The 72,089-nt window shown below is 36.2% G+C and overlaps 3 protein-coding genes across 4 annotated transcripts; all 3 read left to right on the top strand.

The window, feature by feature from the left end:
• The first annotated feature begins 16,866 nt into the window (after positions 1–16,866).
• On the top strand, positions 16,867–18,922 carry LOC110711270 (probable WRKY transcription factor 75). Its single transcript, XM_021889653.1, has 2 exons — positions 16,867–17,604; positions 18,572–18,922. Exons 1-2 carry the CDS (start codon positions 17,078–17,080, stop codon positions 18,747–18,749), a joined length of 705 nt encoding a protein of 234 aa, XP_021745345.1. The 5' UTR covers positions 16,867–17,077; the 3' UTR covers positions 18,750–18,922.
• A 2,721-nt stretch (positions 18,923–21,643) lies between these two features.
• On the top strand, positions 21,644–50,234 carry LOC110711260. Of its 2 annotated transcripts, none has more exons than XM_021889645.1 (14): positions 21,644–22,153; positions 25,088–25,150; positions 25,448–25,525; positions 26,846–26,921; positions 32,329–32,393; positions 34,059–34,160; positions 35,213–35,302; positions 46,270–46,344; positions 46,459–46,491; positions 46,591–46,668; positions 48,234–48,293; positions 48,931–48,993; positions 49,626–49,670; positions 49,749–50,234. In XM_021889645.1, the coding sequence occupies exons 2-14, from the start codon at positions 25,139–25,141 to the stop codon at positions 49,932–49,934; spliced, it is 963 nt and encodes a 320-aa protein (XP_021745337.1). In that variant the 5' UTR covers positions 21,644–22,153; positions 25,088–25,138; the 3' UTR covers positions 49,935–50,234. The 2 variants fall into 2 exon arrangements, with proteins under 2 accessions (XP_021745337.1, XP_021745332.1); XM_021889640.1 differs by having other exon boundaries at positions 25,088–25,161.
• Positions 50,235–53,086: 2,852 nt separating this feature from the next.
• On the top strand, positions 53,087–62,374 carry LOC110711250 (probable DNA primase large subunit). The gene is made up of 20 exons (XM_021889631.1): positions 53,087–53,578; positions 53,708–53,769; positions 53,914–54,017; positions 54,166–54,247; positions 54,342–54,401; positions 54,515–54,572; positions 54,796–54,815; positions 55,101–55,184; positions 55,283–55,347; positions 56,284–56,332; positions 56,406–56,453; positions 56,530–56,619; positions 56,744–56,803; positions 57,184–57,243; positions 57,376–57,450; positions 57,544–57,629; positions 58,038–58,131; positions 58,212–58,319; positions 59,188–59,266; positions 61,763–62,374. The coding sequence occupies exons 1-19, from the start codon at positions 53,440–53,442 to the stop codon at positions 59,203–59,205; spliced, it is 1,362 nt and encodes a 453-aa protein (XP_021745323.1). The 5' UTR covers positions 53,087–53,439; the 3' UTR covers positions 59,206–59,266; positions 61,763–62,374.
• The last annotated feature ends 9,715 nt before the right edge of the window (positions 62,375–72,089 follow it).

Here is a 72,089-nt window from a genome sequence, read left to right as displayed (position 1 = left end):
CACAGTTTAAAATAAAGTTACGTTTCAATTAGCATAAACGTATATATAGTTTATAACATGTCGAAGATAATGTGACCAAGTTCAACCTTCCCAACCAATACTATTAGTAATTAACATCAATAATGTATAATTAAACGACACCAATTGCGTATGTCATTTTTTTCGTGAACTAGTAGGGATTCATGCTCGATCGGTCCCTTTCTAACCTCATAATTTATATCTTTTCTATCACAATAATGAAGTATTCTCTTCGTCCAAAATTAGTTATTTATACTTCGTTTTAAATTTATACTTTGTATTTCAAATCACTCTAGCTACCGACATGGTTTAAATTTATTTGTAGAGGTTTTAGCCAATGGAAAACTTTGTTTCTTTCCCATTCCCTTTTGAAAAAAATAATAAATAAAATTAAACTTTCACCTTTTAAAAGAAGATATATGTGAGTGGGTATTATATAATCTATCATATACTAGTATACAAAGTAGCTAGTATTAAAGTATTAGTAGCTAGTATTAAAGTATTGTTATAAGTCTTAACACCAACTAACCCTTAAATAAAAGAAGTGTAGAATAAGGCATACGAAGTACATATTATATAAATTGCTCCATATTAATCACGATGACCATGTAATTAAAAAATTAAAATTTCACAGCCAGTGAATGCAACAATATAATAATTATAAGGCCTTGTTTGATCGACAATATAAAATAGGGGAAGTGAAAAATTATGGGATTAGATAAATTGAGGAGTTGTTTGGTTGACACAAAAAAACAAAAATGAGGGAAGTGGAAATTCATGGGAATTTCAACTTCCATCAAAACTAGGGAAGTAAATTATCTGGCCCTCCCTGGGTCAATCAAAATTCATGGGATTTCTAAATTCCCACATTGCCAACCAAACAAATTTAGGAAATTCCTGGGAATTTCATTAGGGAAATAATTTAACTTCTCATGAAATACAATTTTCTATGGAAATTTAATTCCCGTGTCAACCAAACAAGACCTAAATATAAATATTAAATAATATGATACTCTCCTCAGATTAAAAAATTAAAAAAGAGAAATTGATAAACACAAACACACAAAAATAATATAAGCATTAGTCTGTCGAAGTTTGAAAAGTATATGGTCAAAGAGGAACCAACTAAAATTTAGTGGTAGGTGTATCTTTGACAGTCAAACAAGCTCTATCTAAGGTATTCTAAATCAAGAATTTTGTGTACAAATTAATAGAAAGGCGTCAGTAGATTATGATATCATCATATCATCTTAATTATTCAAGGATAAGGCTCTAAGATATTTGAATAAGTTTTTAAGAAAAATCTTTATGTTGAATTTAGACTTAACTCTATATTGTTCATCACCTACCTTTCTATATTTAGATGTTCACACTGTTAATAATTGCCTAATTGGTATTATAGGGTTATAGGCATTGCCTCATTGATCACAATAATGCACGTCCGCCTATGGCCTATAGTATATATGCCCACATTATAGAGTAACCTACTGTTAAAGTGTGATATTCTCATATAACACATGTAAGCGTACGCGTCCCACATTAATAAAATAAAATTAAATAGAGTTAACATTATTTTATAAGGCTAAGGAGCGTTGTTCATCCTATTGTCATATCATTTTGTAATAAAATCATCATAGACTCGTGAAGTAAAGTCTCTCTAAATGACAGATGCGGCTTTAAACCATAGTATAAAATATAACACAAGTATTAAATATAAAGAGTACGTAGCACATGACCTCAATAAGTAAAGTGGTATTACTCCAACGTCCAACCTCGTGTTTTTGCTTACATGCATGTGCCATTGACTAATGTGGGGATCAATGAGAAGATTATGTTGTTCGCTTGAAAACTCAAACTATGCTCGTTCCATTAATTATTATTATAGATAATCGATCTGTATATATAATCTGATGGTGATATATCTATCTTTCTATACATACACGACGCACAACATGCATTGCTATCTTTATTTGACTAATAACAAGTATTATGCATGCCTGGCTTTAAGGGATACATGCATGAAGCCATAAAGCTAAGATCTTTTAGCTAGGTCAATTATCCTGGGAATAGGTGCTTCATTCCAATATTATTTGTTGTGCATGCATGGTGAGATTAAATATATATGTGTCACCTTAAACTTTTTCCCTAATTTTATTATATAGAATTAATTCTTATATGATCAATTGCACGGTGCAAGCTTGCGTTGTGATCAACCGTTTGCTATGCATGCCTTGTCAATGTCTTTGCAATAAGCCAATAATCGATGAGTTCATGTCGCCTGTGTATTGTCACAGTACGTATAGCCCACTGCGTGCCCTTTTAAACTCAATGCATGCCAAAGACCAGTACGCGTATAATATTCAAGGGTTTTCAGGCTCTTGGCTTAGTTTGTACTACGTGATACACTATAGAGTAATTAATACTATGGCCCTGTTCTTTAGAGCTGCTGTGTTGAGCCTTGCTCTGCTCTGGATTAAAATAAATAATTAATAATAACAATAATAATAATAATTAATATAATATAATTATAATTAATAATTCACAATAAAAATTATTAATATTTATAATAATATTAATTAATAATAATTTATAACAATTTCTAAATATATATTGATCATAATAATAACACATAATATTTTTTCCTGAGGGAATAATAATACTTCATATTTAATAATAATACTAAAATATTATTTTATTCGGATGCACATGCTTGGCATACCAATCATTCAACATGATGCGAATATAGGAGTAGCAGATTCATGTTTGCACAATGGCGCAAAGATAGTATATGGCTAAAGTGCAACATCGTATAGCACGCCGAATTTGGAGGGCTAATCGATCGGAAAGCGACAATAAAGATCAAAGCGACAATGAAGATGATGAAAATGAAGGTCATATGGAAGTAGATGGTTAATTCACCACAATGTTAAAACTCTTATCTAATTATGTTCCTGTTTTGATATGTGGTTGTAATAATTTGAAGATGTTAAACTATTGTCTTTTATCTTTCTACTATTAACATATGTTAAAGATGGTACACATCTATCTATGTTTTCATTCACCTAAATCAATGGTATGCACTTGCTAATAATAATAATAATAATAATAATAATAATAATAATAATAATAATAATAATAATAATAATAATATTAATAATATTAATAATAGTAGTAGTAACGGCAATAATAATAATAACAACAACAACAACAATAATAATAATAATAATATTGCTGAAATCTGCTTTGCTATGCTCTGCTGACCCCTGCTCTGTTCTGTCCAAAAGATCAAAAGAAAATGGCCTATCTACATAAATTCAACCAAGCAAAAAAGATGCTAGGGAAAATATTGATAAACCAAGAAAAACACGAGGAAGCTCCCTTCTTAAAAGACGAAAGTGTTGCGTTGAAAGTTCAATTCATGCACTCAAAACAAAGTTCCTGTCAACAATTTAATTAGTTGATATATTTACCCTTAATTATAAAAGTTCAAATGATGCTAAAAATGTGACCAAGCTAAGGAAAATTCCAAGAACATACTACTGTGATTATCATTTGATTCTTTCCCCCTTGATTATAATCACCTTCAAATCAGCTGATCACTATCATGCATGCACGTTTCCATTTAATTATCTGACCGAATTCATAGTAATTGTTTCGGGTGAAAACAATGGGACCTTGTCGAAGGTCCGATGAGGTGAAGAAGACTGGATTCGGTCCAAGTGATGTTGGGCCGAAGGTTTCCTGCACAGTAAATACACGTAAACTAGCCTCGGGGGTGTTGCCGAGGAAGGCCCCTCCGATGCTAAAGTCAGTACAGTGTTTAGAAAGAGAACACCATGCAAGAGAATTAATTGCTTGAGGCTTTGTTGAATGAATGTACAAATATAATATTGATGGCTTTTATACCTTTGCATATATGGAGAAGTTGGGCCTTAGCCCAATTGGCTTGCCTTGAGGACTGATCTTTGACTTTAGCACATTTGGAGAGTTGAACCTTGACCTTGGGCTTTTAATTGGATCATTTAATGACTAGGCCCAATTGGACTAAATTGGACCCAAACAACTTGCCCCCCAGACCCGATTTGGAAGGATGACGGGTCGGGTTTGATTTAATCAGAAAATGAGGGAAGTGAATGATTTAATTAATCCAAAAATTTGAATTTAAACCGTAATTAAACCATAATTAATGAGATAACAACAGTTAAGGCGGATAATTGTGGAAGTTGGACGGATAATGGGTGGTTTAATCGCAAGATCGTGTGTTTAACGGTTACTTAGTGGGGTATTTAAGAGAAATTGAAACGCGGACTCCCCGTATTCCCATTTCTGGAGATATAATTAGAGGCGCGTCATCTCTCCTCACTTATTCACCAACACAACCCAGAATTCTCGAGAGAACCCAAGAACCCGCATCAAAACTTCGCGAATTCCCCGAGCATTAAGCTTAGAAACTGAGACTCGTCACTACCAATTCGTAAATCGGCAACTTCCGCTTCAGATTAAGGTAAATTCCTTTGATTTTAGTTTATTTTTCTTCGAATTTGAACTCCTTCCCCTTTTTCGACTTTTTCTTCGAAATTATCAATGGCGAGAGGAGTTATGGGTAGAGCCCGTGCTCCAAGAAGAGCAAGGCCAATTCCCGATCCCAGGAACAGGATTGGGACCTGGAATGGACAAAGAGTAGAGTCTGACCCTGCTGAAGGGATTAGGGCGACTCCCATTTCTTCGGCTCCTCCTCAGAGAACGGAGGGGCCGAGCGCTTCTGGGCGGGACGATGAAGTTCCCGCTGTCCTTTGGGATATCCTTCCCGGTTTTTCAGAGTGGGAGGATGCCGAAATAGCTTCGACCATGATAAAGAACCGCCCCTACTCATGGTGGGTGGAGAATTCCGAACAGTATCGGTTTGCCGAACAAATTGAGTTGCATTACGGCATCCTTGAAGCTGATGGGTATTGGTGCCGAATGCCCGTGGCATCCGATAGAATCCATCGTCCACCCCCGGGGTATGTGGGGGTGTACACAAGACAACTTCAGTATGGGCTGAGGTTCCCTTTGGACGTATTCGTCCGAGACTTGCTGATCCATTACAATATTTCCCTATGCCAGCTAACTCCCATTAGCATCCGAAGGGTGATGACATACTTATGGGTCTTCAAGTTCTTCAGGTATGTGTCGAACCTGCACTGCTTCAAAAAGCTCCATCGACTAGTGCCAAATATTCAAAGTGGGCACGGAAGTCATGGTTCTGGGTGGTACCGGATTGAGTCTCGGCCCCCGTACCTAACCATGTGGCCGAACGACTCTTCAGACAAGGACTGGAGAGGCTAATGGATTTGGGTTAGAGCACCCACGGACCCGAGCCACCCTTGCGTCTTCAGCGCTCCCCGGTATCTTGCTGAGCCTGATCCCGACATGGGAAGTTTAGGTCCTCCCGAAGATAACGGCCCAGACCCGAACCTTAATCTACAGAACATCTTCGGCAAGCTGCCGAACCGGGGGCAGCGGCCGAATGCAGCATATCCCGGAGACTTGGCTCCCCGATACGCATTATGTTTTCCAAGAGAACATGCTAGCAGCTGTCGGCCTCAGCCGAAAGTTTAAGGATGGTAAGCTTCTTCGGCTGGGGCCGAGGCCTTTTAATTATCTCTTTTCCTCCTCTTTCACTTCGCTTTTTTATGCTGTGCCAACCTAACTGAACTGACCTTTCCCCTTTTCTTTTTCAGAGCGGGACGAGACCAACGTCGGCATTAACTACGCTCGTATTGGCGTCAACCGAGAACGAGTTGTAACTGATCGGGCCCCCTCTATCACTGAACCGAGGCATAGGGAAGTTCATCTAGACTCTTCCCACTTCCAAATTGAGGTTGTTGCTCTGTATCAGAGGCAGAAGCCTTGGTGGAAGAAGAGAGATCCCTGGTTTCAGCTGCTGGACGAAGAAGCTGAAGCTGCCCGTACGGCCGAAGAGGTTGCACGGGTTATTGAAGCTTGTGAAGGAGGAGAAGGGTCCTCCAGGGCTGCTGAAGAAGAAGCTACAGCTAGGGCAGCTGAAGAAGACGAGGCTTTGCTGAAGACCTCGGTGAGCTTTCAGACTTAACTTTGTCTGTTTCTGTTTTTTTTTTTTTTTTTTGTACTCACATTCTTCCTCCCCCCTGTCTTTTACAGTCTGAAGAGAGTAACAGATAAAGAGAAGGAAAAGCCCTTGTTCGTCCCGAAGACCAGATACAAGAAAAGTCTTCAGACTCAGACATGGACGAGCAGCCGCTTCAGAAAAGGCGCCGAAGAATGGCCATCATCGGCCCGCATGACTTTCAGCGGAGGCCGATGACCATCGGCGTTGAAATAAGGGAACCCGAGGAAGGCAATGGATCGCCGAGGGTTCCCCGGCCACCACCTCAATCACCTCCAAAGACCCCTCCGCCACCTCCCGAGATGGAGGTGGATCAGAAAACTCCCGAACCTAAGGGAGGGGTCCAAGAAGAAGTTCAAGAGAGTGCTGCTGAGCACAGGAATGAGGATGCCGTGATGCCCAGTGCTGAGGGTTTCACGGCAGACATTGCAAGAGAGGTTGAGGCCTTCGTCCTCACACCTGAAGAAGAAGAAGTTATAATAATTGACTCTTCTGAGAAGAAGGGGGATGCTGAGCCATCCAAAGTTAAAGAAGCTCCATCGTCATCCTTTCCTTCCTTCCAGACGCTGCAATCTGGAGAAATGGGTTTCTCGGCCCCCCGAATTCCAATCCCAGATCACATCTGGGACCTCATATGGGGTCAGAACCGAGAAGGTGCTGCAGCCTACTTCGGCGATTTTGCTAGCATGTCCGAAGTAGATAAGGCAAGAATCTGTTCGCTGAAGGCCACTGCTGGGATGGGCGAATCCAGCAGATCAGTTCCTGACCCAGCCAGGTCTAACCAACTGCTGATGATGCAGGTGATTCTCCTTGCCTTTATCTCCTTTTGAATTCAGCTCTTCAATTATCATTATTATTATTATTTTTTATTTTAACTTGTGCTCCTGTTTTCAGTTCGTGCACAATCAGACTCTCACTGTAGAGCTGATAGATACCCTACAAGATAGGGTGGACGCTGCCGAGCACGACAAAAAGGTAGCCAAGGAGGAGTTAAAGCTTGCTAAGCTGAAGCAAGCAGCAGCTAAAGAGAAGCAGCAGAAGGGTGAAGAATATGAGAAAAAAGCTGCTGAAGCCCTCAAAACCTTCTGCGATGCTATGGAGAAGGAAGTTTTTCCCCCACTGATGGAAGGGGAAAAATTTATCCAAGAGCACATGGGAGTGGACATCTCCAAATTCAAGGCTACCATTGAGAGCCGAATCCAGGAAGGAGCTGCTGCACAAGCTGAAGTGCAGCAACAGCTAGAAGCTCTTGAAGCCAGCAGAATGGCTGCTGAAGAGATGCTCCAAGCCAGGGATGTCCAACTCTCAGAGGCTGCTGCTGCTGCTGAAGCTCAGAGAGCTAAGCTCCAAGAAGCTGAGGATCAGCTGATGGCCAAAAAGGAAGAAGTGGCCCAGACTCAGACTGAGGCTTCCCAAGTTCAGCAGGAGCTGAATGAGCTGAAAGGTTCCTCCTCCAAGCTCGCCGATGAACTGAAGAAATCCAAGGAAGACTTGGAGGAGACAAAGAAGAAGTTGGCTGATGCTGAGGCTCTACTCAAAGTCCGTGTCTATACCCAGGAAGAATATGAAATGGGTTTCAGAAACGGGTTCAGAGTGTGCCGAAGAGTCTGCCTTCATGCTGAGCCGAAGTTGGACTGGTCCAAATGTGCTGAATGGGTCCAGGATCCCGAAGACCCTCATATGAAATATGCAACTCCAATCGAAGCTGAAATCCTTAAGGCTGAGGAAGCCGAAGAAGAAGCTGAGAGAATGGAGTTGGAGGCTGAACAGAGGGAAAGGGAGGCTCGGCAGAGTGCAAAGTCTGCTTCTTCTGCTGCTGGGGCTGAGACCACCATAGGGCCCAACAATGCTGATCAGTCTGATCCTCGGGCTGAAGCATAGGAACTCGGGCAGTCGTCTTTAGAATCTTGCGTTTCATCATGCGCTCAACTTTAGACTTGCCGCTTTCTGAATTTTTGCCTTGTTTGTTTTTTGCTTCAGCTTGCCTTGTCGTACAAAACAGTTTATTTTTTTGCTTCTGTACGTATTTCGGCAGTTGTTATTTTCCGCTTGTGGGCGGCTGTCGATATAGTTTTTTAACTTATTTGAACTTGTAGCTCAATTTCTGAGCATGAATTATTAATTTGATGTTCTTTTCTTCAGCTGCTTTGTTTTTGAATGCTTTACTGTTTCTTCAATTCTGCTGAACATAAACTTGCACTGGTAGTGCTTCTTGCCCCCCCCCCCCCAGAAATTGAAGTATGGCTTAAGCTGAATAAACAATTTCTTTATTTCTTAAAAATGGGTATCCGAAACACAGGGCCAACTCAAGGCAATGCTTCGGATAATGGCTTTCTGGGATACAAGGCTCAGTTAAGGCAATATCCCAGAATTGTCCATGGACTCATGCCTTTGGAGAACAAATCTTACTGAAGCTTGACTTCAGCTGAAAGACTAGAGTTCTTTAAAAAGACAAGTTTGTCAGCAATCTGAAACCCAGTTACCCGAAGGCGAAGGTTTCAGACGGGGCTGAATAAACAATTTCCAACAGTTGCTGTTATCCTTGATTTTCTGTCTATCATTGAAAAATGGATATCCGAGACACAGGGCCAACTGAAGGCAATGCTTCGGATAATGGCTTTCTGGGATACAAGGCTCAGTTAAGGCAATATCCCAGAATTGTCCATGGACTCATGCCTTTGGAGAACAAGTCTTGCTAAAGTTTGACTTTAGCTGAAAGACCAGTGTTCTTTAAAAAGACGAGTTTTGTCAGCAATCTGAAACCCAGTTACCCGAAGGCGAAGGTTTCAGACGAGGCTGAATAAAAAACCCTTAAAGAGTAGATAGAATCAAGAAAACTTTGAAAGGATAAAAAGTTGCAAATATTTATATAAATGGTGGCTCCAAGGCCTTTCATTAATTCAAAATGTACTTACAAAGATTGTTCTGCCCCGAAGGGTTTACACATGATATTTTTTCAGTACATCAGCGTTCCAGTGATTTTTAAACTCGGTTTCATCCAACTGCCGAAGTCGGTATGTCCCTGGCTGAAGCTCATCACAGATTTCATAAGGCCCTTCCCATGCAGCTGAGAGTTTCCCATGGATTCGGCCTTTCTGAACTGCAGCGGCATTCCGAAGGACAAGGTCTCCAATTTTAAGAGGCCTTGCATGGACCCTTAGGTTGTAAAATTTGCTGATTCCCTGCTTATAAGCAGCCATTCTGTCTCGGGCTGAGTCTCTTACTTCGTCGAGGAAATCGAGAGATTCCTTCATTAGTCGCTCATTCTCAGCCGAGAAGTGGTGCACTCGTAGACTCTCAGAGCCAATTTCCACTGGAAGAACGGCTTCGGCACCATACACCAGTTCAAAAGGTGAATAGCCCGTTGCCTCTTTTTCAGTTGTCTGAAGGGACCAAAGGGTTCCAGGGAGCTCTTCCAGCCACTTGGACTTTTGATCTTCCACCCTCTTTTTGAGGGCATTTAGGATCTGTTTATTTGCAGCTTCGGCTTGTCCGTTACTTTGCGGGTGGCATACCGCTGAATATGCCAGTTTGATGCCGAACTGATCTGTATACCGCTTCAGCGGTAAGTTATCGAATTGCCTCCCATGATCAAAGACAAATACTCTCGGAATCCCGAAACGAGTGATGATATTCTGCCAGATAAATTTCCTGACAGTTTGCTCTGTAATGTTCGAGGCTGCTTCGGCCTCGATCCACTTACTGAAGTAGTCAACACCAACTATCAGCCATTTTTTCTGGTACACAGCCTCTGAAAATGGTCCTAGTATATCCAGTCCCCATTGGGCAAACGGGAGTGGATTAAGGATCGGCTGAAGATCCCTTGCTGGCTGGTGGATAACTGGAGCGTATTTTTGACATTTTTCGCATTTCCGGACCAGCTCCTTAGCATCTGCGATCATGGTGGGCCAGTAATATCCAGCCCTCAATGCCTTGTGGGCTAAGGTCCTTCCTCCGATATGGTTCCCACAGATGCCGAGGTGAATTTCCCGTAGGATATAATCTGCATCTGTTGGTCCCACGCATTTCAGCAATGGGGCTGAGAAGGACTTTTTCAGAAGCTCCCCCCTGAAGACAATGAACCTTGAGCTGGTTCTCTTCATCTTGGAGGCCAAAGCTCTATCTCCGGGAGTCTCTCCCCGAAGTTTGAAAGCCAGGATGGGATCCATCCAACTAGGCTCTGGGTCAGCGCAGCACACTTCAAGTGCTTCGTCGACACTTCTTTCTCGACGTACTTCCACATATACAGATCTGTTCAACTAAGTGAGAGTTGAACTGGCAAGTTTGGAGAGTACATCGGCTTGAGTATTCTGACCCCTTGGGATCAGCTGAACCTCGAAAGTTTTCAGCTTTGCATTGACTGATTTGATCTTGGCAAGATAAGCTATCATGGAGGGCTCTTTGGCCTCGTAGCTGCCGCTAATCTGATATGCAACTAGCTAAGAGTCTGTTTTCAGGCAGACATGATCGGCTTCCAGGGAGATGCACAATTCTAGGCCGACGATTGCTGCCTCATATTCGGCTTCGTTGTTCGAGGCCTTAAAAGAAAATTTTAGTGCATACTCGAAGGATTTTCCTTCGGGAGAAGTTATCACTACTCCTGCCCCCGAACCGTTTTCGGTGGAAGATCCATCCGTAAACACGGTCCAGACTTTCTTTTCATTGTCTAGCGCTGCTTGGTATGAGCATTCGGCCAAAAAATCCGCTAGAGCTTGAGCCTTAATGGCAGCCCTCGGACGATAGCTGATGCTGAATTCGGTGAGCTCAAAAGCCCACTTGGCTAGCCTACCAGATTTTTCAAACTTGCCGAGAACTTTTTCCAACGGCTGATCAGTTAAGACCACTATCTGATGACAATCAAAATAGGGCCTCAGCTTCCGAGCAGCTACTACTACCGCAAAAGCGACTTTCTCGAGTAGAGGGTAGCGAGTCTCGGCATCCGTCAGTGTATGACTGACAAAGTAGATCGGTTGCTGACTTTTGCTTTCTTCCTTCAGCAGTACTGCACTGATGGTGGCCGGGCTAACGGCCACATACAGGTACAAAGTTTCTCCTTCTGCTGGGCTAGCCAGCGTTGGGAGTTGAGCCAGATGCTCCCGAAGCTGTTTAAAGGCTTCTTTTTGCTCTTCCTCCCAAACGAGCTCTTTTGTTTTCGGGAGTTTCAGGGCTTTGAAGAAAGGTAACCCCTTATCCGAAGCTCTGGAAATGAACCTCGAGAGGGCTGCCATTCTTCCGGTGAGCCGCTGAACATCCCGCTTTGTTTTCGGCTCAGGAAGGTCGAGCGCTGCTTTGACTTTGGAGGGATTGGCATCAATCCCCCTCTTGCTAACTATGAACCCAAGGAATTTCCCTGACTTCACGCCGAAGACACACTTCTTCGGATTCAGCTTCATTTGATGCTTTCTTAAGGTGGCGAAGGTTTCAGCCATGTCTTTAACACGGTCCTCAGACTTTTTGCTTTTAACGATCGAATCGTCGACGTAGACTTCCATGTTTCGGCCCTTTTGATCGGCGAAAACTTGATCCACTAGCCTTTGGTAGGTTGCCCCCGCATTTTTCAATCCGAAGGGCATCATTTTATAATTGTACACCCGGCGTTCGTGACGAATGCCGTCTTTGCTCGATCGTCGGGGTGCATGAAGATCTGATGATACCCCGAGAATGCGTCCATGAAACTAAGCAAGGCATGGCCACTTGTCGAATCGACTAGCTGATCGATCCTCGGCAAGGGATAAAAATCCTTTGGACAAGCCTTATTTAGGTCCGTGAAGTCGACGCACATCCTCCAGGTACCATTGGCCTTTTGAACCATCACCACATTTTCCAGCCATTCTGGATATTGGCAAGGCTCGATGAAGCCTGCCTCCAGCAATTTTTTGACCTCGGCTGCGATGTCTCGGTTCTTATTAGCGGAGTAATTCCGCTTCTTTTGCTTAATTGGTCGACACGTTGGGTCAACATTAAGCTTATGGGAGATGAGGTCTGGACTTATCCCGGCATATAAGCTGCCGAGAAAGCAAACACATCTCTGTTATCCCGAAGGAGATGAATAAGTTCACAACGGGTGTTCGGATCAAGGTCCATCCCGATTGTTACACATTTCTCAACGTCTCCTTCGGCCAACTGAACTGTTTCAGTCTGTTGGTCCATATCCATTGCTGATGGACTGGACTCTTCAGAATCTGGCCTGCTGCCTATGTCAGCAGGTGTCCCAGTCTTTTTGTTCTTCGGCTGGCTCTCTGAGTCTTTCGGTTCAACTGAAGAGCTAGCCTTTTCCCTTTCGAGCCCTTTTTCTCTGGGCACAGATCCTTGGCCGAAGCGCTTAGGCCTTTCGGCTTTTTTGTGCCTGGCTCTCTTTCTTTTTCTTTCTCCTCCTCATCCTTGTCGTCATCTGGGCGACTACTGGATGGCTTGAGGTAGTTGCACCTTCGGGCGTCCTTTTGGTTGCCCTGTATCCTTTCGAGGAAGCTAGCGTCTGAGACGTAAATCATCAGCTGATGATAAGTTGAGACGACCCCTTGGATCTCATGAATTATGGGTCTCCCCAAAATCACGTTGTACACTGAAGGAGCGTCAATGACCAAAAATTCAATCATGACATTCCTTGCTGCTTCATCGCAGCCGATGGTGACAGGAAGTGTCACCTTCCCATCTGGATAAGTTGAAGCCCCGTTGAACCCGGATACCGGGTAGGGTACCGGCGTAAGGTGCTTGGGCTTCAGCTTGATTTGATTGTAGGCCTTTCGGAACAGAATGTTTGCTTCGCTGCCACCGTCAACAAGGACCTTACTGACGTCGTGGTTGGCCACCGTGGCGATGATCACCAACGGATCCTCGTGAGGGAACGTTACCCCCCGGCAGTCGGCGGCTGTGAACGTCATGTTCGGCACCGGCGATTGGGGAGACTGAATGTCAGCGTTGTTCACCTGGTGGGTCAAAGCCCTAAGGTGTCGCTTGTGCTCCCTCCGAGAGCATATTCCTCCCGAGATAACATTAATCGGAGAGAATTTTCCCTCTGGCTTTTTACTGTTCTTCCGGGGAAGTCGAGGTCTTGCCGAGAGTCCTTTGCTGACTTCTCGGACTCTTTTTTCTCGCGGTGACCTGCGATGTATTTTTTCAAGTATCCCTTCCGGACCATGTCCTCTATCTGGTCCTTCAGTTGGATACACTCCTCAGTGTTATGTCCCGGAGATTCGTGGAACTCGCACCACTGATTTTTATTTTTTCGCTGATACCACTCTGGGAGTGGTCTCGGCTTTCGGTAACTCTGCTCCTCCTTCGTCACGCTGTAAATTTTGGCGCGTGGAAGACAGAGCGGAGTGTAGGACTCGTATCTGCCTGTGTATGAAGCAAATTTTTCCTTCTTTGGGTCGCTGGCCGAGGATTGCTCCGAGGCCTTTGACTTTCCCTTTGCCTTATGGCCTTGGACTTCAGACAAGGGTATTTGTTTTTGTTTCCCTCCCCCGAATTGAGGTTGGGTTTTCGATTTGTTCCACTCTTCGGCTCGGAGGAACTTATCCGAGGCATTCAGAGCTTCCTCCAAGGTCTGCGGGGTATGCATGACCATGAAGTCTAGGAACTTCCCGGGCTGAAGGCCATTCTGCATTGCAAAAACGGCTAGCCCCTGGTCGAGCTGAGAGACGCTGGATGACTCGTTGCTGAAACGGGTTAGATAGTCTCGGAGGCTTTCGGTTTCCCCCTGTTGCAGACTCATGAGTTCTGCAGTAGTCTTCTCTCGGCGGTTTGCCGTGGAAAACTTGCTCCTAAATTTGGAGGACAGATCATCCCACATCGTTATGGAGCCTTGCTTTACTCCCTTGGAGATCCACGCTTGCGCGACCCCCTTGAGAGTGGTTGGGAAATATTTGCACCAAGTCGCTTCGGATCTGGGGCAAAGATGCATACGAGCCTCATACGAGGCAATGTGGTCCTTCGGATCCGAAGTTCCATCATATGTGATGTGCGACGGTATTTTAACCGTGGGCACGTGCTCTTCCAGTATCCACTGCTCGAATGGCGAACTGGCGGGTAGCATAACGGCCTTGCCCTTGTTCCTGGCCGAAGGGACCGCGCTCCGCCCTCTTAGAGAGGTAGGAGTGGTTTTCGTCCCTGGCTGGGAAGTCTGGGCCTCGGCCGCAGGGAACGAGAGGCGACTGTGCACGCTCGGTTCCTTGCCGCCGAGTCGGTCGAGGACGCTTCGGCGAACAGTCTCAGGTTGTTCTCGGTGAGCAGATTCTGGCCGAGAAGCTGAACTGCTGCTCTTATGCGTTTCTGGTCGGGAGGTTGAGGATCCTTTGAAGAATTGAGGGTTCTTTTTCTTCTCTCTTTTAGTTTTCCAGGTATCCTCTTCCCACTCTTCCAGTTCCCGGAAGGAAGGAAGTTTCCCACCATCATGGTCTAGCTTCCTCCGCTGATGCCGGGTATGCGGAGGAGTTCGATCACGAGGTGGTGGCATATTTTGTGCCCTCATTGCCTCCATGAGCACTGCCAACGCTCTTGCCACCTCCTCCGAGCTGGGCCCCGTCAAAGGGGTCCTCGGCTGAGTATGGGAATGAGAGCGGACGATCGATGGTTGGCTTTGGGGCACTGAATGCGTCCTATGATCGGATTGACCCCTGCTAGACCGAGAGTGACTCGGCCTATGATGAGAATTATGAATTACGGGAGAAAGGGAATCCTCCCTGTATGAACCTCGCCCCGAGCTGGCACCCTTGGGAGAGTTCCGGTCCGGTGAGGGTGATGGTGTAGGGGTTTTAGGCTTTTCACCTGCTCCTTGACGGAGGCCTTTGCTCTTGCGGTTCTTAGCCATTGCTACTAAGATAATTGCAAGATGATCTTGGTTAGAAATTTGGCTTAAAGATTTTTTGAAAGTCTTCCCCACAGACGGCGCCAAATTGTTTCGGGTGAAAACAATGGGACCTTGTCGAAGGTCCGATGAGATGAAGAAGACTGGATTCAGTCCAAGTGATGTTGGGCCGAAGGTTTCCTGCACAGTAAACACACGTAAACTAGCCTCGGGGGTGTTGCCGAGGAAGGCCCCTCCGATGCTAAAGTCAGTACAGTGTGTAGAAAGAGAACACTATGCAAGAGAATTAATTGCTTGAGGCTTTGTTGAATGAATGTACAAATGTAATATTGATGGCTTTTATACCTTTGCATATATGGAGAAGTTGGGCCTTAGCCCAATTGGCTTGCCTTGAGGACTGATCTTTGACTTTAGCACATTTGGAGAGTTGAACCTTGACCTTGGGCTTTTAATTGAATCATTTAATGACTAGGCCCAATTGGACTAAATTGGACCCAAACAGTAATTATAGAGTGCAACTGTGTACATTACTTTGGATTATATAGAACAATTTCTTAATTAGGATTTAACAACTTTCATGTCCACTACTATTGAATCAACTATCTTTCAATTCAAAAATAAAAAAGTATTTCTTAATTACACTCAAGAGGTTTTTTATTATACCATTTATGTATGTACTTTGATCTGTTAAGTGATATTAATTTAGAGTATGTTATATATCAGTTAATTTATACCTTATTATTAAAGGTTATTTTAGATTTTTATTAGTATATAGTAAACTATACTAATATAAGGTACTCCTTATCAACTCTTATCAGAATGTATTAAATACTTGAATTTATCTTATCTGAACTTATATTTAATTTCCTGAAATAAACGAAAATAAGATAAAATAGGCTCCTAAATAGTCTCCACTTATCATTTTGAGTCTTATTTTCAAAAATGTCATCACATACATTACTAGGTCAAAATATTGAAAGGTCTAAAGTAAGATAAACTTCCTCTTACGGGGTTACAACTTATTACAAGTAGTAGATTATGAAATCACAAATTAAATTTGAGTTCAACTCTTTTTTAAATAGTTGATTTTTCAAGTTCAAACTAACCTCTGTTTATTATCATATGAATTCAATTGGAATTTAAATATTCAAAATCAAATATATTTTTGAAAAGAAAAGTTTATATATAATTTAATTATTCTATATACCCGCCTAATCATTAAGCTGCCTTAATTTCAACCTTATCGTAGTGCTCCTTAAGTCATTTGCTACTTAATTGCAAAAGTAACTAATTAACCCCAAATTCAAACTAGTAATCCCCTAATCCATCCAAAATTTCTAAATTAAATATGAAAATTAAAGCTATCTATTAGTAACTTGTAAGTTATTGCTTACCGTCTACCATCTTTTTGATTACGTGACGTTTACGTCTCTTATTTATAAATGTAGTACTGTAGGTCTGCAGTACAGTCTCAAATAAAACACTCCTTGTTGATCTGATTAGCTCAATAATTCCAGCTTCATTTTTCGATATTAAATATAGTCATACATTGGCGAATTTTGGATTTTTTTTTTTAGTGTACAAAAATGTCTTTAGAATAGTTTACTCTATTGCCTCATTTTACTTTTTGCAATTGTTAAACGCATTCAAATGAAATTGTATATGTTTAATTATGTAATAAGTTTTCGTCTAGTTTCAGATTAATTTTTCAAATTACAGTCATTTGTAAAATCTTTTTAAATTTAATAAAAAAAAATCATTTATTTCAAACACATATACTGACTCAAATTAAATTGAAATAATGTATACAAGATGCAACATCAATGTATTAAAAATATCCAATGCAATCGCAGTAACCAATTATCTATTGACCTATAACCCAGCTTTAACGACTATTGCTAGTCTAAAACACATGCGCATTTTAAAAAAAAGATAGGCGCCGCCATCAATCAAGCCGCCATACTTCTTCTACCCCTAAATTCACACAACACTACACACATACTATTATAAATCTACATCCACTTTCATGATATAACCCTTTTATGAACATCTTAATTACATATAGAAATAACCTCTCTCTCTTTCTCTCTCCTCTTTCTCTCTCCTCTTTCTCTCTCTAGATAAAAATGGAAGGCTACTCTATATTTTCTTCTTCTACAAACTCATCAAATTCTTCACCAACTAATAATAGTAACTTTCCTTTTTCATTAAGCCAAGTTTCTAGTTCTTCCAATAATAGCTTTGATCATAACATAGATCATCAATATAATCATGATCATCACGGTGTAGGGAACCAATCTGGACCGTTGATTACGGAGTTGATGATGATGAGTGAGCCGCCGCAGCAGATTCCATCTCCCATGGTTGTTCAATCTCAATTAATGGATAATTATCATGATATTATTATTCCTCATAGTCATCAAGATAATCATAATGATGATGATCAAAATAAGAGTTTTAATAATATGGCAAATGATAAGTTGATTAATAATAATAATAATAATTATTATTATAATAAAAAGGGTTCGTCGGAGAAGAAGGCAAAGAAGCATAGGTATGCTTTTCAAACAAGGAGCCAAGTTGATATACTTGATGATGGCTATAGATGGCGAAAATATGGTCAAAAGGCCGTCAAGAATAACAAGTTTCCAAGGTTTGTTTATATTCTTGTATATGTGTATAGATGTATTTTTGTACTAAAACAAATTACTATATACTTCAATTATAATTTGCTTAATTAATTAGTATCACATAGTTAATTATCTCACTGATTTTTATAATTTCATCATAAGGACGATCTTTAATTTACAGTAATTAGATCAGCTAATATACTCGATGAAATTTATTGGTTCAATTCAAACATTTGCTCTATAGTAATATAAAAAATGTTATTCATATCAAAATGCAGTAATAAAGATAACAATTCAATTAGAACACTCAATACGCTCTATGGTAATATTAAAAATGCTATTCATATCAAAATGAAGTAATAAAGATAACAATTCAATTAGAACACTCAACAATATACAAATTCTATTCTTCATCTCCCTTGATATATATATATATATATTTTTTTTTTTTTTCTTTTTCTTTTTTTGGGAAATAATATGAGCTTAGTATATACTTTGTAAATTATAGTGTAATGACATGCGTAACTAGCTTAATTAGAAGTAAGTGTAGGGTCCTTTAATTAATGTGCAGCATCCTGAATTCAAGATTATATCTTTCAGCTAAATAAATCTATATCATATACTTCGTATGAAAACATCTACTCCGTAAGAGAATTTTAGCTTCAGTATATATACTTATTGTCATCAGATACCATAATAATATAATTAAGATACTTCGTATAATATATACAAAGTAATTTTGATTTTACAAGGAGTATAAAATCACATTTATAGTAATTGCTTGAATTAATATTTATTTTCCTTATAAAAGTCATAAACATTTAGATGAACGCATGCGTATAAAAGAATATAAAAGAAAAAACCTGTTCTCGTCAGTCAACTTCCTTTGAATTGATTATAGTTTAATCATCTTATCAATTATCATTAATAATTAAATAATTATTCATTCTAAGACAACAAAACTTATCTCATGTGTATAAATGTATGCAGGAGCTACTACAGGTGCACGTATCAAGGATGCAATGTGAAGAAACAAGTTCAACGCCTTTCCAACGATGAAGGAGTAGTTGTCACTACTTATGAAGGAATTCATTCTCACTCTATTGAAAGATCTACTGATAATTTTGAGCATATTTTGACTCAAATGCAAATTTACACCTCCTTTTAATTTTTTTTTATTTATTTTTTCTTCTTTTCTTCTTCTTCAAACCGAAAAAAAAGTTGATGAGTTTTATATCGAGGGGAAAAACCTAATGTTACTTGTTATTTTAATACTTATTGGTAATAATATATGTAAATTGTACAAGCTAAGCTAAGCTAAGCATGCCTTGGATTTTTTTATTTATAAACAATTACGAGTATTTTTTTTAATTTTTTTATCTACAAGATTAGGATTGAATGGGTACATAAAAGACTACTTCGTATTAAATCACTACATACAAGCTACGCGCGTGACCATATGCATGCATGGTTTGATCTTGTATGAAATAGAAAAACTTAATATGTTTACGATCATATTAATTATTAATTGTGATGATTATAAATGGAGCATTTAATGATATATATTAAATTAAATTGAGTGATAATATGGTTTAATTTGGCTTTCAATCGGCTCAAGGACTCAAGGTTGATTTGATCTGAGGTATGTAACTATAACAACTAAACTTACATTTTAAATCTCTTGTACTTTGTTTAGATTATCTCTACTATATAAGTTGAGGGGATGTTGTGATGTCCACCAAAAAAGATTTTAGTACACCTCTTGGCTTATATTACAATAATAAGTAGTCTATGTTTTTAATTGCATTTAATTGATGAGTAATGATATATGTAGCCCTTAGGGTTAAGAATAAATATTTTATATAGATTTTTCCTAATAATGTGATATATATTTATCAAAATCACGCGTAAATTGGTGTAATTAATATTATTATTATTATTTTATTTTTTTCATTTTTAGCTTCTTTATATTAAACCCTAAGGGCTATGTATATCATTTTCCTTAATTGATTCAAATAAAAAGCAATTACATCACCAATATTCAATCAAATATGTCTTTAATTAAATCAATTAATGTCATGACTTAATCTATCAATTTCTATTACATCAACTGCCTTCCTAGTTTAAAAAATTTCATTAATTCCAGTCCCTCAATTAGTGATTTTAAAAAATCAATCTCTCATTTCAAGTAGATCACAAAATCCTAAATTTATTGCCTCTATTAGTCAATCTACTTATCCACAAACCAGTAATTTACCTAATTAATTCCTATAAAATCTTATTATGAATCTGGTTGTTTCACTCGCTCATCTATTTGATGGTATTAAGATACATACACTTACAAACCTTCTTTTTTATTTTTTTCTTCTGTATTTTTAAATTATAAATATTCTTTATGGTTATCGGGTAAACACTTTCATGATCGTTAGGAAACACCATAATCAATCATCCCCACAATCAACCATGACAATCACAATCACTTTTGGATCAACCTTGCTCTCGTAACTTAATTCATCGTTTTTTACATGTATTTTTTATTGTATGCTAGATTTTCCACTCTCTAAAGCTTATATTTGTTGACTTTTTTAAGGTTGTATTTGTAGTTTGTCTTTTTGTTATTTTAACTTAATCGGACTATCTTTATTTTTAACTCATTAAATTTGGATATTTAGATTGTTGTTTAAAACTAACGATGAAAAAAAAAGGTGTAAATATTTTAATTATTGTTTGATGCGCTGCGATGCGTGCATATTAAAGCTAGTTTCTTATATATAAACTCATACATAATACCCATTGTATACTTGTAGACACGCACCAAAATATGTCTACTGGAAAAAGGTTGACGGTGAAGCACTAAAGCGTACATTATCACCTAATTTGGTATTTAAATTCGTACCATCATCCTCAAACCTCTTATGTTGACAATTTCCCCATACACGTTGACCTAGCAAGTTGGTTAATGTGGTTATTGTAAGTAGGATACAAGGGGAAAGGTAGACAACTTTAGTCTACTCCTATTATTAGTCACTTGGGCTTGTTTAAAGTGGATGCCTACTAAAATTTGGATTATTTAAAAATAACATACAGTTGAGATTATTTAAAACATAAGTTAAATTATTTTTACCAAATTTTCCCATATAAAATTGAATTTTCATTTTCCTTTTTAAAATTGTATAATTATAATATACTAAATGTTCACTATTTTTACGTGCTCATTTTTTATAAAAAAGTATTCATTTTTTTTCACTTGTTCATTTGTTATATCTTTTATTTTATTTTATTATAATGTTAACCAAGTTAAGTCGTCATTTTTAGGATGTAATTCTCAATTTTAATATAATCCATTTAATTTCAAGTCAGGTTTGTGTTGACCCATTTAATAAATTGGGTAGAAAAGCTCAACCCAAACACGCTATTTCAAATCGGGCCGAATTATTGAGTCAGGCCAGCTTTGTCAACCCTACAGGCGCTAGCATATATAGTATTATGAAGTGCCACGCCACGAACCAGCTTAACCTAGTGCTACTCCCTTCTTTTTTTTAAGGGGTACACTTACCAAATGCGGTTTTTTTTTTTTTTTTTTTTTTTTTTTTTTTTTTTTTTTTTAAGTGTTATTATTTTTGGCAAATTACCTCATGTTAATATTATACGGAGTATCTCTCTTCTCCCATGGTGCCTAGCCATACCACTACTAATTTTATATTATTATTTTTTTCTCCTCTAACATACCCTTAATTTTTAGTAAAATATTACCACCACTATATTTTTTTTAAATAATTTTTTAATACCTTTACTACCCATTTACGCCTTTTTTATATAAAAGTAAATTAATTTAACTAAAATCATATGCTGGTCAAAGTATAACTCTGAAATAAAAACGGAGTAGCATATACCCATAAACGTCCATTCTATTAATGTATCATCTGAAGCTGGATTCAGTTCCACTTCCACCCATTGAAAGTTTTAGTAGCCTATTATAATTGGGCTACATGATAAAAACACAAAGGCCTCTTAATCACCAAATTTTTTCTACCCATCCTGCTACCATTACCCTAGCCACATAATCTGGGCTAACCTGCTAAATAGGAGACCAGAGATATTCCCCACCAAATTCGAATTTACCTTCTTCTGTTTTCTGTTTTCTCTCTCTTCCCCACACAATCGAAATTGCGCACCCAACCCCAACCTCACCACAAAGAGGAGAGAGAAAACGAGCCCCCTTCTCCAAGTCACTGCTCATCTTCTCTATATTCTACATAGTAATTTGTTTACACAAAACCTCAGTCGAAGAACACCTCGAAATTGGTGTCGTCGAAGAAGACGTTGTTCTGGAATTGGGTTCGCCGGAAAGAGATTGGTGTGCGGCGGAATCAGGGAGTTTGAGCTTGACTTCGACCTCCATTTTTAAGGGGAAGAGAGACCGATTCGTTGGGGTTTGGAATTTGGAGGAAGATCGATCCAAGTGTAGAAAAAGTTCTCATTTTTGTATTGGGAATTAATTTTGGTTTTAGGGGTTTTTGGTGGGGTTTTCTCCATCAATGGCTGGGAAGCTCACAATCCTCGTTGGTGCAGGTTTGGCTTTTCTCTCTCTCCTCTTCTTTCTCAATTTTCAATGTGCTACTGTTTTTATTAATATTATTATTTCTTTTATTTTAGGTTGAATTTAGTTGATAATTAGGGAGGTTTGTTTGATTTTTGTTGTATTTGCAATTTGATGAAAGTTTGTGAAATGGGTATAGATTGAATTGTTTAATGGGGTAGTGGATTGGGTCATTAGACTTTTGTGGAATACCTTGTGGAATGTGGACATTGTTGTTTTTGCCCAAAACCCATTTTTTTTAAATTTATTTTATTTCCCTTAAGAATTATTTTATGCTTGAATCATTCAATAATAGTTCTCAAGTTATTAAGGATATGTTTGAGCTGATGGTTGTTCATGATATCCGAACTCAGTAGTAGTGTGGAACATAAGGGTGATAGTTTTCGATTCTGAATGTTGAGTAATGAGAACTAGAATGTTGATGATCAGTTCAACCCGAGTATCCTTGTTCTATGAAATTTCCTTACAGTAAGGAGTAGCTTTGTTGACTACTGAGAACCAGAATGTTGCTGGATGTAGTGCTTGCTGATGGTATATGATTCTATTTTGTTTCGGCTGGTGAGTAATTAAGGATATTAGACAGGGAGGCTTTGTGTTTATATCTAGTGTATAACCTTCTTCATCGTGGCAACCTCTTACTACATTAAGTTATTCAGATTCTTAGTTCTATTTACTATTTAGGTATGCACATGATAGTTATATAAAGGCTGAAAGTGTGGTATGGAGAGGAATTGTACCTCAGATTTGGGTGCCTTCCATAATGATACATTCTAAGTGATGTAGTTCAAAGTAGTAAACAATTGGCAGAATTTCCTGCTCCACAGTTTCCATCCTCTACTTCATGGCTTAGGGTGTGGCATGGCGGGTGACAGCATAATGATGTATTTGGCTTGATATATGTTTAGTTTTGTCTTTTGGGTGCCTAGACGCCAGAAATTAGGAGTTTTGGTTATCCATTTGGGATGCTGAAATCTAGAACCAGTGTCCATTTTAATTCTTCCTGAATTTTTTTCTAGCTGATGAAACCTCTTAAAAGTATAGGTTATATCCAGAAATTGAAAATTTCCGCTCTTTTGCACTCTGATTGCTGAGATATGACATATGAGTCTCTATTGTCATAAATGTCGTTTGTTATATGTTACTACATATTATCTTTGTTGTTTGCTTCAAAAGACTTAATAGAAACAGACAGAATGGATTCAGTGAATTAGTGTGTAACATTTGCTGTCAGAATTTCCCTCATAGAGTCATAGATGAAAGGCTTCATGAAAATTTGTCGGCTTTTGTTCCAAGATTATCCTCTATTTAAAGAATTTAAGAGTATGTCCCTCTAATATACTTATTCAACCATACTTGTTATCTCTCATTTTAATTAGTCGCAATGTTTCTGCCCAATACGGGTTTGGATTCTTGCCTTTTTGGTTATCCTGCATACATGCATTTGTGCTTCCTTGAATCCTAAGAAAAATACTCATGGCTTAGGGTTCAAATTTGAATGACACGGGCACAGTTATATAAGTTGTTTGGTTTTTGGAGTGGGTAATGAATCTAATGATGACTTGTTGCTTGTAAAAAAAGTAAAATTCATTGCAAACTATTACATGAATATTCTCTATAATTAAAATATTAATTGTTTACTGTTTGAAGGACAACTTGACAATGATCTAGAGACCACCATTTCTTGCAGCATCGTGCTTGACCTTATTCTATTTTTGCGAATCCATACCTGGTACCTAGCTTTGATTTTGCTTACCTGTGAGTGAAGAGAGCAGTCTCAGTACTTCAGTAGAAGTCCTTCAGAACTTTAGCAGATAATTTTAACTTTGTGTTGTCTGTTTTAGTGCTTTAGGGTCAAGATTATAGTTTTGTAGACATGTAGTTTTTAGTTTGGTTATAGGGATGAAAAATGGTTGAGGTGTTCTTGTATATATTATTTTTAAGGTTATACCCTGGCTGATCAGTTCTTTTAGGTAAAAGAGCGGACACTCTATAAATTAGGGGTGTTGTACTCGGTAGCTTCATTAGATCATGGGAGCTTCTTGTGTTTCTACAATAAAATACATAATACTTCCTGTGTCCCTATTTAGTGTGACACATTTTCCCTAAAGCCATCCCTATTCAGTTGACACAATTCTATTTTTTCCTAAAAAGGAATGGTCTCATCAAGTTTACATAGTTTATTATTTCCCTCACATGTTATGGGCTCCACTTTTTTTTTTTTTTTTCTTCTTCTTTTCTTTTTCCTACTTTTATAAAAACAATTAAAAATCAACTTCCTCTCCCATCAACAAAAGTAATGGTTCCCACTTAACACATTAAAATGATTACCCACTACCAAATTTCACATAATAAAATACTAGTCAATCCGTATGCCTAAAACTCTGTGCCAGTCAAACCTTGTCAATTAAATAGGGACGCACACCATATCTGCCAAATAAAACATTTGCGTCCTTGTGCTGTGTTTGTTTAAACGTTCACTTTGTTATATGATATTTCCAAGTTCCTCTTTCGTGAAACAATTTTCATGCCTCTTCTCTATACTGAGGATACTTCTTGTTCATCTGGCTCAAAGTCATACCATTTTTTGGTATGCACTTGCATTATTAAGGAAATATTTGTTCATCTGGCTCAAAGTCATACTAATTTTTTTGTACATACTTGTATTATCAAGAAATTGTAAAGGGTAAGTCAGTGCTCATTGCAAATATTGTAATTCCTGTGTCATATCACATATTTTGTGAGGAATTACATGGGCTTTATGGCATTTTGTAATTTATTGACTCAAAACAGTTGCATTAAAGGCTCTTAAAATTGTGGTCTCTGCCCTTCTGAAATATGTTGGAAGCTGAACTGCTTACTATCTACAAAACTGCTCATTATTTACAATTTTACCTTTTGTTTTGCAGGCATCTTGGGTTCAATTTTAGCTAAAGAGGGGCGCATGCCCAGCTTTTCTGATGTCATCTCAGGTGCCTGGAAGGTGTCTATCTTTATTGAGGCTTTTTGTTTATAAATTATTTTTTTAAAAAGAATTCCAGTACTCTGAATATACCCAAATAGCTGGTTAGCCACTTCTGTATTTCTTCTTTCTTTTATTTTTGTTGTGTTATGTTTATGCGTAGTTCTTCTGTTCCTGCTTTTAAATTATAAGCTGTTCAGAATGGTCCACTTCACCTTTCTATAACATTAATCACGAGTTTTTGAATTATGTATGGCTGTAGAATGGTGACCAAGTTACATGTTCTGTTCTATGACTTGTATCACAGGTTGCTTTAAAGCCATTAAAGCAAAGCAATTCTGCTTCCACAACATCCAAACCAAGAAATGATGCGTTGGTGGCTGAGGTATTCACTTACAATAAAGTAGTTAATTTGCTCATTTCTTTTACTATCGTTTATATTTTTCTAAAAAGTAATAACTATAAGAATATAGTTTCCTCATAGTGTATAAAGATAGAACTTACCTTTGTTCAAAGTGGCAAAAACTAATCTGATAATAAGTAGGTTATATAGAATCTAGGCAAGAAGTTGTTGGTAAGGCATGCTCCTTTTTCGTTTGAAGCGCTTCTAACTTCCTAACCATTTGCCTTCTGATCTTTCCATTATAAAAATAAAATAAATAAAAGCTCGCCTGATGGAAAGAAATCTATTGGCTACGTATTTGAGATACACTACCTTCTTTGCCATATATTTTTGTATCTTAAATGCTACTTGGAAAAACTAGAAAGTCTTGTTTGATTTGTAGAACTTGGGTCTGTTCGATGTGTTCTATCTCTTTGACCTCTCATCTGCTCATTTTGTTCACTTATTAATTAATATTTTGTCTGATTTTCCACATGATTGTCCTGCCTTGTTGTTTTTTGGGGTGTATTTAACTGAAGAGTTTACACAATGTATGGATTTTAGCTATAAGCATTAAATCAACTCAATTGAGCAACCAACTGTTGTATGTTACTTTTCTCATTTTATCAATCAGAGGTTATGTTTCAAGGAAAATTTGTAATGTGTTTTAAAAATGTTCATATCATGGTTCCTTCGATTCAAATTATTCTGAGTGGTATTGATGTTTTATCTGTTGTGCTTCCTTGCTATGTTTTAAATGATCCCGCCCATTCATTTTTTGTTTTCATTATACTTCATAACATCTTATCTCCTTCTTTCCCTCTTGACCATTTGCTATGAATTAGTAATAAGGGGTTCCAGGGATGGCATTTTAATGCTATGAATTGATAATAGGGGTGGAGGCATTTTCAGTGGTTACATCATGAGTTAGTGTCATAAATGATAAGCTATTTAGCTAGAAAGAGAGCTCTATAAATAGAGCTTATGATAGAGTGGAGTCATGTTGAGTATTGTGATGACTGATTAGTTTGTTGCTTTGGGAGAGTGCCAATCCTCTTGAAAGATGGGGTATTAGCTGTAATTCAGTCATATCTAGCTTGTTCTTCACTAATAATCCTTCTTCTTCCCTTTATACATCATTTTAATCCATGATCTTTTTCTTTTCTTTTTTTTTTTTTTAATGCCTGAATCTATATTAAATCATAATGCTATTTTTATTGTTAGGCGGTGTTTTATTTCTCTTTTGATATAATTTATGATCTTATGGTTTTCAGCTGAAATATTTGGTTTTGATTAATTGGAATTCTGGTTTGACCTTTCCAGGTCAATACTTTAAGGCAACAGCTGCAGCTCATTGCATCAAGCGGATCGACGACAATTGTGACTTCTAATGCAACAGGTAGCTTTTCTTTACCTTGTTGTTCAGACAAAACAAGTTGTTATTGCCTGCAATCAAAGCCTTAATCCCATAAGTGGGGTCGGCTACATGAACCAAATTTGATTATTCCGTGTAGTCATCCACAAAAATCTTCTTCCTCCATCCCTTATGATTCAATGCTTCATTCTCATGCAAATCCATATACTTCATATCCTTCCTAACTCCTTCCAACCAAGTCATTTTTGGTCTCCCTTGTTTAACCCCTCCATGGTCCCACTTTTCCACTCTTTGAACTGGTGCACCCTTGGGTCTGCGTCTAACATGCCTAAACCAACACAGGCGATTTTCCCTTAGCTTGTCTGCAATGCCTGCCACCTACTTTCTTGCAAATAACCTCATTTCTAATTCTATCTATTAGAGTATTCCCGCACATCCACCTTAACATGTGCATTTCTGTAACCTCCATCTTTCTAATGTGCTCCTTCTTAGAAGCCCAACATTCTATACCATAGAGCAACACTGGTCTTATGGCAGTTCTGTAGAATTTTCCTTTTAACTATAAGTGAATGCTTCGGTCACATAACACTCCCATGGCCGCTCTCCATTTAAGCCACCCCGACTTATTCCTATTGGCTACGTCTTGATCCTGTTGGCCGCTCTCCATAACACTCCCGTGGCCGCTCTCCATTTAAGCCACCCTGACTTAATCTTGTTGGCCACGTCTTGATCAATGTCACCATTTTTCTTGATGATTGACCCAAGATGCTTAAAACATTCACTCATGGTCAATACCTTTCCATCCAAACTCACCACTTCATCACTTGTCCCCTTATGAGTACCAAAGCAACAAACCAAATATTCCGTCTTACTCCGACTTAGCTTAAACACTCTAGATTCCAACCTTTGTCTCCATTGCTCTAACTTGGCATTAACCCATCTTTAGTTTCATCCACCAACACGATATCATCCGCTAACAACATGCACCATGGAACCTCATCTTGAATTGGTCTAGTTAATTTATCTAGAACCGTTGCAAAAAGAAAAGAGCTTAATTCAGACCCTTGATGCAATCCAATTGTGATAGGGAAATCTTTTGTCAACCCTCCACACGTCCTCACATTTATTGATACATCCCGATACATATCCTTAACCAGGTCCACGTATCTTCGTGGGATACTTTTCTTTAACATTGCCCACTAAAGTACCTCTCTTGGCACCCTGTCATATGCCTTCTCCAAATCAATAAAGACCATATGAACATCCTTCTTCTTTACCTGATAAAACTCTATCATTTGTCTTATTAAATGGATTGCTTCCATACTAGATCTCCCATGCATAAAACCAAATTGGTTATCCGAAATGCTTGTGCAGCCCTGAACATAATCACTCTTTCCCACAACTTCATAGTGTGGCTCATAAGCTTGATCCCTCGATAGTTAGAACAATCTGAGCGTCTCCTTTGTTTTTATAAACCGGGACCAAGGTTCTCTTCCTCCAATCTCGCGGGATCCTAGTAGCCCTTCATATCTTGTCAAAGAGGTTTGTTAACCAATCAATACCAATCTTACCCAAACACCTCTACACTTCTATCGGTATACTATCAGGGCTAACCGCCTTCTTAGGCTTTATCTTCTTCCGTGCAATCTCCACCTCTACTCTTCTAATCCTTCGCACATACTCCATGTTGATTTATTCATCACTCACGGAGGTATCTCTTGTCACAACTCTATTACTTTCATTAAACAAGTTCATTGAAGTACCCCTTCCACGATGTCCTCTTGTAGCAGGACAATTTGGTTCTTATTTTTGACACACTTTACCATGCCAATATCCTTCCTTGCCTCTTGGCTTCTCTTTGCCATCTTATAAATGATCTGTTCTCCCTCCTTGGAGTCAAGCTTTTCATAAACCTCCTGATAAGCCTATTCTTTTGCTTGTTGAACAACTGCTTTTGCCTTACTCTTAGCTTTCTTATACGCTGTAAAGGTTTCATCACTCCTACATTTTCCCAAAGGCTTGATAGCATTCCCATTTTTGCTTAATTAGTGCTTTCACCTCTTCATTCCACCATGAAGTATCTCTCTGCATCAAAGTTCTTCCCCTTATTCCCCTAAGAACTCTTTGGCCACTCTCAGATACGCTTCTTCATTCGTAATCAAGGTATGTCTGGTTCCACCTCTCCATCCCATTTCGCCTCCTTGATTTTTCTGTAAAAACCTTAGCATTTGCATCCCTTAGAGTCCACCATCTTATCCTTGGCTCCTCTTGTCTTCCTTTTTTCTTCGCCTTCTCTTTTCTAACGGATAGTCATAACCAAAAGCCGGTGTTGGGTGACCACACTCTCTCTTGGAATGACCTTGCACTTTAAGCAACTTTGTTTATTCGTGCTCCTTGTGAACAGGAAGTCTATTTGTGTTGCATTTGCTCCACTCCGGAAAGTTATCAAGTATGAATCCTGCTTTTTAAACCAAGTATTAGCCAAAATTAAGTCATAAGATTAGGCAAAATCCATAATAGCTTTACCACCTGTGTTCCTCTGCCCATACCCAAAGCCTCTTTCTCAGTACCACCTCGTCTAAATCCTCCCAAAATTGATGTTTCTTTTCTATATCCAAACCAATTTGGGGAGCATAAGCACTAATAACATTCAAAATCTCCTTGCCACATAGCAACTTCACCCTTATCAACCTATCATTCTTCCGATAGACCTCGATTACCTCTTTCGACAACCTCTCATTAGGAATCACACCAACTCCGTTCCTAGCTCCTCCATTCGTGTTCCCGTGGCTCGTTTCTTATCCAACGTACCACACCTTATACCCCAAAACCAAGCCTCGAGCTCCTTCTCCTGGCCACCTTGTCTCTTGGAGGCACATGATGTTTACACGTCTTTTCTTCATCACTTCTACCACTTCTGCTGGATTTCCCCATAAGAGACCCCACATTCCAAGAACCAATCTGCAAACTAGAGTCCTTTTTCCCACGCTCCCTCATACCACGCTCCCTCCTGTCCCCAACTGCTAGCCCTTTATCATTTGACACCACCCTTGGACAATGTGCCGCGTCGCTTTCAGGCGACGACCTATCAACTCTTGCATACTTATCACTGCATCCGGGTCTGGGAAGTATAGCGCGTCGCTTAGTAGGGAACGCCCTAATGGCACGCCCTTGCTCATTTAACACCACACTCGGGTAATGTAGCGCGTTGCTTCCGGGCGACGACCTACTTATCACACCCGGGTCTGGGAAGTGCAGCGCGTCGCTGAGTAGGGAACGCCCCCACGAAAATATCAGTTTGGCTCATGTCATGGGATATGATAGTTTTACACTCGCTGTCACTGGCCTACCAAAACCCTCCTCCTTTATCTAGTCCCAAGGCAGCGGGAAAACCCACCGGCGGAGTTAACCCACTGGCAGAGTTATTGCCTGCATAGCTCGATTATAATAAATGACTGTTATATGGTATACCTTGTTAGAACTAATAGTATGGGGTGAGAAACTGAAAACAAAAGCAATAAATCTTGAATTTCTGATAATTGCCTTTGTGGACTGTGCTCTCAGTGAAATATCTTAACTTCCTGAACAAATATATAACCTGGTTGTTTGGTGTGGATGAGATAAACAGTTAAGAAACCAGGAAAAACACTGATTGAAAATGGTTGCAGCAATGGCAATGTGATGGATCCGGTACAAGGAGCAACGCTAGGAGACAAAATTAATTAAGGAAGCACTAGGGAGTGTGGCTATATAGGACTGAATTCTGATACTCTTGAGCAGTGGACAAACATTATTTATATTAGGTTATTTTTGTAATTTTGCTTGATTATAAAAGGGAAGTAGCATAGCAGTAGAAAGGCATGAGATTTGTTTTGTGGAATGAAAGAGAATGGTAACCTCAAATTACTTAGAGAGTGATGACCTAAAGTTATCAAGAGAGTAATAGCCTAAAGCTATTAACCTATCATTTGTAACCTCCTTTTCCATTAACAATCAAACAACAATCTTTATTCATTTGCCTTGTTAAATCAGAAATACTAAGTCCGCAGTGCATCTGGGATTTCCGGTGCCGGTAACCACCACCTCTGAATTTAAAAAAATAAAATGTAATTGACTAGAACAAATGTAGCAGAGGAAATGGATTCAAGAGAAATTCGATCACATTTCGCACAACAGGGAACGAGAAATTTCGGATCTCGAGGAAGAGCAGAAATGCGGACAAGAGCTTCAAATATATGAGTTCAATGGAAGAAACTCAAATGATTGGATTATTGCAATGGAGGAATTTTTTCAATTTTTCCAGTTGAATGTAGAGGATAAGTTAAAGGCTGCCACCCTGGGACTGGTTGGCAATGCACGGTGGTGGTTTGAATGGAAAGTTGGCAATAACAATTCTTCAGGTGGGAGGAATTGAAGGTTCAGGTGGTGCATCATTTCCATCCGACGACATCACAATATGATCCCTGGTGTGGTCCCCTAACCAGCAGCAAGGTTGTACATCAGAAAAGTCAAGTGGTGTTAGATCCGGTGGGGTGTGGATCTGGCATTTGGGTGAGAACTTTCAAAAGTTACTTCTCTGGTGGTTTTACAGATAAACCCACTGGAGTTTTCTTCGAGTCAGGCAGTGCATGCAGTGCTGGTTTCGGTGCAAGAGTCGCCGTCGAGTCTGGTGGTGGGGCTCGTGAATTTAGGGGTGTTCTTTGTACCGCACGAGGGAGCGTGGCTGGTATTTTCAACGGTGGTGGGTTAGGAGGAATTTTCGAGAGGGGCGGTGCCAGTGGTAGTGGATCCGGCAGGGGTCCTGGATTCCTTGCCGGAAAATGTGAGCGTAGTGGTAGACCACCATTAGCGGTGGCCTGAGCAGAGGAGGTGGCTTTGTGAAGGGTAGGTCTGGTGGTGGTCCGGGTGGTTGGTCTGCTAGAGAAAAAGGTGGTGAAGGGTGCAGGATCGTTCACGACAGAAGCGGCGTTGGTCGTGGTGATTTCGCTGGTATGATCAACTCTTCTCCCTCGATGATGGTAGGTTGGAATGGTGATTTTTCTAGGGGTTTTATTGTCGGTGGAGGCTTGGCCCCAGGTAGATTAGGACTTTAGGATGTGGACCGAGCTCCTTTGCCTGTGGTGAAACTGATTGTGGACTTCTAGTGAAATTTATTTTCTGTTTAATGTTACCCTTCTACTTATTGGAAATGATAATATGTGGAGTATTTTAGGTCATCTCTTTTCTATTGAATGGAGCACTTTTTTTTCTTTTTTTTTTAAAAAAAAAGAATTTTCCCAGATTCAGATTATTGATGTCTGGTTGCTTTATCAACCATTTGACATGTCTCCTTTTCCCTTATAAGCTATGGATATTTAGCAAATGCTGCCTTATTTCCACATGCACTTGTCTCGTATCGGCTGATGGGATTTTATTCTTTTGTTTTATATAGGTGGCCGTAAATATGGTGTAATAATTGTGATTGTTGCTGTTGGCTATGGATATGTGTGGTGGAAGGTAAAGTTTTAATGTTAAGATTGCGTAAGTTTATTAGTTTGCTTTACGTTTAACACTTTATAGCTTGATTGAGTTCCCTCCCTAACAGTAGCTAATTGCAACAAAGCCTCTGATCACAGTACTTGAGCATCTCTAGCCACAATGCTATCTGTCTTTGGCTTGTATGGAACGTTTTTATATCATTTATCTACTGTCCAAATAATACAAATGCTCTATATTATTGCCCCTTGCATATGCAGAGAAAGGTTAAGCAAATGTTGTCAGAAAGTAAATTATTATAATAAGTATATTGCAAAAGCCAACTTTGTTGCTTTGCAGAAGCAAGTTATTAATATTCTATCTGGTTCTTGGCTTTAGCACAATGCATGATTCTCTGTATTTATAATCTATGGTTTATTTTCTGAGCTATTTTCTTGGTTAAGAGCCCACTAAAATTCCAAACTTTGTCCTTTTACTGGCTTTGTTCTTGTACTGTTGGTTGTTGGTGAACAAGCTTATCTCAAGAATTCTTTGAACATTTTGTGTTCTGAAACCCTTTTAACTTAATTTGGGTTGAGAGATGTTTTTATCTTCTTTACAAGTTTGACCTATCCTCTTATGTATTTGAAAAAGATTTTATTGTCTTCTTGTTAGGCAGATTTAATGTCTTCAAACTTAATGTCTTATTTTACTTTTTTTCTTTCAGTGTTTTGCTTGTTTAAGATTTTTTTTTTTTTTTTTTGGATGAATGTTTAGGAAAACCTTGTTATTGCTATATTTGCTTTCATATTGAGAATGTAGCGTATTCATCAGTAGTGCCTCTTGTCATTATTATACATTGAAAAGCTATGATTTCCCACCTACTGTGGCGACCGTATTGCTTTCATGAATATGATGCCATTGTTTAGTTACCACATTTAAAAGTCCAGTCCTCTTGAAAAGTTGTTCAATAATGTTAGTGGCAACTGCTACCCAGAAGGAATCTTGCCTTGTTAAGGTCTTCCAGTTTTTCTCCAGATCGTGAAAAGCCTATAATGACATTTGATAGCATGTCAAATTGTCAATATTGTAAAATGAGACATCATTAAATAAAAAAATAAAATAAAAAAATTCAAATGCTCTAACCACATTGGGAACATTGCTTAGCACGTTCCTTGAGCTTCCCAAGGTTCTGATGGTGGTTTTGCAATTATGGCCGTTTCATCTACGCCACTTGCCATAGTCCTTTCTCTAAGCAATCTAGATATGCTAATGTACCATGGCCATTGTTTTGTGTTAATAAACCATATGCAGGCACATCTTATTCTATTTACTTATTAGTGTTATTGTTGGCAGTATTTGGCCCTCTTTTTTTTTTTTTTTGTACAAATGATGTCTGTCTATGTAAAAAATTTTTATCCACATTTTATAATGTTCTCTTTTCTATGCTAAACATGGTATTCCACTGTCTGTGGTGGTTGATGATTGATCGACAAAATATGTATTTGTCAAGTAAGGTATACTTGTTTTAGGGACTAATCACTAATATGATTTTGTGAAATTTTTTAATTGCTTCTCTTCAGCCTTTTTAATTTGATTATATGTCACACTATATGCTACTGTGCGAGTCCAAGTGTTTAATTGCTGATTCTGTTAACAATGAAGAAGTTGCTCACCCAATGTTATTTTGTTATTGCACATTAATAGGGTTGGAAAATTCCTGACTTCATGTTTGCGACCAAACGTGGCTTATCAGATGCCTGCAATGCTGTTGCGAAGCAGCTTGATGAAGTTTTTCTTTCACTCAGGGCAAGTTCCTCACTTCCAGCAACTCACCTAATGTATTGGGTGTTTTCTTTTTTGTTATCTATTTATATATTTTATTTGGCCATTTAGTTTCATGTTACGAATTTGTTGGTAACTGTCGTTCAAGACCAGAACCTCCTCCACCCCCCCCCCCCACCCCTGCCCAAAAAAAACAAAAGTCTTTTGCTCAAGCTATTTGGAAGATGATTTTTTTTGTTTTTGTTTAAAGGATGGTAGGGTTGGTTGATAAAAGGTGAAAATAATTAACTATATTTTGGGGTGTGGTTGATTAAAAGTGAATAAGAAAAAAGATAGTAGGGTTCGGTTGATTACAAGTGAATGAAAATCGATAAAAGTGAAATGAGACTTTTATTTAGGGACAAGATTTTTTTAATGCAATGGGGCTTTATTTAGGGATGGAGGGAGTAATTGGTTACGTGCGTTTTGTGGTGCGTTGTCACAAAGTTTAACAATAATGTTACCAGCATAAATATTACTTCAACAAACTACATTTCATAGTCATCTGTTGTGAATAGATTTTACTGCTACATTCTTTGAGCATGCTCTGTTAAGTTTCAATCGGGAAGTTTAAAAAATGTGAGGGAGATACTGCTATCAATATTATGTTGAAGTGATAGCTAATTGATACTAATTGTTGAAAGGGGTCAAAAGGTCAAGGAAACACAAAATGGAAGGTAATTTGTATTGATTCTTTGATTTAGAATATAAATTATATGTGTATAGTTTGGAATTTATACTATATTCGTAGGTCTTTTTGTGGGTATTATAGTAGTTGAGTTGATTTTAGAATATTAGCTTTAGAACTTATAACATATGGAAACTGTTCTCTTTGCTAAATTAGGACAGACTTTTTTTTCTTCTTCCAAAGTCTTTTTTCAGGAATATGAAATAATGATTGGATTTATTTATTTTTGGTTGAGAGTTTGAGAAATAAGGATTGTATCTCAAGTCATTTTTGTAAAACTTCGGGCTTTAAGTATCATATTGAGTATTATTTTCTGTTTTGATCTGACATTCATTCTCCATTGGCGCAGGCTACCAGAAATGAGATAGCTTCCAAACTTGACCAATCAAGTAATAAATTTGAAGACATTATTGCATGTAGTAACTCTACGAAGGAGGAGGTATGGTTTCGAATCCCTCAAACAGTGATTTTTTTGCATGTCTTTTGAGTTTTTTGGGAACCGTTGAATTGGTAACACAAAGCTAGGGAACTAGTAACTACACATTTCCTTTGATGGACAACATTAGACTATTGAGTGCCGATGCTGTTTCAGTATTATAATCATTTTGATGGGGACTTTACATAATCAAGTGAATATAACTTTGTTGATCTGGAGCATTATATACTACCTCCGTTACTTGTTATATGCAACTTTAGAATTTTTTTTTATCTCACAAATAATACCCCAAAGTTGCAAATAACAATTAACGGAGGTAGTACTATGTCTACTCTAAATATGCCTATTCAGTGATTTGTGATTAGGCCTGGTTATTGGCGGGTCAATAATGGGGCAGGTCACTTTAAATTATCAGTGGATAGGGACAGGGCTAGGGGCGGGCCAGGGTCAGGGGCTAAGTAGAAAAGGGTAATTATTGGGCTCCATGCCTCAATCAGTAAAATATCTTATTGGAAAAATTTCATACGTTTATAAATGAATGAATCGCATTTTGGCAAGTAAAAACATTTTTTTTTTTTTTTAAAAAAAAAAAAAACCTTGATTGCGGAAATTGGTTAAAAATAGATGTTTATTTATAAATTTAATATCAATTTACGATCTTATTTGAACTTTAGAAGAGAACTAGATTTAGAGCGGCAATTCTTCGGGGAAAAAAAAATGATTCTGAGCAACAAAATTTAGAGATGGAATTCAAAGAGGAGAGAGAGGGGAATGAACTGATGAAGTAAAAATTTAATGTTGACCGACTCAGGGCGGCTGAGCTTATAATGGTTGTTATCCAATCATTAAAAGTTAATGGGCTGCCAATAGAAACCCTACAATGACCCTTTAACATAAAGCCTAATAATAACCCTGTCCATTTAAAAGTACAAGGGTCAAGACCCTTTAATATATGACCCGTCGCTTTTGCCATTGGACTACCATGTATAATAACCACCTCTATTTGTGACTCACATCCATTTTTTTTTTTTTTTTTTTTTTTTTTTTTTTTTTTTGTGGGGGCTTTGATACCTGATTTCTGTAAGATAACCACCCCCCCCCCCCAAAAAAAAAAAAGCTAATAATAATTTTCTTACCTTGCAGCTTCCTTTACAAGTTTCTATTACCTTGATATCGTCTTGTATGCTTCGTAGCTTTTAACTCAATTTCCATTGCTTCATTATGCCCAGCTCTCTCTGCATGCTAGTGACAAGATCTAGTCGTATCACCAAATCAAAAGAATCACCTAAGTCCTCTAGCTAAAGCAGATGGGAAAGTAGGGTCGAATCCCTAAGAAAACAAGTCTTTCTATTCCTAAATAATTAATATAATCTAAACTATCAAGTAACTAAGTTGTTTTGGGAGAATTAAACTAAGGAGAAAAAATGAACTAAAGCAAAATTAAACTAAGGGGAAATCAATAAATCAAAGCCTAGGGTATAGGTTCAAAACACAATAATCAATGCATCATTGCATCAATTAATCAGATCATAAAGGGTTTTCGCTACGTATTACAATCACAGAATTAATCTACCGATATTAAATCGCATCTCTCGAATCTTGACGTAACCATTTATAAATTAACCTGCCTATTGAAACTAAGCTTAAAGATCAATTCTCATCTCTCGAATCTTGAATCAATATTGCATAACTCATACAATTAAACCTGGCCAAATCTAATTGCATAGCATTAAATCAATCAATAGGAAATCAATCGAGCATTTACAATAAACAATAATAAATTACCCTTTCATATTATTTATAGATCCCCACAACCCTAGAAATAAAACTACTCACACATTAAAATCTAAATTAAGCAAAGCAATAAAACAAGACATGATTAATCAAAGCAATTAAATTACTGAAAATAACAGGGGAAGATATCGTTACTAAATTAAACGGAAATAATGAATTGCATAAACCAAAAAACAAGAGTATTAATCAAAAGCTTAAAACTAAGAATCTGGAAATTAACTAATAGATGATGCTGTCCGCAAATCTTGCTTAACAAAGTGTATTTATACTTAGGCTCCTAAATCCTAAAGTAAAACAAAGTTTAAGTCGCAAATATGCTTCTCAAAAGCACGCGCCCGGTCGGGCGCTATCTCGTCGGCAGGGCCCGCCTCTAGCTGATGGGATCCTTAACTCGCGCCCGGTCAAGCGCGCCTCCACGCGGAGGGTGCATCCTTCCTATCTTTCTCGCCCGGGCAAGGGCTTACCCGAATAAAGCGTATCACAAGTGTATATGGAATTCATGACTAGTGCTCACACTCTCTTCACTCTTTTATGTGGCGGATATAAAATGTATCCTATCGCTCTCCATGTAACCCCTTTATTGTGAACAATGCCCTCTCAAACTCACTAACATTCGTGTGTTTAAGAAACCAAGCACTCAACCTAATAGTCGACTCGAAATATGTCAAATCATTCTTTGCTTTGATAAACGACTAATTTCACATCCATACAAATGTATGCACAAAGGTTGGAAGGTCTTTAAACCTTGTAATGTAAGGCTAGGGCAAAAGGGTAGGAAATATTTGGGAAAATGTGAGAGTTAAGCCATGCTTAAGGGAGCCAAATCCTAACAAATAACCTAGGTAAAAAATAAATAATGACCAACCATCTTCAACATAACTCAACTCAACTCTACAAAAATTCACCAAACAACTAATCCAATCATAACAAAATTTCCCTACACTTACAGCTTCACTCGTAAAATATGACAATGCAAAACTTAAGTGAAACAAACAAACTTTGAATTATTTTTTTCTTTTGAACTTGATTTTTTTCTTTTGAATTTTTTTGTTTTTTGAAACTCTTTTTTCTTCTTGAGCAACCTTCAATTAGAACATTTGAACATTGAACAATTTTTTTCTTTTGCTGTTGTTTTTTCTTCTTTTTCTCTTTTTGAAGTTCACTTATTTTTCCTTTTCTTTTTCTTGAACTTCTTTTTCATTATCCTCTATTTTTTCAAGAAATTTCGACTTTCAAACTCATAAATAATAAACTACAATCAAGAATAAAGCTTCTGAAATTCCACCCACATCGTGCAAAATATAAGCACACTACAAAATCGTTCACCTCACTCACTAATAGCTCCCCAAAGCAAAGCTTGGGACTAGTAACCAATGGGGCAAAAATGACTTGTAATGTGGCTATACAACAATGAAAAGTCAAGGCAACAACATGAGAAGCTAGAAGGGAACAAATATATCTAAAATCATCTGAAGGCTACCTAAAAGAACAAATGCCTTTGTCCTCCTCAATGTGCATAATAATGAGACATACAAACATTACTCAAAGTTAAAAATCAATACTCAACTTCATTGACATACTAGGAATTAACACACAATTTTTAACCAAATCAACTAGTCAAGCACCAAATCCACAAATAGTTGGATAAAGTTAGACTGATATTAGGGCGTCAAAGCTATCAAACTTCAAATTATGGCTATTCTATCCACAATATTCATCATCATATACCAAGAATCAAAACAATTTTCATGTATAGGGCACAGGGAAACATGATTTATCATTCATTGGTTCGTATTTTTGTATTTTTTTTAATTTCCCAATTTTTTTTGGTATTATTCATTTTTTCAAAGTAATAAAATCTACACTAGAAAGCAATAAAACTAAACTAACACACTAAAAAAAAAAAAGAGAGAAAAGAAATAAGATACATCAATCCAAAAGCTCCCCCGAGCCAAAATCACACAATGTCCTTATTTGCTCAGCCATTAGCCGCACCTCATAATTTGTCCCAAATCCTCCACCGCTAGCACTTGCACTAGAGGAACTCCCGCCAAAATAGTTAGGGTTAACATTACCCCCGTTTCCCTAAAAGAAAAGTCTAGGCCGAAGCTAGAGAATGAGGAGTAGTTTTTGTAAATACCTCGGGAGTCGGGATCCACGTATCCCTAGGGTGGTGGTCGGAACCAGTTAAGGTAAATGGAGTCATTAGGTATAGCACCACGACGAGCATAATCGTCGTACATCGGGAAAAGTCCCCTCTCTGTGTTCCTCTCAACATAGCCCATCTCAACATAGCCCAACTGCTTGTCAAGGGAACCAACTAGCCACCTAATGTCTCCCATATGTTCCCTAAGCTCCTTTTGAGTCTCCTCTATCGTACCTAGACCTATACTCTGTAGGTCCCAAATGGTCTCGGGGTTCGGCCTAGGCCGGTGATGGGGTGGCTGAGGCACATGTACCTGGGGCTGGGGCTGGAGCTGTGCATGGGGCTTGCCTGTGCCTGGCAAGCAAAATATCATGTGTAGGAATGCTGCCTAGGAGGAAAGGCGGTCGACTGTGGGTTAGGGAGAGGAAAAACAGGTATGTGATCCTTCCCTACCCTCACGTGCCACTCAAGACCTGCCGAGGGTTAGGCTTAACCCAATTCAAGCTTTGGAGGTAAGACAAGTTCATAAGAGTGGCCTTCCCACAATTGGGCAACCCCTCATAGCTAGTCGCACTAAACCCCGCCTTTTTTATCGCTATCCTAGTGATTATGCCGCCAAAATGAATAAGGATCTTGACATTGTTACTGCAAGCATTGGCATAACTACTCAAATGGGTAATGATGAATTTAGCAATGTTCAATTTTCCATACCCATACACATAATGTCCTAGGATAGCTAATTCCAAAGTTTGGGCGTTATGAGGTTCATGGCGGGCTAGAAAACAAATCCCGGAAAATCTTTGAAAGGTTTTTCGGAAGGGTTGGTGGAAAGAGAGAGCACTAGCATGTTGAGAATAGGGACAAGGTTTGCCTTAAAGCAAGATAATTATCATTGGCCTTAAATTCTTCATGCCATTGGGTGGTGGGATGGGGATCAAGCTCAAACAGATTTGCAAATTTGGCATAAGTTAAATCAACATTTCTATTATTCAAGCGAAAATGCAAATTAGTGCCATTGTTAGATTGAACTACATTAAGAGAGGATAAAAATTCACATGTTAATTCTCTATATGTAGGATACTGCAAATCAACAAACTTTCGCATGCCAATATCATTCATAAAACATCTAACATGCTCATATAAACCTAAATTTTGTAGGGTATCTCGGTGTAACCATCGAGCAGGATTTACCTCCCATTCGTAGAGGTTTATAAGCCTTTCCCGTTGTTGCGGAGTCGCGATTTGGATCGTCGGCCACTGGTCTAATTGTAGAGTTGGGTCAACCGGTTGAGTTTGAACCACGTCCACCACTTTGTGTTCTTGCCTTGTTACTAAACATGTTGAATATGGGTCTATCGTCCGAATAAGAGCCAAAATCGTCTGACTATGCGCGTGAAGGCTCCGATACGAGCCAAAATCGCCCGAGGCACGCCCCGTAGAAGAAATTTGAAAAGAGGAAATTCGCCCTACCGGACGAGAGGCCACCCGACCAGGCGGGCTGTGTTTCTCCCCGGATCCCCTTCTTCTTTCTCTTTCCATCTTCTTTCTTTCTTCATCATTTTCTCTTTCTTCCATTGTTTCTTTCTCTAAAACCTTAATTTTCTCTAACTTCTCTCTAAGATTTCTCCTCTAATTTTAATCCAAACTCAATTTTTTTTACATATTCTTCTTCCTCTCTTCATCCTCTTTATTTCTGAACTTATTTTGTTTGATTTTAAAACAAAAATTTTATAGACCCATATTTAGCAAGAGGGCAAGAACACAAGGTGGTGGACGTGGTTCGAGATCAAGGATGTCGGTTGACCCAGCTCTACAATTAGACCAGTGGCCGACGATCCAAATCGCGACTTCGCAACAACGGGAACGACTCATAAACCTCTACGAACGGGAGGTACATCCTTCTCGGTGGTTACACTGAGATACCTTACAAACTTTAGGTTTATATGGGCATGTTAGACGTTTTATGAATATGATTAGCATGCGGAAGTTTGTTGATTTGCACTACCCTACATATAGAGAATTAACATGTGAATTTTTATCCTCTTAATGTAGTTCAATCTAACAATGGCCCTAACTTGCATTTTCGCTTGAATAATAGAAATGTTAATTTAACTTATGTCGAATTTGCAAATCTGTTTGAGCTTGATCCCCATCCCACCACCTAATGGCATGAAAAATTTAAGGCCGATGACATTTATCTTGCTTTGACCGGCAAACCTTGCCCCAATTCTTAACATGCTAGTGCTCTCTCTTTCCACCACCCTGTCCTAAAAATCTTTCGAAGATTTTCCGGGACTTGTTTTCAAGCCAGCCATGAACCTCATAACGCCCAAACTTTGGAATTAGCTATCCTAGGACATTATGTGTATGATTATGGAAAATTGATCATTGCCCATTTGAGTAGGCATGCCAATGCGTGCAGTAACTATGTCAAGACCCCTATTCATTTTGGCGGCCTAATCACTATGATAGCGATAAAAAAGGCGGGGTTTAGTGCGACTAGCTATGAGGGGTGACCAATTGTGGGGAGGGGGGGGGGCACTCTTATGAACTTGCCTTTCCTCCAAAGCTTAAACTGGGTTATGCCTAACCCCCGCTTGAGTGGCACGTGAGGGTAGGGAAGGATCACATACCCGTTTTCCCTCTCCCTAACCCAAAATTGACCGCCTTTTCTCCTAGGCAGCATTCCTACACATGATATTTTGCTTGCCAAGCACAAGCACAGCCCGAGACCATTTGGGACCTACAGAGTACATGTGCCTCAGCCACTCCCTCACCGGCCTAGGTCGGACCCCGAGACCATTTGGGACCTACAAGAGTATAGGTCAGGCTATAGGTAGGATAGAGGAAACTCAGGGGGAGGGGAGCTTAGGGAACAGGTGGGAGACATTAGGCGGCTAGTTGGTTTCCTTGACCAGCGGGTAGGCTATGTTGAGATGTACGACGATTATGCTCGTCATGGTGCTATACCTACTGGTTCCGGCCACCACCCCAGGGATCTCGACTCCCGCGGTATTTACACAGACTACTCCTCTACTCCTCATTCTGTGGCTACGGCCAAGACTTTCCTTTTGGGGGGATTGGGGGTAATGTTAAACGTAACAGTGGACATTGTCTTATTTTGGCTTGGGGGAGCCTTTGGATTGAAGTATCTTATTTCATTTCTCTCTCTCTTTCAAAAGATAAAAACAAAAAAGAAAAACTACTCTATAAAGCAAGAAAATACAGGTTCCTCCCGCAAAGCGCTAGTTTATCTAGGGCCCGCATGACCTTCTTACCATATGCAAATCAAGATAAAGTAGAGTCGATTAGGCGAAGTAATTCAACTGCACCTATCGTAGCCCCTTCATGGTATAACTTCAACCTTTGGCCATTCACCTTAAAAACACCACCATGCTCATTGTATAACTCAACAGAACCAAACTTATTTGCCATTTTCACAGTGAAAGGACCCGACCACCTTGACTTCTAACTTTCTTGGGAAAAGTTTAAGTCTAGAATTGAACAAAAAATCCTTGTCACCCTCTTTGAATTCTCTCGGAAGGATCATCTTATCGTGCCATTTCTTGGTCTTCTTCTTGTAGACACGTTCACTATCATAGGCCATCAACCTAACCTCATCTAGTTGGTTAAGTTGTAGAAGCCTCTTTTCTCCCGCTAACTTAGCATCCAAATTGAGCTTTTTTATTGCCTAATAAGCCTTATACTCTAATTCCACCGGGAGATGACATGCTATCCTATACGCAAGTTTATAGGGGGAATTACTAATAGGTGTCTTAAATGCGGTTCAATATGCCCATAGTGTTTCGTCTAACTTATCACTCCAATCCTTCCTAGACTTCTCTACCACCTTCTCTAGAATAGCCTTAATCTCACGGTTAGAAACCTCAATTTGGCCACTAGTATGGGAATGGTAAGTAAACCCGTCCTATGGTAAACACCATACTTCTTAAGAAGAGTATCTAACTTCCGCTCATGAAAGTGAGATCCTCCATCACTAATAATGGCTCGAGGGACACCAAATCTAGGAAAAATTGTTTTCTTCAAAAGTTTATGGACCACCTTAGCATCATTGGTAGGTGTGGCAATGGCTTTAACCCACTTGGATTTTAACCCTCTTGGATACATAATCAACGGCAACAAGAATATAGTGATTCCCTTTTGAAGAGGGAAAAGGTTCCATATAATCAACACCGCAAACATCAAAAACTTCAACTTCTAAATGAGGCATCTCATGCCGCCGCGAGATATTGCCGATCCTCTTAGAGGTTCTTCGAACCCACAAAAGGGCAATTGGGTATTGATGATCTCAAGGGTATTAGCTATGTATTTTACCTCATAGGATGTTGAATCCGAACATGCAGGAAGTAGTCAAGAAAGAGATTATGAAATTACTTAGATGCAGGTATTATATATCTTATTTCTGACTCAAAGTGGGTGAATCTCGTACAGGTAGTTCCTAAAAAAGGCGGGATGACTGTGATAAAAAATGATAAAAATTAATTAATTCCCACTAGAATTGTAATAGGGTGGCGTATGTGCACAGATTATCGTAGATTAAATATTGCCAACAAGAAAGATCACTACCCTCTCCCTTTTATTGATCAAATGTTGGAAAGGTCAGCTAATCATAAATTTTTCTGTTATTTAGATGGGTATTCGGGATTTTTCCAAATTCCAGTTCACCTCCAACAGAAAACAACATTTACATGCCCTTATGGTACTTTTGCATATCGTAGGATGCCCTTTGGTTTATGTAATATGATGAACATTTTTTCTGATTTCATAGAGTTTATTATGGAAATCTTTATGGATGATTTTAGTGTGTATGGGTCTTCATTTGATACATGTTTAGCTAATCTCACTAAATTTGAAAAGATGTGAAGAATGCAATTTGGTCCTAAATTGGGAAAAATGTCACTTTATGGTGACAGAAGGTGTGGTCCTTGGTCATATTGTATCTGATAAGGGTATACAAGTAGATAAAGCTAAATTTTATGTGATTGAGCAATTACCTCTTCATAGTTAATGTTAAGGGGGTAAGAAGTTTCTTAGGTCATGTACGGGGTTTTATCGTTGCTTTATCAAAGATTTTTCTAAAATTGTGAAACCACTAACTCAGCTTTTACTCAAGAATGCCCCATTTGATTTTACCGACGAGTGTCTTGCAGCTTCCTTTACAAGTTTCTATTACCTTGATATCATCTTGTATGCTTCGTAGCTTTTAACTGAATTTCCATTGCTTCATTATGCCCAGCTCTCTCTGCATGCTAGTGAGAAGATCTAGTCGTATCACCTAATCAAAAGAATTACCTAAGTCCTCTAGCTAAAACAGATAGGAAAGTAGGGTCGAATCCACAAAGAAACAAGTCTTTCTATTCCTAAATAATAAACTAAGGAGAAAAAATGAACTAAAGCAAAATTAAACTAACGGTAAATCAATAAATCAAAGCTTGGGGTATATGTTCACCAATAAATAATATTCCAGGGTAAAACACAATAATCAATGCATCAATTAATCAGATCATAAAGGGCTTTCGCTACGTATTACAATCACAGAATTAATCTACCGGTATTAAATCGCATCTCTCGAATCTTGACGTAACCATTTATAAATTAACTTAGCTATTGAAACTAAGCCCAAAGATCAATTCTCATCTCTCGAATCTCGAATTAATATTGCATAATTCATACGATTACACCTCAAATCTAATTGCATAGCATTAAATCAATCAATTGGAAATCAATCGAGCATTTATAATGAACAATAATAAATTATCCCTTCATATTATTTATGGATCCCCACGACCTTGGAAATAAACTACTCACACATTAAAATCTAAATTGAGCAAAGCAATAAAACAAAACATGATTAATCAAAGCAATTAAATTACTGAAAATAAAAGGGGAAGATATCGTTACTAAATTAAACGGAAATAATGAATTGCATAAACCAAAAGAGTTAGAAAGAACAAGAGTATTAATCAAAAGCTTAAATCTAAGAATTTGGAAATTAACTAATGGATGATGCTGTCTGCAAATCTTGCTTAACAAAGTGTATTTATACTTAGGCTTCTAAATCCTAAAGAAAAACAAAGTTTAAGTCGCAAAAACGCTTCTTAAAAGCACGCGCCCGGTCGGGCGCCATCTCGCTGGGCCCGCCTCCAGCGCTGATGGGATCCTCAACTCGCGCCCGGTCGGGCGTGCCTCCACGAGCATATGTGGACTTCGATTGGGCTATTTTCTTGGCCTAATCTGCATTTCCACTTCGGGTCTTTATGACTCGGTCCAATGCCTCGTACTCTTCTTCTTCACCGAACACTTAATCACCGGTTTGATTGCTTGGGCTTCGGAATATGGTCATATAAATGCGATCCTACTCCAACACTCGTAGTGGCTCAAATAAGTCCGGGAAAATGCTCCAAATCTCCAATTTCTTATAAAACAATACCAAAACTGCCCAAACACTGGAAAACGCATATTAGTAATAAAAGTGGCTCCATAGAGCCAAAAATACTCCTAAATATGACCAAGGGACGGGGGTAAAACACTAAAATTAAATAGAGATATCAAGCCGATCACAATTAAATAATATACTCCTTATGTACTTTTTTCCCCCTGCGTATTATGCTAGTTTTTCTGTGTTAAACACGATGCTTCTCTCTTCCAGTGGTCCAGCATACCCAACATGTTTCATGATAAGCATTCTATTAGTGGCTTCTAACTAGTAAAACGAGAAAAGGTAGAGTTTTAACAGGATAAAATCCAAGGCCTAAGAGATTTAGCAATTTAATACCTATCTTTGTGTCTGCTATTTTCATCATGTGCATGCTATTATTAAAGTTGCATGGCCGGTAGTAAGATGTCCTCTATAGTGATTTGTGAGATATTGGTGTGATATTCAGATTAAAGCAGATGTAAACGAATAAAATATGTGTGGCATTGCTTTTCTGCTCTCTAAATATTGGCAGCAAATTTTGCTTTCATTTCAATTTTTATGAGATTCCAAATTCTCATTGACCTTTTTCAGGTAGCTGCAGTAAGTGGAGAGGTTTCAAACTTTGTTGCGGATCTCCAAGAAGTCAATGATACAATTCGAACTCTGGTAACACATGTTTACTTTGGGTTGTTTGTTGTTGATGATCAATAACACATGTAATACATTATCTGACTTTTTTATTTTTATTATTATTATTTTTTTTTTTTTTTTTGAATCTAGGAGACAAGAATGGGCAGGATTCAAGGAAAACAGGTTCAAATTTCTACATTTTTTTATATCTATGCAGAATAATATTACAGTACAATATGAATATATTATTTCATTCTACAACTGTTGCCAAACTACTTTCAGGATGAGACGAAGGATGGAGTGGCGAAATTGTTACTTTCTACACTGGAAATGGAAAATATGTTTACAGATCTTATACAGGTATATATTGGTTGTCTGCTTCCGGTTTTTATTAAATTATTGTCATATTTGCAAAATCATTACTACCTCCGGTCTTTATTATCTGCAACATTTACTATTTTTGGCCGCCCCACATTATGTGCAACAATTCAGTTTTTTTCCATTTTTAGTAACTTTTTTCTGTAAAATGACCAAAATGCCCTTACTTTACATTTTAAAAAACAGGTTAAGAGGTTAATTAAACCTCCTTTTTAAACGAATCTAAAATCATTAACCTAATTCTACCCACCCCATTTACTCATCTCCTCGTCTATCCACCACCCATTCATCTCTTTCTTCATCCTCTCTTTCAACCTTTCACCCTCTTCATCTCTTTCAACCTCTTCATTCTCTCTCCTCCTTCACGACCACCTTCTATCCCACCACCGTCTTTCTCCTCCCTATGACCATGACCCTTAGCTCCCACCACCAACGAACAATCCTCTTCATCTCTCCTCCCTGACAAGTTTCAGTTGAAGATGATGTGCGATTAACGATAATATATAGGAAGATGATGTGCGATCCAGATTCATTATATCGTTTTTTTTCAATTTTGTACTTTTTTCGTTATTTTGGGTGATTTATGTTCGAATATTCTGGGTTTTGTTCGATTTTGTGAGTTTCGATTTTGTGGGTTTTGATTTCGATTTTCTGGGTTTTGATTTCGATTTTCTGAGTTTGATTTTCTGGGTTTTGATTTTGATTGAAGGTGACGATGATGGTCGGATTTCTGGGTTAGGGTTTTAGGGCGTGGGTTTTGGGTTTTATTGAAGGTGATGATGATGGTCGGATTTCTGGGTTAGGGTTTTAGGGTGTGGGTTTTGGGTTTTATTGAAGGTGATGATGGTGACGATTTCTGGGTTAGGGTTCTAGGGCGTGGGTTTTAGGGTTTTTTGGGTGACAATTTCTGGGTGTTTGGATTTGGGATTTCTGGGTTTTTAGGTTAGGGAGGGGGCTGCCGGAAAAAGGAGGGAAAGACGGGGGAGGGGGCTGCCGAAAAAGGGAGGGGAAGACGAATGAGGGGGCTGCCGGAAAAGAGTGGAGTTGCCGGAAAGTTGCTGTCATGGATGAAGGTGGAGGGGAAGAGGGCAGCCATGAATGAAGGTAGAGGGGAAGGGGAAGACAGCCATTAATTAGACACTCTCTCCTCCTAATCACATGAATAAAATACACTAATTGTAATTATCAAATTTTGTCTCGTGAACCGCAAACCCTCTGAAAGTTGCAGATAATAAAGACCAGAGGTAGTATTTACAATCTCAAAGTTTGTGCTTGTGTTTATATGTTCTCTATTAGGCAGTCGTGGGCTATTTATCTGAATGTTCATAATTGATATTATATTAGTCAGTTATCGTCTTTTCTTGTTGTATATTATATCTGCTCTCTAAACTTTAGCTCATGTGTTCAATCACTTTTCCTCCATTTTGAGCATGTACATTATGTCTCTCTCTCTCTCTCTCTCTCTCTTAATTTTGATGCATGTAGAACTCTCTTGATTTCCATTTTGGTAATTTTTTTAGTGGATTGAACTGTTTCCAAATTTGTAGGATTCTCCTTCTGCTGCATCTAGGGCTGCTATTGAACATCAAGTTGCAACACCTTCAAGGGTAAATGTTATGCTTTATGCTGTGAACTACAAACACATGATAGCACATGATAGCTATGCTACTTTGCAAAGCCTGGATAATGAAGCATTTTTTATGCATGTTTTTTCTGTTTGATGGCCAATTTGGCATTCAAGTTGCATTGATCATATAATTAAGGATGCATGGTCACTGTCAGATGGGTGAGGAATATAGTTGGGTTTATATGTTCAGTGACTGCTGTTAATGAGGTTCTTGAGAATTCTTGGGTATTGTGTTTTTTTTTTTTAAAAAAAAACAAACAAACAAACATCTGCCATCTACTCTGTAAGTTTGTTTTGGTTGACAAGATCATCTCTGTTAACGGGTTCAGACTTCTATTCTACTACTGTTTTGAAACAGCTCCCTAGTTTTCTTATTTGAATTGTGATGTTATTAGGTGTTTCTGGGTTAGGATTTTGGAAGATGTTGAATCTTGGAGGTCTTTCATTGAAAATTTGGTTTCCAGTGTTTAAAATTTTGAAGCATGTTAACTGAATTTATACAATGGTGAATTGAAAATTTAGAATGGGGCAATCCATCATTCATTTGATCCTTAGTTACTGCTGTGTAAGTTCTGTGGTATACTCTCAATTTCTTGTTGACTGCTTTAATTTTGCAGTCTGTGTCCCTGCCTCTTACCTTGGAGCCTTCCTCTCCTTCAACTTCTTGTGGATCTAATGAGGTGTGCTTTTATCTCCTACTTAATTCTGATTAATACACAACTTCCCGAAATTTTTGCCTTTCCCATGTTGATTTATTTTATTTTTGGTGCTTATTATGTCTTTGTAAATGTATTGGTTTTCTGGCACACTAATTTGATCTCAGTAATTTTCATTCTGCTAATGGATCCCGTAAGGTTTGTAGTTTGTAATATGTGCTCATCACATGCTGGCTTTTTAGTTTAATACTTTGTGAACTTGGGTCATTTTTTACAAGGCTCTACAAAATCAATAGTCATCAGGGCCATTAGTCTTTATTTGATCTAGTGAGTTCAATGGCACTTCTGAGTGCAACCAATGCTATAACGCCTGAGAGAATGTTATGTACATAATATAAACAAACATTTAAATTGAATAGAGGGTAAAAAAATAAAAAAAAAAGAGTCCAGTGCTGTCTTTTCTTCCTTGTTTCCAATGGATTGAGAGACCACATCATATAGGGCCCAATGGATTAACATCCAGTGATGTCTTTTCTTAAGATATCTTGGCTACAATTTTTGGGAATAACATGCCCAGCACAAAGGCTTTTGCTAGGGAGAATTTTACACGTCTATTGAATAGTTTGTTTTCTGCTGATACGTCTTTTCCATTCCAGGCTAATGGAGACCCAAGTAATGCTTCCTCAACTTCAGGCTTGACGGTAAGCTATTCGTTTTCATTTTCACTTCTATTTTTATTTCATGCTTTCAACCACAACCAACATAGCCAACACTTTCAGGAGTGTCAAAAGAATTCAGGAGCAGTAAAGAACAATGCCAGTCCTAGGGTTTCCCCCAGGTGCAATATAACAGAAATCACAGAAAAGCCTTCCAGTCCTGAGTTGCCTGCGACACAGCCCAATGTCAAAAGCGCTGGCTTGCTTTCAAGAACAATTAGCGCGACAAGAAATTTCAGATTCATGTAGATTGCTACAATTGCTTAATTTAAGTAACAAAAGGTTATACAAGATATAGATCCCTTTGTAAGCTGTCTAGAAAGGTTTTTTGAATTTAACATCATATCAATAGCCACATTCCTTATTGGCAAGGAATGGCCAGTAAGATATATGAAGGTCTTTCTGGTTGCTAAATTTTGTAGAGAAGCAGACGAGTTTAGATATAAGATCATTCTTGTTCATGTACAGTTACAATATTGAATGTTTGGAGACCTCAAGTCCTCAAGTGAACTACATCATAATAAAAAAAAACAATGAGCGTTTCTCTCATGTTTTTCACCCCTTCCTTGGAGGTAAGCAATTTCTTTCTTTGTGTGAGGTATTTTGATTTGTAACCTCTCGCCGGCTGCTGCCCTGCTGCTGCGCCATATCTGCTGCGGAGTAGTATTTCTGCAGGGAATTTGATGATACCTTGTTTCTCCTGCTTGTATTGTCTTATAAACTCTTATAAGACTCTTTGTTTGAATGTGTACTTCATGAGTATTAATTTTTGCTTATAATCTATCTATTTTATACAATATTTGTTTTTTAATCTGAAATGTTGCTCCATATTAAATATGAAAATAGTTGTAAATTTTTTAATTAAGACTAGACTTGAGAGTAGCTACTCGGTAATTTGTTTTGAATAAACGTATGAATTACAGTATAGTTAAGATTTTAGAAAAGCCTGTCAGTGCTCAATAGTGGTCTCATTGACAAGTCCAATTTGGGTGAGTTTAGTCATGGAGATCACATTGAAGCCTTAAAATTGGATGAAAATCTGAAATGTCTACAATGGCTACTTAATGTAAGTTTGGTGATACTTTGATGCATTTGCTGACTGCTGTAATTGTTATGTGCCTACAATGACTCTTTGATGTATTTGCAACAATACTGTATTTGATATATATAGTAGGCAAAAGCTAACGTCCCTAGGGCGTTGGATAAGCTAATTAAAAGTAGAAATATTAAATTAAAATGAACACAAATTACACCAATCAACCCATGACTTTTGCATGCATTTTCAAATTGATACTATTTTAGGAAATATTTTAAATACTTATCTAATGCTCCGGGGGCGTTCGTTAGCAAGATCCTAACTAATTCACTAATGGTCTGTTTGGTAGGGTGTAAAATATTTTCAATGTAAAATGGTTTTCCATGAAAATCATTTTACAATGGAAAACTCATTTTCAAAAAAGTTTTCCGTTGTTTGGTTGAATGGAAAATGATTTTCCATTTTAAGCATTTTCCATTGTTTGGTTGAACTGAAAATTCAATTGTGAGGGAAAATTGTTTTCCCTCCACTTGTGATGGAAAATGTTTTCCTTCTAAATTGGGGGGAAAATGTTTTCATTTTCCACCCCTAGTTTTACATTTTAATGTTTTACACCAAACCAAACAATGTAAAATGGGAAAACACTTTTCATTGAAAATGTTTTACGCCCTACCAAACGGAGCTTTAATACATACTATATTGAAAGTATTAAATAGGGGTGTATATTGAAATAATTAAATAGGGGGGAAAAGGAGCACAACTTTAGTCGGTAAAACAAATACAATTAATTTAAACTAACATTCATGCAAAAGTTTCAATTAAATTATTATAAACCAACAATCAAACTTTAAAATGAACACAATGAAAATAATTGGGTAATAATTTCTTAAACGGCATGAATTTGTATATTAATTATTAAATCACAGATAGATCAGAGTAATTTTTTTATTTTTTATCTTATGAAAGGACGTTGTAATTAATGCCTATTATTTCTTATGGTACTTTTTATATGAAGCCTTCTACATATAACAATTTTAATGATACGCTTAAACTGACATTCAAGCAAAAATTTCAATTAGCTTAAACTAACATTCTTGCAAAAATTTCAATTAAAATGTTAAAAATCAATTAATTTGAATCAACAATCAATCAAACTTTTATATGAACATAATGAACTTTTTATAATTGGTATATTAATTTGTTAAATCAGTATAAATATGGCTATCTATTATAAAAACATGATTTTTTTTATTATATTTTTTTTTTATTTGAAAACTTATGAAAACATGAATAAGTTGGTGTAACTAATGCTTATTAATTCTTTTTTTGAAAAAAACTTATATAAAGCCCTTTGCTTGTAACAATTTTTATTTTAATGAATATAAATAAGTAGTTCATGAAATTTATATGAAGTAGTATACCTATGTTCATGTTCATGATGTTCATTAAACAATCTTCAAAACAATGATTGGTCATTTATTAGAATAAATGAACCAAACTTTAACCTTAGCCTAATCGGTTAATCGAAAATCTTAACTCATTTACACCTATAATGTACAAGGAAAGTTAAATAAAAAGAGATTTTGTCAAAAACCACCTTTTAAATCATTGTTCTTGTGAAAAATCACTTTTTAAAAAAAAAAGTTGTAAAAAACCACCCAATATAAAATTTATGTTGTAATTCACCACTTATTGCAGGAAATTGAGCTTCGACTTTCAACAATTTAATGGCCATTTGTTTTGTAGTTGGCAGCAAATTACAACAAAAATTTTAACTAGGTGGTTTTATACAATATTTTTTTAAAAAAAAGATAGCTTTAAATTATTCAAATAAAATATCATGTCAAATACTCGATTTAGTAACGGCCTAACGAGTAGGGGTGAACACGGTGTGGTTTGAGTACCAAACCAAACCAAACCGCAAAATACGGTTTGGTCAATTTTTCAAATCATAGTAGTATCCAAACCAAATCGTAATAATATGGTTTGGTGCGGTTTATAATGAGAAGACATTTTTAAATAATATTTTATCAATTTATAATAAAATTTAAATAATTAGCCCAAACGGATTAAATTGTATTACAAATTTACAATAAAAATAACAATCAAGTGCTAACACATAATAAAAATAACAATTAATTGATCATCATAATACATTATTATACATATACCCTATGTTGTATTATGATTTTATTATTATTAATTTATATTTTAAATTTTTTTAATATATAATAATTTTTTTAATTTATTTAAAAATTATATAAACATTAAAATACGGTTTACTGGTTTACGGTTTGGTTTGGTTTATAATTTTTGAAAAACCAAGCAAAACTGTAAACTGTATTTACAAAAAATCCTAAACCAAACCGTATTTTTATAAACCGAAAACCAAACCAAACCACTAAAATGAAGTTTGGCCCGATTTGATTACGGTTCAGACTAAACTGCGTACAACCCTACTAACGAGTATCCGGTACCCTAACCGTATCGACTAATCGAGATACTCATATACCCAAATCCGGTTCGGGTCCCATAGTCTTTTCCTCAACCCTCATCCCTAGAAAGCGGAAACCAAAACTTTCCCGCTATTTTTACCCTTTTCCAATCTCTTGAGACGACTCTTGGCGCCAAACTCCATTTACCATTTTCTTCTCCACCACACTACGCAGCACACACCAGTAGAGAGAGAAAGTTAGAGAGAGAAAGAGTAGGAAAACCATGGAAATCATGAGACCTCAGAAGAAAACTTCCACCGACGACGTCGCCGTCGTTTCCACCATCCCTCTCTACCGCACTCCTCCTGTACTCGAAGTTCGCCTTGAAGATTTCGAACTCTTCGCCATTGATCGTCTCCGAGGTTTCTCTCCTAGTCTTCCTGTGGATTCTTCGTTTCAGAACTTCAATTTTACTATAATTTCGGAAAATTAGGGTTTCTACAACGTGTTGCTTATTGTTTTTTTTTTGTTTTTGGGTTGTGTAATGATAGTGCTGAAAGGAATTTCCGACGAACTTTATCGCGGAAAAAAGCCTGATGAAATTGAAGAGCCGGTAAACATTTTGCTAATTGTAGATAGTTAATGTAATTGAATTCTTATTAAATTTGTTGCATCTTCAATTTTCTTTGATTATTACTTCCATATCTGTTTTAGGTTTAAGTTCAGGCTGATTTGATTAATTAATTTGACAAATTAGGTGAAGAATTTGTTGAAAACACACATGGGACATCCACAAGCTTCCGAGACAATTAACAAGGACATCATCTCTCACTTTGTAATCCGTCTAGTCTATTGTAGATCGTAATAATTCTCTTACATGCTTGTATATCCTCTATTATTTGGGTTTTTTTTTTTTTTTTTTTACTATTGTTTATTTTGTATTGTTGTCATTTGTTGTGTTATTTTGCTTTAGCTAATAATTTTTCTCCAAACAATTGGTTAATTCTAGGGAGGAATTAAGAAAGTGGTTCTTGTCAATGGAAACAACTCTATTTCGTTACCGATATAAGCTTGCGAGCTTCGATGATCAGGTATATATAATAGTATTTTGCAGTTTAAGCTTTTAACCGTATTCAATAAATATCAGCTTCACAGCAATATAATTTCAAATTCATTTGTATGTAGAAAGCGATACTAGCGGAGTTTGATCTTCCCTACAAAGCAGTTAGCAATGCAGAACTCGAGGTGATTAATGTTTATTTAGTCTTATTTTGAAAACGGCTATGTAATCTTTAACTATATGTGAGTGATTATTGTAAGATATTAGTGCTGATTTTTTTACTGTAATGTAATATTAGAGTATGAAGGAGAAGCTAACACAAGTTGCACGATCCCTTGGGCAGCCTTTGACCAGCGGTATGAATTTATTAAGTTTTAGATGCATTTTGATGTTATTTTATGAAAGTCTTTTTAATGATTGAATCTATTAACTATGTATTAAAGGTCGTTCGTCTCACCTATTTTACAGGAAGTTTTTTATGAGATGATGTTTTCCTCTTTTCTCCATTTGACTCTATTTTATAGTTGCATGTTTATGCTGCAATGCAATCTTATTGTTGTTACTTCGTTTGTTTTGCAGCCGATACCGTATTTTACAAGGTAAGCTCAATGCTCTTGTATTGTATTATCTTCCTTCTTCTAAAAGCAAGTTTTCCTAGCAAAGAATCATTTCTAAATACCTTTTCTACTGATGGAGATGTAATATTGGCATGGGTTGAAAGAAATACAGCTCAGAACATTGTTCTCCTGGTTGTGCTACATTCATCTTTTTGACTTTTTTCTGTTGCTTGTTGAACACGAGAAATTGACTGATGCTCAGAATACTAAGTGCTGTTCTATGTAGCATTTCCCGTGTTTTTTGCTAACTACATATGCTAAATCAAGGTACCATTTGAAGAAGTTCCTGAACTTGTGGCTGGACGCAGAGTGTACATCCATAAAGGGCATGCCTATGTTGCTATGAATCAGGTGAGATAGTGGTGATTAGCTGGCTTATTTATTTATTACTGTTTTTAGTGGTCTTAATTCATGTACTATAGTTGAGCTGATCCATATCTGTCTTTTAGGTTGTTTCTCTTGTTGTCACACAATTTCGCAGCAATCTATCAAAAGACCTTATACTTGCAAATAGGTTAGTTGGTTGATTCTTGTCTTTGAACTCTTCTTTAACGTTGTTCTAATAGCCAGATTTAGGAGGGAAAATATTAAACTTTTTTGCTATACTTTTCTTGTTTCAGTCTGAATTTTATGGTTTGTTGATATAATATATAGCACATAAATGTTAGCTGTAACTTGTTTTACTTGCCTACTTGGTGATCTAATCTTGAAACCCAAATGTTGGATTTCAATCAAGGAAGTCTTCAAGTCATTACCTACTAATTGATTGGAAAATTTTAATGGTAAAAACTATAAGCGACCCTTAACAAAATGCCCTTCATGCTTGGGAACAATGTCCATTGGTACTGTTTAAGTCTTTCTACCCTTAAATTATGTCTAAAGTGGAACAAGACGTTTTTCTAGCTGGCAGCGTCCTTGGTACAACATTTTGTAAAAGCAGAATTAAATAAAGTGCATCTATCTGACGGTGAGTAAATAGGTGATTCACGTTTTCTTGGGCATTATGGGCTGCAACACTCCTGCATTGAACTCATGTACTTAGGACTCGTAAAGTCGTATACATACTGTGTCCACAAGAACATCACGAGTCAAAGTGAACTCACTACAAGTTTAGAGTGGATAGAGATTGATCTTGTGGAATTGAGACCAGCCGCAAGCTGTACATCTAAAACTCCACAATTAGTGTAGGTCTTAGGTTTCAGGTTTCAGGCTCATTTATTTTAGGAAATGAAAAGCATGTGTTTGTTCTGCAATTATGTATTTAGGAAATTTGTCTTTCTAGACTGGAAACTTAGACATCTATATGAGTTTTGTCTCTCTTCATGTTTTTAGTTTTTTTTTGTTTTTTTTTTGTGAGTGGGAAGTTTCAGTATTTTCTCAGAATCTGATCTCAATAAGAAAAGAGTTGCAACACTGAATTTGCTCCTTAATTCCTGTGATTTTACTACAGAAAATGGACCTCTATGATCAGCGAAAAGGAGAAGAATAGGTTGACTCCGGTAAGTAGCAGAGCATGTGCTAAAGAATCTTGAGTTTGTCAGTTATTGATCTTTGTGCTTATTGTCTTGGCAGATTGTTGAATCTCTCAGCACAAGCTACCTTGGTCCTGACTATTCTGAGGTATAATCTCTTTTACTAAAGTTGCACAACTGTAGCTTCTTGAAATCAAAATTTGAGTGTCTTGTCGCTTGTGCAGGCAAAGAAGTTTGCAGAGATATCACTGAAAGACATTGATCAAGTAGCAAATAGTTCATTTCCCCTCTGCATGCGCCACCTATTTGAAAAGGTCGAAAATTATACTGTCTAATCAGCTAGTTACTTATATTGTACAAAATTATTCTCTAATTGTCATTTTCATCAGATATTACACTGCTCTCTTGTTTGACAATATTCACTTATGTTTTGGCCAGCTAAGGGAAGACCATCACCTTAAGTATGGAGGCAGGATGCAATTAGGTCTATTTCTCAAGGTATGCATTTTCTGAAATAAACCTCTTTTACATTTTCCCAACCTTTTCTTGTTGAAGATCATGAAATCAAATGTCATTCTCTCAGAACCCTTTCTGCACCTAAAATTAATGTTACTTTTTTGCATAAAGCATTCTGTCCTATACTCCTATAGGTCTTGTGCTTTGGTGATGTAACATCTTTACTTGCACTTAAAAATGAGTTAAGATTTCCCAACTGAGGGATGTTTTAATTATGGTTACTTATGCTTGTACTAGTGTTGTTTATAGTTGACAAAGGTTTTTTTTACTTGCACTTAATGTATCAACAAATTTGTTTGGAATTTTCCGTTTATCATGTGATTTTGGTAAGACACATCAAGTATTTATTTTCTTTGCTGCAGGGTGTAGGATTAACGTTGGATGATGCTCTTGTCTTTTGGAAATCTGAGTTCTCCAAGAAGGTAATGGCTTCAATATCAACAACTGATTCCTGAAACTTTGGGTAGCAGATGTAGGATTGCTGTGCTATGAATCTTTTTGAGTAGGTTGCATTTCTGTATGATAAGTGTTGCTGTTTGATCTGTCTTTGCTAGGTTGGTGCTGAGAGATTTGACAAAGAGTATGCTTACAGCATTCGCCACAGCTATGGAAAAGAAGGCAAGAGAGTGGTAAGCTATCTATATGCACCTTTTCCCTAAAGAGAGGAATGATTCTCATTTACAATTTCATCATCATTGAGTTCTTGGATGTTGTGTTTTCAGGATTATACACCTTACTCTTGTCAGAAGGTCATCTCAAGCACTCCTGGTGTTGGAGATCACCATGGTTGTCCTTATCGGCATTTCAGGTAAGGTCACTTAGTAATAAAATATTGATTGACTTAGTTATGTCTAAACAGTCACCTTTTGTAGAGATTAGACTCATCACTCAGGTTTCTATTCTGTTAGTTATGGGAATCTTTTCATTACTTATGGGAAGCTATTTTGACATTTTTTTTTTTTTTTTTTTATTTAAAACCATCAAATTTATAATATGTGAAAGCTGGTATTCACCATTTCTTAATTCATCTGAAATATTCTATCCTTAGTTTAAAAGTCTGTATTCTGCCATAGGGACTTGTTTCTTGCAGTTGTAAACATTAATGCAAGGTTCATGATAATTGCAGTAGGGTTACTTGTTTACCATATCATGTGGCAGAGGCTTTGCTTTTGACATGTAATTTAGCCTTTATATGATGTGTTATTTACTTTGGCAGCGAGGACAACCTTAGAGCCGCACTTAGTAAAATGGGAGTGAGTAGTCGGGCAATGACTGATGTTATGGACAAAGTCCAAAACAAACACTACCAGGTAAGGGATAGTGCATTAACTGTTGATTCCATCAGGCACCTGGGGTTGTTAATCATCTGAAAATGGTAATGCGTGCACAGATAGCTTGCACCTTAACATTTGAAGCTATTCACGGTTCGTCCTGTGATGCTGGAATCAACCATCCAAACCAGTACTTCAGTGAAAGCCAAAAGATTTTGCAATCAAAGGTATGCCATTATTTTTTCTGATAATTTTATTCTGCAAATTTGAAAACCTTATCATATTATTTGCTTCCGATATAAGCCTAGAAATGATTTCTAGGAATTTCGAATCTCATACATGAAACATGACTGTTGATCCATATCTAGCCATAGCTGATATTGGGTTGAAATCCCCAAATGCAGCTATTTGTCTTTATGCCTGAATTTTCATTTTTAAAAAGCTTAAATTATGTAAATAGTGAAATATATATGCAAAATAATTTCTTATCTATGTTGATAATAATAAAGCAATTAAAAGAATAATTCAGCATATGATAAAGTCGAGCTTAGAGAACATGTGTATAGCAAGATATACCTCATAAGGCCAAACCTTTATTACTAGGTCACGTTAGCTTGGTGAGAACTTGGCAATTATATTTAGATATCATTGAAGTTTAATCCTATTTGTAAAATTTGGTGCAATGTATCCGTACAAGATTGCAATATTTGCTTAACAGGAAACAGAATAAGGGAGAGAATCTAGCCTGCTATGTAATGAGAAGTAAAGACCTACATGTTAGCATCTCACTACTGATAGCATGGCTTGGGACTCAGTATTTATCTAAAATATAGAATATATACAGTGACTTTTATTCATTAATTGAAGTGAAGTTTCTTGTGGTGTGGTTTGAATCCAGTCAATCCACTTATACCTTTATCATTGAGGCTTTGAAGGTTGGTTAGTTGCTTTTTTTGTCCTTATTATAAATTCTTTTTGGAAAATGGTTGAATAATTAAGTATGTTCAGATCCCACGGAAACAAAATTTTTGTCTTCATTTGCTTTTTCGGCATTGATGATTGATTATAGGTGCATTTGCATTTCTTTTTATGCAGAACAATTCTTCTGTATGAAGATCCTTATATTTAGGGCTTTGGCGTCAAGATTGACCTTTGTTATTGCTTTTTCCTTCAGGTATGAGTATGACTGTATTGTGTTGTGTGGGGTTTTGGCCTAATAGTTTCCAATGAACAACTTAATATTGAAAACTGTTAAAATGCATATTACTTTGGAAGTTTTGTTTTACCTGGTAGACTGAAACTATACTTTTAAGTTACAGGTTTCTTTTGTTCCTGTGGCACTATCATGTTGTGTTATGTCAGTGAGGATATATAAGTCGGTCAATTGGTTAAAAGTTAAAACCTGCAAATTGTTCTATTTGGGTATCTGTAAAATTTACAGTGCGTCTGTTTCAATCTGTGGAGTCCCATATTATTTTTTTAAGAGCAAGTCAGCTATCACCATCTAGTGAATGAGCTGGGGCTCAAGAGAGAATTACTTTATTTATTTATATATAAATTTTTATTCTGATTATTGTCCTTCCAGGCAATTTAATCTCAGGATTCTCAACAAATAAGGGTCAAGTCCTGGATACCAGTACAGATAATGGATATTAGGGAAATCTAAAAACGAAGTTTTAAGAGTAAATATAGGAGTCGTCAAATATGGGCTAATGGATAACCTTATCTTGAGGCAATATCTCCTTGGTAGACTGACCATGTCAAACTGCATTGCAAATCTTGCAAATGGATACTGTCTGTGAATAAAGCAACAGGCATGGAACACTCTGTGGTCTAGGTGTATAGATCATAAAACTTCCAAATATGAGAATATCTTTTGAATTGAGAGTTGGACCTATTGAGATGGTAAACAATTCATTTTGGGTGACAAAATTAGCAAGCCAGATTAAGGTCTATAGAGAAGCTAATGAAGAAGTATCCAAAAATTTGAATGTGTGCTGTTGATAGTGCTGTTAAGATCCGTGAACTTTTAATTGGCGTAGAGATGGTTGATACATTGAGTGTGTTAGAAGATGATTCTGTAAAGGAGTCCTTTGGAGTATTTCAAAGCCACAAGAATTTGGTGAGGACTAAGGCAAAAGGGGCGCTAGAGCCTAGGTGCAAAGCACATGCATAAGACGTAATGTGCCTCTTTGTGCCCACAGTGCACTTCAACGAAAACGCTTTGCCCAGGCTTGCGCTTGGGCAGCAGCTAGGCGCACTTTACTAATAGTGCTATGGAGACCTCCAAAAATGACGCGTGGTTAGTTGATAGTAGATGCAGTAATCACATGACAAACTCTTTATGCATCAGTGAGAACTGAGAAGGCGTATAAAGATGGGCAATGGTGTTTATGTTAAATTAGGTATCGCAGGCATCCTTGTCATTAAATCTTGGAAGGCACAAGGTGATGTTCTATGTGTGCCGGAGCATGATAAGAACATGTTGGGTGTTTCCTGATGATATAGAATCACATATCCCTGATCTATGGCATTATCAAGCCCATTGTACTCATAAAGCCAATGTATCTGTCACAAGGTTGGGCCGTAGGAATGCCTTAGTCTTCTGCATTTTGTCCAACATTTGGAAGATCTTATGGCCTAATGTGAGCAAAAGAAAAAGTTTTTTGGAGCCTTATGCAAGATGGGCAAATCTTTACCGTTGGTAGTACTGTAGTAATAATAGCACTTCCAAATAGAATACAACTACTAGCTCTCAATCATGATTGTTCTCCGTTTTGCATTGAATGTCTTATTATCTAAGTCTTTTTCATGGCCATTATTAATTTCTCAATGCCCTTGGAAAGTATTCATAGGCTTTGTACAGAACTATTCTCCAAGCATGTTTATTGGGAGTAATGGAGCACAGGGGTGTGGTTGGCTAGCTTTCAACGTAGCTACAATTCTTAGTTTTAGGATCTAAATTAAATTTTAAAAATTATTTTCTATGATTTTTTTTTTTTTGATGTATTTTTCTTTAGAGGATCAATTCCTATATTTAGTATTAGTGCCTTACTTTTTGGCTCATCAGAACTTCAGAAGTCCTGATTTATAGGTTGTTTCTATAGAAACAGCCTGTTTGCTCTCCCTTCCCTCTGTTGTTTGCTTATGTCTGTGTTACTGTATTATGTGGCTTTTGGCATTAATTTAGGGCACTGTTTGGATGGTGGAGAACCCGTGCATTTAACACACACAGAGGGTAAAATTTTAATCTATTTTGGTTTTATAATATTACAATCGTGACCATGATTACCAGTACCTAAGGTTGGATCAGGTTCAGATATATAATATTATTCATTCAAAATTCGTATAAAACAAATCAAATCACGTTTTTTTGTAAATCAAATCACGTTGTTTTGTGTGTATACTTTGTGTTTCTTACGGCCTCGTGAAACTTTCTGCTCCATGTGTTACTACCTCTCTGAAATTGTAGAACTGATTGTTATAAAACCCTGATGCCTTTCAAATATTAAAACTTGAGTTGGAAAAAAGGTTGGGGGGATTAGAATTTAGAAATAATGTATGGATAAAATCGTGGATGATATAGTTGAACTGAAAGTACTAGTTTATAGATTAAGCTTTATTCTAGTTACTGCTTTCATAACTTTGAACTGTTGAATCGCCTTTTCAGGTGAGCATATTGGTCTGCTGGAATCATGCTTTTCGACGTGGTCCTGACGACATCTTCTGTCTTGTATTTTTGGTAAGTTTACGTGTGCGAAGCAAGGGAAATGCCTTCACTGAGTTATGTACTTAATATAGTTTATCGAAGGATTATAATATGCAAAAGGCAATGAGAATGACGGCACTTAATCAGTGCCTTTAGGATGTAAAATATTAGTATCAGTTATAATTATATACCAACTTTAATGTCCATAATCATCTTTTCCATTTGTTTTATGTGAATTTTGAAAGTTCCCCTAAGACTGGAGGAATTTTTTTTGCTTTCTTTTTTTCATTTTTATATAATTAGTTCCATGCTCTACAAACACGACTACAGAAGGATGCAAACAGTGCTGCATTGCCCCTTCGTCAACATGTAAGTTGTTGATTCGCTTATTGTCTAACTAATGCTGTTTTTTTTATACAAGTAATTCCTTTTCTGTATGATCCTGTATTTAAGCTGCTGCAGCTCAGTTTTCGTATCACTTTGCGAACCTTTATTTTGAGACTTCATGTGCATTACATTATGTGATATGGCCTTTTAAGTTCCATTTTTTTTAACCAGCATGCGGGCAAAAAGTTTGGTAAATATTTAAATAAAGTTGCCTCTTATGAAATTAAAAGGACAGCTTCAGAATCAGAAGTAAAATTCTGAGCTGAATGCATTTTGTGACTTTCAACCATGAACTGAACACACTATACATTTATTAATAGTATAGTTCTGAGCTGAATAAGTGTAGGAGTAACTGGAAATAATATAAGTGGTTTTGGTTTATTATTATTATTAGTGTTAGTGTTAGTATAAGTATTAGTATTTAGTATTTAGTATTTGTATTTTGTATTTGTAGTCAGCATGGCATATTCGTTGAGCGTGGGACAATAAAACGTCGTTGATTTATTTACAATTTTGCCGCAAATCAAGTAGATAATCTTGTATTTTCTCTATAAAAAGTATACTAATTTATATAATTACCCTTCTATCCTTCAAATTCCATATTTTTCTTTTCTTATTCGCTTTTTAATACCGTGTGCTAAAAGCGAATAATACTTTAATTTGAGATGGATAGAGTATTTGAAAAGTGTCACATTTAAATTAAATCTAAAATGTGAAGAGAAATTATTTAGTTAGGATTGAAGCTATATCCATGATCATGGATACCAACAAAATGTGGCTTATTTAGTGAGTTTCTTAGCTCAAATCTTAAAAGTTTGGGGTTTGGATTTTATTAAGTGAGGGTGCTTTGTGGTAGGGATTTCCTTACCCTTTTCTCTATCCTCAAGTGCTTGGCCCACAAATACTAGACTAAAAAAATCATGAGGGTTTGAGGTTTGATTAGGTTTTTTGGGAAATTGATTTTGGCATACCCTTAATTGATTTTGGAACACCCTTATGTGAGAAGAGCATAGAAAACTGTGCTCTCACATTGAGGTGTGCCAAAATCAATTTTGGTGTGCCAAAATTATTTCCCGGTTTTTTGTTACAAAAACAAAATAATAAAATAAAAAAATAAATAAAAATAATCCATGATCATTGAATAAATCATGTCTTCATCATTTGTCATTTGTGAACTTTTGCATCTTTTCTTCAAATGTGAGTTCATACCTTACCCTTTACGCTGAAACATCTTAACACCACCAAAAACCTATATACGTCTCTTAGTAAAGGAGGTTAGAACTAGGGTGTTGCTAAGAAGCTATTGTCAATAAATTGATCTTCGCTCCCTCCACATACCCAGGGCTAATGAGGTTTATCGAATAGGTAGCCTTGTTGTGCTTAGCTTTGATACAACTTGTTAGGATTTGGCCTAGGAAGATATAAGGCGGTGAGGTAAACTCTGCTACCATTAAGGCATTAACTCAAGTGATATTCCATCCCTAAAAGTATTGACAGTATGAGGAATAATCTACTTTCTTTTTTTTTTTTTTTTTTTTTTTTCTTTGAAGGAGGAATAATCTACTTATTAGGTTATAAATTGGAATATGCTATATATAAGGAAGTATATTTAATGTTTATTTGTAATCATAAGGGCTACTTATAGCATTACCCGTATAAATAAACTAGTCATTAAATTTATTTGACACGTGGGATACTATCAAATTTATCTCACAACTACAAATTTATTTCTTCAAAATAAAGAAATGAAAGAAAATAGAATACTCTAACAAGACTGCATAACAGTTGGCTATCAAAATGAGCATACTCGTAATAGTTTTCTTAGATATACAAACATTGTACAAGGTAACATTTTTATTCTCATTTATTCAATTCAGATACTTTCTTTACATTAAAACAATTTTTATCATGTATAGATAAATAAATTTTGAATAAATGAATATGCGTTGATATTTGACTGTCCAAGTTTTCCGTACTTGGCTGGTTTATTTGCCGTTTTAGTTTTGGTTCAATGTGAGTGGAAAAGAAGAGGGGTTTGTGGGTTGGTGTGAAAGCATAAAAGTATTGATTCATACAATGTATGTACCATTATTAAGGGTGAAATTTGCAAATTAGGATGTTGACAAGATGCTTGACTTGGTTGTTTTCACCGTCGCGACCATCGCGCCTAAATACTAAGGTGGTAAAATCCGACATATTTAAGAAAATGGAATTTTATTCAAAGTCCAACCGTCCTAGTTTTAGCGAGGCTTACTAATTTAGGTATTTGGTCTCCACAATGTGCCTAAATATTGTGTGGTTGGTTTAGAAGATTTCTATGGCTTAACTTAGGACTGTCAAACGAGTCGTATCGTGTCGGGTTTGTGTTTGTGTCAATATTAAATGGGTTGATAAACCCTTAATCCAAACCTAACCCATTTATTAAACGAGTTGAAAAACCTTGACCCAAACCTAACACGCTTATTAAATGGGTTATCCTGGTAATCTTTTACCCACTTACTTTATTAATTCATGCAAGACGTTATATAGTTTATACATAATAAACTAATTAATTTTCATATTCAAAATTAAATAAGACATTTTATTTTAAATTTTTTTTAAGAATGAATAGAAGGTCTGGGTGAAGGAAAAGTTGTGTAATAATTGAGGGTGGGTGACTTACGGTAAGTCTAGAACTCTAGACTATAGAAGACTTTAAAGTGAAAGAGTAGTAAATTTTGTCCGCCTAAACTAAAAATTTTGCCCGCTAAAAGTTTTTACTGATATATTCTACCCAATTATGTAGTTAGGAGGGTTAGTAAGATTGACATTAAAAAATTCAATTATTTTGACTACTTCAATAGACAAGTTAAGTATGTCAGATTCACATTAACGGGGTGACGTTCAACCTATTAATATAATCGGGTTATGCGTATAGGTTTCGAGTTGAAAATTTCAACCCAAACCTAACCCGTTTAAATTTCGTGTCGGGTTTGTGTCGACCCAATTATTAAACGGGTTGAGAATTCTTGACCCAAACAAGCTTATTTCGTGTTGGGTTATCGTGTCGTTTCAACTTTTGACAGCTCTAGCTTTACTGCTTTGAGTGGATGATCTAAAAAATGTGCTCTCTTGCTCTTTTGCCTTTTTTTTAAGCAATATAATTATTAATACTATGTGTATAATACAAGTACTATGTTTTTTTTTCTTCAAAAACCTATCCCACTTATTTATCCTTTTTTTTCGGATTTTTCTAAATAAACAGAGTACAATATAAGTATGTATTTAAGGTATTTTATTGGTTTTATTAGAAATCTTTTTAATCGAACTGTTTGGATAAAACTTCTACTTATACAATATACTACATATGTATTTCTAGGTTTTAAAGTTTACACACTTTGGGAAAATCATGTATCTCTAGTTTGATTGTTTTTATCGTATACAAATATATAATATTTGTTTATGTTTTTAAATTAATTCAAGTATTTATAAAGACATCCTCTCAAGAGCGTAAGTTTATTATGTGATTATTGTTTGGGTCACATTTGGAGCTTGTTCCAAAATCACGAGAATGATCAAGTAGTTTTTGTTGTTTTTCAAGCATGTTTTTTTTTTGACAAGCATTTTTCAAGCATGTTTGGTTTTGATTTGTATGACAATTGATGACAAACGAATGGTCTACGAAAAGCCACGAGAATAAGCCGAACAACATAGAGAATTTCTAGGTTTTTACGTGTAAAGCACAATAAAACTGCTACTCTTAGATCCCAATTCATGCAGCCAGTCATTAGGCAAGGCAAATTGTGAGGATTTGAATGATGGGTGGCCTAAAGATGATAACGAAGAAACATAAAAGTGTGAAGATAGTAACAATTGAAAAGACGGGGCATTCAATTATTTTAATTCATTGAGCTCACACTTTTGAGTGAGGTAAGGCCAGCTAGAAATACAATGGGGTTGGGAACTTGGGACCCATTTAAATAAGGGGTTGTTAAACAACGCTCTCATTTTACAAGGTACCGCTCGTATTTTAATACGAACTTTCGTATTTACTCCTTGTAAATAAACACTCACGACACTCATTTCTCATTCTGAAGTCACAAATTTACAACTCTCTCGTAACTTCACTCTCATTTCATCTCTCTAAAATTTAAAAAAAAAAACAAAATTAAGTAAAATCATAAAAATAAAAAAATAATAAAAAAAAAAAAAGCCACAACATTGATCACAACAACAATAAAAATACTAATATTAATTTCTCAATTAATCGCAAAATTAATAATAATCATAATAAAAATTATAATAATAATAATAATGCAAAGATTACAATAATAAATTTGATTAATTAATCAATTCACAAAAAAAAAAAAAAAAAAATTACATCTGCCCAATAAATTCCCTGATCCGCTTAAAATTTCCGGACCCTAATTATTTAGGCGGATGTTTTATTTCAAAATTTTTTTAAAAAAAGTACGACAACTTACAGAATCCTCTGACGAAGCCTTCGATGTCTGAACTTTGTTGTTGTCGTCATCCATCGTCCTAAACCCGTCGCTAACGCTTAATACCATTTTTTTTTAACCTCGGATTTTTGGTGGTAGATCAAATGTGGTGGGGTCAGATGTGCTGGTGTCGGGAATTTTTTTTACCACGTGGTAGTAAGTGGAGGGGTCGGTAATGATATAATACTATTATATATTTATGTACTACAACTTACACAAATGGCAATATCGTCCTTCCATGTCAAAAAAGGAGCGATGTCCTGTAAAATGGGAGCGTTGTTTAGCAGTTCACTTAAATAATGAGTTGCAAATTCCATTTCAAAATACCAAGTAGCTCATCCATGTTCAAAGAAATTTTTTATACTTCCTCCGTATTTTAATAAGTGTTATACTTCTTTTTTTGGTCAAAAATTACATTTTAATATCATATTTCTCTTGTCTCCACTCAAACCTACTAGTATTTTTTTTATTATTTCTTTCTTCACACATTCATTACTTTTCAATAAATTATTAACCTCATTATTTTTCTTTTACAATTTTTTAATACTCCAACTACCCCACTTACCTCTTATTTTATATAAGTCAATTAAATTACTTAAAATTATGTGTCGGTCAAAGTGTAACACTTATTAAAATACGGAGTGAGTATCCCTCCGTCTTTATTTTTTTGCCCTATGGTCAAAATTTGGGTCAAAGTTTGAAAACAGAGACTATAAATCCTCGCTACTCTACAAAATGTAACATTGTCATGTGGGATCTTGTTTGATTCGTCTCTATGTATATTTAATTAATATCAACTTTTTATAATATTTACGCATATGAAAATGAAAATATAAACGTTTTAACAAGTGTCTTGGAGACCGTGATAAGTCAAATGGGGCAAAAATAAAAGAATAGAGGGAGTACTAGTAATTGTGAGATATAAAAAATCCGATAAGCATCCGCCAACAAAATTTGTTAGTTTTTCTATACAATATAATACTCCGTTTTATATATGTAGTTAAGTAAAAGTATATACTACCTTCGTTTTATAATAGGCTGTATTGTCTATGTATAAGTCATATTATACATGTAGTTAAGTAAAAGTATATACTACATCCGTTTTATAATAGGTTGTATTGTATATGTATAGGTCGTATTGTATATGTAAGTAAAAATGTCTAATCGTTACAAATAATATGAAATAGATGTAGTATATGTTATAGAATTGGCTTTTATGTGATTTGGGTTGTTTATGTGTGTGATATACAATAATTTGTTGGGTGTCCATATTCATTTCTTCTTAAGATAAGCATTACTCGTTTAAGACATTTTTCATTATCAAATATGGAGTTTGTGAAGTCTTTTTCCTTCTCTTTTAGTAAAAGGAGATTAAGAATTAAGACAAGTGTGCTAGCTTTAATTTCTATAAATAGTATTGGAAGCTTTTAATGGAAGCAACCGTGTAGATGATCTAGACAGAGTATTTAATTTTCATTTTGCCATATTCGAGAGTAATGGCAGTGCATGATTGAAGGATTTTTGAGGATTAGGCATATTTTAAATCTACTCAATCACGGATTATGTCATGAAATGCAGCAAACGTTGAAAAAGTCTATGCATAAATGTCGAAGATTTTTGCCCCTTTGAAAACAATTTGAGGTATTCTATAATTTTTTTTAAGTGAAACATTTCTCATATGTATACCGATGCAAAATTATAATATCTTTAATTATCAATAAGTAAAAGTTATAACAATTAAATATTAATAATTTATTCATTGAAATGATTTCAACAAGTACCCACATGAATATGTTTTTTCTTATGTATAAACAACTGACTAATTAGTAGATTAGGTCAATAGTATAAAAAGACAAAATGTTTAACTTAAAAAAATACAAAAGGAGTAGTAGCTACTCCATAAAATACTCTTTTTGTAGATTAGGGTTTTGCCTTTTACCCTTTTTGTCCTATTGAATTAGTTTTAAAAATTGATCAATAAAAAAAAATAAAAAAAAATTATCCAACTTGAAATGCTAATTCGATTTTTGGATTAAATTAGATCCAATATTGGATAATTGGATTTAGTAATCCGAATATTGGACCGGATTAAGTTTTGAACTACTCTCTCCGTCCCATATTATATTTCATGTTTTTCTATTTTGGAGACTCATAAAGTTGTACCATTATGCTCTTATTTTTGTAACTTTATTTATTAAACTTTCTAATTTACCCTTAAATTATCCACTTGCCTTAGTACTTTTTTCACCTTCTCTCTCTAACTTTTATCTATAATTGTACTTTTACCTTTTCCCTCATAAATTATCCACTTGCCTTATACTTTTGGTTAGCTTTTTTGCAGTTTTAGTTTTCATTTCTTAAATACCGTAAAAAAACACAAACAAGAATTATATATTAGGACGGAGGGAATACAAGTATCAATCCTCAATCTCATCAGGCTTAGCTTGAACTCAATTCCCCTATTTTGGTGATGTGAAATGGCCGACCCTTAGCTCAAAAATAACTCTGAATGATGAGTTTGCCCAATTATCACTTAGAAGCTTAGTTATTGCTTGTGTTTAGAATTTACGAAGTATTATGTAAAATGCAATGACAAATCTTGAAAATCTCTTTTTTTTTGAAGTTAATATCTTAGATTTTCAACCTTCAACGTTTAATTTTGTTTAAATTGTTTCCTTCTCAACATATGGACACTTCAACTAAACAATTGTTGATCTCGGTTGCCAAACATGGAAGGGTACTTAACTGCACCTGTCAATTCAGTGTTCATTCTTTTTCTACTATTAACCAGGCATGGGATTGATGAGACTCATGAACACTGTAGTTTTTTTTAGTAAACTAATTTACTCTTGAAATACAGTAGTAGTGAAGTAGGTGTGCAAAGTCCATTAAAAAAAATAAATAAAAATAAAAAAAAAACGAATTGCAAGTATATAGATTATTTGTTTCAAAAAAAAAAAAAAAGAATATAGATTATTCGAAATTTAAATACTTTGCTTATCGAATATTCAAGTAATTTTTAATTTTTGTTTAAAAAAACAGAACTTATTTACTACTCTAATATTTACAACTAGATAGAAGCTCGTGCGATGCACGGTTTTTTCTTTTAATTATTTGATTTATTTAATAATTTCAGACAAAATTACAAAAGTTTAATATAATTTTTTTTACTATAATTTATAATGAATTTATTAAATATAAATAAATTGTAAATATGATATTTTTTCCGTTATATAAAATCTTTAATGAAAATGATGAGTTTTTAATAATTTAAATTTACAATATTTCTTATTTAGATAGAATCACCAACCTCGTCCACAACTAACCTACTACATCAATGGATAAATTAAACCGTGAAATGTTAGCCAAACTGGAATTGATATAAATTAAATCTTCACATTTATATAAAATAAATCAATATATTACCAATAAATGAAAAATTGTTGCGATATAAAATCAAATCTATGCATTGGAATTTTTTCATCATCTCCAAAAATAACCAAAGCCATCCATATATTAAGTATACAACATCTAATCGTATACCATTACATAGACAAATAATCGTTAAGTATCCTAAATAAATACAATGTAATTAATAACTACAAATATAAATTTAACCATAAGACTTTATAAATTATCCGGACATTGATGACCTAAAACTAACACAAAATTCGTTTGATGAGGTTTTGTATTGATACGAAATTTTATTTGTGTCGTATGATGTGTTAGATCTGCATGTAAAAAAAACATTTAGAAAATAAAACATAAACATATAATCGTTGAGTATCCAAAATTAATACAATGTAAGTAATAATTAGAAATACTAATTTAAACATAGGATTTTAAAAATTAAGCTAAAAGTTACCCGATCATTGATGACCAAAAATTAACACAAAACTACTAACACAAAATTCGCTTGATGGGGTTTTTTATTGATGCGAAATTTTGTTTGTGTCGTATGATGTGTCAATTTATAATTAACGAAATTTTAATTTAATTATAATTAACAAAAAATTTGTATTTCTTATCATAAATACTATCAAAATTTATTTTATAACGATAGGTATCAAACTTTATTATAAGCGTTTATCATTTAAATATTTTTTAGTATATTTTTTTTTTTGGATTCCTTATACTCGTAGTATTGAATTAATAAATTTATCTTTTTCTATATTTTTACTTTATTTTTTTCATTAAAATAATTTAATTCGTGGGTTATAATCTATGTGGCATTAAAATTTTAGATATATCAAATCTAATTCGTTACTTTTGTCTAGGTGGCGACATAAATTTTTAATTCAAAAATAAAATACGAATCATTCTTTTTATTGGTCAAAATAAGTATATTTCTTATGTGACGCTCCGAATGCTCACCAAAAATGCCTACATTATTTATATATATTAGATTTACATTCATAATTATTTGAATCTTTGAGAGAAATTTATCCTATTCTATTAAAAAGAGTTGACTATACTATTGCAACAACTTTTATATATAGTCTGGTGTATATAATTTTTTTTTTAAATACTACTAGTATTGTTTAGGTACGTAATTTTTTTTTTTTTAATCCTGGCAATGGCGTAAGTATAATACTTTGTGCTCTCTCTGTTTTTTATTTTAAATTAACAACATTATAATAAAGACGAAATTTAGAGGGACACTTGGCAATATAATATAAAAAGTTTTCCCTCTAAAATTACTTACTAAAAAAAAACTAATTTTTTCATAAAAATAAGGTTTGTATCTAAATCATGATTTTGACTTTGTACAAAATCTAAAATTAACTTCTTTAAATATCGAATTGCCATCATAATTATTTAACAACTAAAGTTTGGATTATCTAAAAATGATCGAAAACTATCTTTTAAATTAAATGAATCAATCTTTTCATGTAATACAATACTTTTTCTAAAAACAATATAATAAGGAGATAAAATTGAACAAAATAGAAAAAAATAAAATTGGTGTATTCACTTATTGATTCAACGCGTTTTTTGTGTGATTGACCACATCGTATGGCCGAATAACATACACCAGAATACTGATCGGACAGCTCCTCACTGAGTAACCCTTGACCAAGTAACTCCTATCCGTCCCGAGTAACCCCTAACTGAGTAACCCTTGACCAAGTAACTCCTGACCAAGTAACCTCAGCCACACATTATGGCCAGTCACATACATATGAAACTTTGTGTTATTGATATCTAGTAAATGAAAAAAATATCAAAAAAATATGGTTTACTTTTATGTTCATAGGATACAATGTCGTCGTAAATAATTTTAGAAAAAAAATAAATAGATTTATTTCCAATACAGGCTAAATTTTTCTAAAAAAATAAATCAATAAATGTAAATTTAGTACTCGTATGTGCTATAGATTTAGGGTTTTTTTTTTATTTGGATTAATTAGAAATTAGGA

Source organism: Chenopodium quinoa, unplaced genomic scaffold, assembly GCF_001683475.1.
Source record: "Chenopodium quinoa cultivar QQ74 unplaced genomic scaffold, ASM168347v1, whole genome shotgun sequence".
NCBI classification, from domain to species: domain Eukaryota; kingdom Viridiplantae; phylum Streptophyta; class Magnoliopsida; order Caryophyllales; family Amaranthaceae; genus Chenopodium; species Chenopodium quinoa.
This window is presented reverse-complemented; position numbering and strand designations above follow the sequence as displayed.

Coding starts and splice junctions, on each gene's coding strand:
- LOC110711270 (XM_021889653.1), top strand. CDS start 17,078: ATGGAAGGCTACTCTATATTTTCTTCTTCTACAAACTCATCAAATTCT. Junction 17,605..18,571: donor AAGAATAACAAGTTTCCAAG/GTTTGTTTATAT, acceptor AAATGTATGCAG/GAGCTACTACAGGTGCACGT.
- LOC110711260 (XM_021889640.1), top strand. CDS start 22,120: ATGGCTGGGAAGCTCACAATCCTCGTTGGTGCAG. Junction 26,922..32,328: donor TGTGACTTCTAATGCAACAG/GTAGCTTTTCTT, acceptor TGTTTTATATAG/GTGGCCGTAAATATGGTGTA. Junction 46,492..46,590: donor GCAGGATTCAAGGAAAACAG/GTTCAAATTTCT, acceptor AACTACTTTCAG/GATGAGACGAAGGATGGAGT.
- LOC110711250 (XM_021889631.1), top strand. CDS start 53,440: ATGGAAATCATGAGACCTCAGAAGAAAACTTCCACCGACGACGTCGCC. Junction 54,018..54,165: donor CGTCTAGTCTATTGTAGATC/GTAATAATTCTC, acceptor GGTTAATTCTAG/GGAGGAATTAAGAAAGTGGT. Junction 54,816..55,100: donor CCGATACCGTATTTTACAAG/GTAAGCTCAATG, acceptor TGCTAAATCAAG/GTACCATTTGAAGAAGTTCC.